At 41.8% G+C, this 70359-nt stretch overlaps 1 protein-coding gene across 1 annotated transcript; it reads left to right on the top strand.

The window, feature by feature from the left end:
• Positions 1–35387: 35387 nt before the first annotated feature.
• Positions 35388–61953, top strand: susd3 (sushi domain containing 3). Its single transcript, XM_072280103.1, has 4 exons — positions 35388–35985; positions 52520–52667; positions 55496–55645; positions 60923–61953. Exons 1-4 carry the CDS (start codon positions 35901–35903, stop codon positions 61137–61139), a joined length of 600 nt encoding a protein of 199 aa, XP_072136204.1. The 5' UTR covers positions 35388–35900; the 3' UTR covers positions 61140–61953.
• The last annotated feature ends 8406 nt before the right edge of the window (positions 61954–70359 follow it).

Here is a 70359-nt window from a genome sequence, read left to right as displayed (position 1 = left end):
TATAAAATCATGTCATTATACAGTAAATGATTTGGAGGGCTAGTGGTTATATTGAAGTATTATAGAAAGGACTATAAAACAAATTAATCGCCAAACAAATTGCCTTAAATTGGGTCAAGTTTTTCTAGTCTCCAAATTGTATCACTAATCCTTCCGACCACGAAAACAGGTCCATATAGTTCACAGAAACTGAACAGTTGAAACAGGAGTTGGCCAATCGATCCTTTGAACGTGCATCACTGTTCTATACAGACATAGAGTTTTACACATTGAAACAGGCGCGACAGTCCAGCTCGACTGTGCTGACCAAGGTGCCTTCCTGAACTAATCCCACTTGCCTGTTCTTGACCCATATTACTCTATACCATTCCTGTCTATGAACCTGTCCAAATGATTTCTCGGCATGGTGATTGTACCATATCTGAAAATACTTCTAGCAGCTTGTTCCAAATACCCACCACCCTCTGTTTGTAAACCTTGTCCCTCAAGTTCTCTTTCACTCTTTTCTCAACTTAAACCTATGCCCTCTGGATCTGGATTCCCCTATCTTCAGAAAAAGACCGTGACCATAAAACTTACCTGTGCCCTTCATGATTTTACAACCATCTACAGTACTGTGCAAAAGTCTTAGGCACATATATATAGCTAGGGCGCCCAAGACTTTTGCACAGTACTGTATTTGTCAACACGGAGCAGAGAGTAAATTTGTAAATCTGGCGGGAGCAAAGGGTGTTGGGAATAGTGAGGATGAGGGGCCACTGGAGGGGTGTGAGGCAGGTGGCAGAGAAAGAGTGCTAGGGGCAGGCGGTAGCACGGGGGCAGACACACCCAACCCTGAGACACCAGGCAAGGTCATTTAATTCCAAACAGCAGGTTTATTTTTCATTACAGAGTATCTCTCTGTTGCTTCCCGCTCTTTCCCTCTCCCTTCCCCCTTTCCCAACCATGATTCCCCTCCCTCTGCCCCCTTCCCACTCTTAGTCTTCAATATCACTCACATCATGAGGTTTGTTTCATTTTTGTGGCAGCAGTATGGTGAGGTGCATAAAATTACTACAGTACTGTGCATAAGTCTTAGGTGCCCTATGTATATATATGCCTGACTTTTGCTCAAGATTGTTACTTTTGCACAAGTCTTGGGTACCCTAGACCTATGCACAGTACTGTATATGGTCTCCCCTTGATCCTCTTCAGTCTAAACCCGTTCCATCTCTCCTCATAACTCAAGCCCTCAGTCCTGGCAGCAACCTTCTGCACCCTCTCCAGCTCCCCATGTCTGACGACCAGAACTAACAGAATATTCCAAGTACAGTCTCCCCAACATCCCAGACTGAAAAAGGAACAAACAGAGTGAAAGAAAAATTGATATAGATAAAGTAAAATAAATTAAAACTGTAACTTTAAAAATTCTTCAGACATAAAGAAAAAATCCTGAAAGAATCCGGTTCTACTCTGGTTTCAGCCCGAAAGGTCGACCGTACTTTTTTTCCATAGATGCTGCCTGGCCTGCTGAGTTCCTCCAGCATTGTGTGTGTGTGTGTGTTGCTTGGATTTCCAGCGTCTGCAGATTTTCTCTTATTTCTACTCCTAAAGTAATTTTCAGCACCAGAGTGGCTGTTTGGACTCTTACCACATTTCGCTTCCTTATCTGTTGCAGATTTGTTGTGCTGAAGTGAGTATGGATGCTGCCTTTGTACAGCTTCTAGAACAGTAGCTTTTAGATTCTAAACAGCAGTGCCGCTGCCTGAAGTGATGATTTGCCATGAACAACAAATTAAATGGTACTTCCAGGAATTTGACAGCAAATTCAGAATTATTTAACACTAGACAACCAGGTGACCTATTGGGGCACCTTTTGAGAGAAAGATAATGCAGTCTGATGTGAGGTGCTTTGGAAATTAAAGAAGAACTCAGTTTATTAAAGAAGAAAGACACATAGCAAGACAAATATTGCTCATTTAACGAAGGACATTTTTGATGACCACATTTCTGGTTGATCTGCCACCCTGCAGGAATACTCTAACGTTTTCATTTCCTTTTCCCCGGCTTAAAGCCACATACAGCTGACCATGTTGGAATAGCGGTTTCTCCAGATAAATCAACACATTCTCCATGGTTTGGCCTTGCACCTTATGTATAGTCACAGCAAAGCATGACTGTATCAGGAACTGGCTCTGCTGAAGAGGGACATCTTCCCCTTCTGATAAATTGAGAGTAATCCTTGGGATCATGACAATGTCATTTTTGAACGCAACAATGTTTATCTTGGCTACGATGAGATTGTCGTGCAGTTCTTCCACCATCATTCGCGTTCCATTTCAAAGCCTTGGTGGATCCAAGTTCCTCTTTGAAATGATGGGAGATCCCCTCTTCAATTCCAGTGTATGTGGTGGCAATCCAGAGAGTTTGACCGAATCAAAGAACTCTGTTGGAAAATGAGTGGCGTTAGCTCCTTCACTTACAGCATTGAAGGAGCAGTATCCTTTCATGATTCCAGGGAAGTGTCTAATGCATGTGAAGTTTATTTTTCCCACCATTTCATTAAGAGGAACCAAGATAGAATTCTCGAGAAGAGTTCTGCAGGATTGTCGAATATCGGGTAGATGAAATCAATGCATTCTTCCATAGTTGTTGCTGGCAGAATCATATCTTCAGGTAATTTGATTTCATCGTTTCATTTTTCTCAATCTTGTCTTCTCAAACATCCAATAAGAACTCAGAATATCGTCCTTCTCCCTCACTCAATCGCATGTTTCTCTTCAATTGAAACTTGATGAAGCTTCTCCATAAGTATGATGTTTTAATGCATCAATTCTCCACATCAGCATCATTTCTGTGTTTCACAATTGCTAGAAGCTGACGGAAATCACCACAGCAAATGGTTAAAATACTCCCGAAGACCTCATTCTTGCTGCATACATCATGAAGAGCGCGGTCCACGGCTTTAAAGCTCTCCCTCCTAATCAAAGGGCACTCATCCCAGACAATAAGCCTCGCATTTCAGAGTAAATTTGCAGTATTGGTGTTTTTATCGATGTTACAAAGGGCATCCTCATTTACTTTGAGGAGTATCTTGAATCTTGAATGCATTGTCCTACCACCAGACATCAATGTTGCTGCAATACCGTATGATGCTACAGCAATAGCAACACCTCCATCTCCCCTAACTTTAGCGAGGATCAAGTTGATGATAAATGTCTTGCCCATTCCTCCTGGTGCATCAATGAAAATCAGTGAAGAGAGATTCCTCTTCAAGCAGTCACACACATATTCAGATACTTCTCTTTGCTCATTATTCAATAGAGGCTCCTTCTGTGAAACAAATTCCTGCTGTTCGCCTCCGTTGTATTGCAGTTCACGCAATAATTCCAGATTGCCAGCACTTTGAGGAATTGTACCATTTCTTGGTGTCGGCAAGTTACATTCTTCGAGTGTTTTGCCCAAGTTCTGAAGTTTCTCTTGGAAATACAGAAGAGCCTCTCATCGATCATGATATTAGGATCATTGATAGTTCTCCTCTCCATTTGTAAGAAATCTTCAGACATTGCATTCTTGAACTGGTTCCATAATTGCTGTGGATTGTTGATTTCAGTGTTTGTTAGCAAGACGACAAACAAATCTCTCATTGCTCTGGGCATTTTTGTTCTCTCTGCTTCTTCCATAGTTTGCTGCCAATGATCATCAGCTTGCAACAATCCTCTCTCTCTGCAGACGTCTTTGAATGATGGAAGGATATCTCCATCATGTGTTTTCAATGATTGGAAAGACACTGGTCCCTTTATGTGATGAAGAAGTCGTCTCAAATAGTAGAGTTCACCACTTCATGGAGAAACGGTATACACTCGACCCAGAACATTTGCTTCTCCACTCTTTTTCCCATTCTCCTTCTTTCCCATCTCTTATTAGTCCACGTGTAGAATCTGGGAATATCCGCATAGTACAGGGTTCTTGCAAATGGATCGCGAGTGCAAAGATCCATGAAATCCGTTAAAGTGGTCCTTGCCATATCATTATTCAGTTGCACAACAGCATTATCTCGAAGGAATACTTGATGCTGTTGGGGAAGATGCACTTGACGGCAAACAATGGCTGGTTCCCTCTAGTGAATTGGAAATCCAAGTATCAATCCAATGGCTTCAGAGGGTCCGATATACCTGCCTGTCAAATACTGTGTGATCTCGTCTTCTCTATTCACTCCAGGAGTTGCCCGATCACTCCTCTTCACGTATTTGATTGGCTTGACAGACGAGCATATTTCTACACTTAGATGACAATTGAACAGCTTCAATAGTTGGGCATTATAGGGGACCACCCATTCAGAAGTTATAGTTCGACTTTGTCGTCCTACTTGATGGCCTTCGAATCCTCCCATTTGCACAGACCGTCTCCTATACACAGGATATGAATCATCCCCACACCTTGTATGCTCAATAAATGGCTTCATGTACCTCTTACTGCATGTACTATTTTGCCAACACGGTGACTTAGTGGTGCAAAACGGACCATGTATCATGTGCTTCAATACCAATGCATGCATCTGTGGATCTTCATTTGGGTCTGGTATTTCTACTTGAACGAATTTATCATAATCTTGTGGTCTCGGCTTGGATGCCTCATCGAGCCACAGCAGACAGTGCAAATGAGTCAGCCCCCACTTTTGGTATTCGACACTTAAAATGTAAGCGATACACCTACCAAAGAGACCATCTGTTCCAGTGAGGTAATTCATAAACAACTTTTTCTTCAAGTCAAACACTCTGGCGATTAAATCCAGCCGATCATTTGGTGGCTGATGCCAAAAAAGATGCTGTCAGATTTCGGTTCAGTTTGGATTGCGTGTCATTGTAATGAACAATGAAGCATTACCATACTTCCGTATATGCATCATGGCGTCCTGACATCGTTCCATCATGTATCTCGGTCCACTGACAAATGATGAGGAGAGGATGATGCGCCTTCTGATGTTTCTGAAATCATCATCATCATTCCATGCCTCAGTCAGGCCTCTGTAAGTTGTTGATCTCAAGGTTGCTTGATTCATTCGGATGTAGCTCAGCCTCTCACCTTCAATCTTCGTAGCTATATCAACCAAGTATTATTGGAATAGACGTCCTCCTCTGAGAAGGTTATTAAACTCATTCTCATGGTTCATTATTCGATACGCATAATAACGCATTGCCGTCAGTTTCTTGTTGTTCGTCATTCGGAGTTGATGACGCCAGTCATTGCCTCCAAGTGGAAAGAAAAGTATGCATTGAAAGCTGCCATATGAGTGATGGGAGTCTGAAATTATTTGCAAATCACCTCCTCGTTCTTTCAACACAATGTGCTGTGATCTTACTTCAGGTTCGGTGCTGTTCGGTATAATGACAGCGACTCCGTTGGCAATTTGTGCATTAAATCTTCTCTCATGTTCAAATGCTGGTCTCCGGTCAGGATCAATGTCAATGGATGCCTCTGGCATGCCTCGAATTTTTTCTTCTGCAAGTTGAAGGGATGCAATGTATGGGTTTCGTTGTTGTAGTAGATTTCCCAATAATTCAACAATCTCACGTTGAATTCCATCATTCTGGAGCATCCCCAGTCTCAATTCTACGCTGTTCTGAGGATCCATGAAGTAAATTTGAAGGAATCAGGCTTGCTGGTTGGGGGTCTGGCATTAAATGTCCGAAGTAATGATGGATTTGGCCTTGAATAATCACAGGAGGATTCCATCGATTCCTAGTTGGAATGACTTCTTTGGCACCAAAGGATGTCATTTGGAAGAAGCAATTGTATTGTCTGATGTTCTTCCTGAACTCGTTTGCAATAGGTTAATCATTGCTGTACAAATTGAGGAGTTCATTAGGTCGAGGCTGCAAATTGCCTATCCTGATCTTTCCCTTCATACAGCAGAAATTTGCGGTTTCCCCAGTGAATAGGAAGGCACGACAGTGAGGGCATATTCTGGTCATCAAACCAACATCAGCAGAAATGTGACGGCATGCGAGTCGTGCATTTTGCCTTGCTCTTTCTCTATCGAGGTATTGTCATCGAAAGTGGCCATTGTCATCTTCAGCAACTCTTGCAATTATTACTCTTTGCCGCATATTCTCGAGTTGATCTTCCCTTTTCTCCTCTGTCTCTTCCTCTCTCCTCCTTCTCTGCCTGTTTTTGTCATTCTGGAGACACGCAGCCCTTTCATCCTTCGTCTCTTCATCTCTTCTGCTGTTTGTTATTTGTCTCTGATCCTGGAGTCGTGCAGCCCTGGCCTGATGGGATTCTTGTTCTCTCCTCCGTCTGTGCCTATTGTTGTCATTTTGGAGACGTGTATGCCTGTCCTTCTCTGTCTCGTCTTCTCTCATCTTTTTTGTCCTGACTCTTTGATCCTGGAGTCATGCGGCCCTGGCCTCATCCGATTGTTGTTCTCTCCCTCTCCTTGCCGCTTCTCGACGACGTTTGGCGTCATCTCTTGACCATAATGTCCCCATTCTCTTTGCATGCAGCATAATTAGGCTGTCCATTTTTTTTTACCCTAATGCTTGATAGAAGATAGGAAGCAGTAACACCAAAGCCTCCAAGGTGCTGTTGTTTCTTGATGATGTGGTTGCTGCTCTCCTAAATGTACGTGATATCCCTGCCCTCTTGCTGCGGTTGGTGAGGCTGCTGTGAGCGTCGTGAGGCGCTGCTGAGGCTGGCCGTGCGCATGCGTCGGGCTGTCGCGTTCCAATTTCCATGATGGCCGATCGGGTCTTGGGTGAAAGGCAGCCTGTTGATTTTTGGCGAATTAGCAATTTTAGATGAATATATAACCCTGAACTTTGTCTGCATTGTGTAAATTAGCGCATTGTTATTCGATTTAGCCAAAAAAAGTGCCGCTGTAATGCACCGTTTGCACTAATTGGAGGTCACAAACAGACAAACAGACAGACAGAGCATGAGAGATTTAGTAGCATATAGAAGATAATATCCTTGAGCAGGAAGGAGATAAATTTAAACACATTCTGTAGATAATAGGGGAGGATCAAAGCAAACTTGTTGTTAATCAGCAAATAAGCTTGCAATATTTTAACACTGGACTCACATAATTTTTTTTTCATCCAGCTGGGTGATAGAATGGGAACCTATGCACTTTCAGCATGTGAAATGCAGCCGAGGAGTTAGAGGCCTATTGGAAGTGGGAGTCAACAAGAGTACATTCCTTCCTAGTTGATTTTACTGACAAGGGAGGTGGAGGAAGAAACTAGTATCATGGAAGGAATCACATCTGAGCTTTGTACATATAGTGCCCATTGAAAGTATTCACCCCCACCCCGAAAGGTTTCATGTTTTACAGCATTGAATCACAGTATCTAATTTGGCTTTTTTTGATACTGATCAACAGAAAAAGACTCGAAGTTTTCGGACGGACTTCGAGTCTACTGCGGTCAGGTGCTTCCAATGGTGCTGCATCGGCAAGTTGGCGGCACTTGGAGGTTCAATGGTGTGGAGAGTTCCTCCCTTCTGCCGCCTGCGTGAAATGATGAGTCTATCGGGACTTTGAGACTTTCTTTTACCGTGCCCATGGTCTGCTCTTTATCAAACTATGCTATTGCTTTGCACTGTTGTAACTATATGTTATAATTATGTGGTTTTGTCAGTTTTAGTTTTGGTTTGTCCTGTGTCTTCTTGTGATATCATTCTAGAGGAACGTTGTATCATTTTTTAATGCATGCATTTCTAAATGACAATAAACGAGGACTGAGTGTCCTGATATCTAATCTTGCAGACTGCATCAGGTTTTCCTCCAGGAATTCCCTGTATTTTGCTGCATTCATTTTACCTTCACAAGCCTTCCAGAGCCTGCTGCAGTGAAGCAGCCCTCACCATACTTCATGTTAGGGATGGTGTGTTTTTGATGATAAGCAGTGTTTGGCTTATGCCTTCCAAGTTCCACCTGACTTCAGAGTCTCCCAAACGCCTTCTGGCCAACTCTAGCTGAGATTTCCTGTGAGGTTTTTTTTCAACAGAGGCTTTTCTTTTGCCACTCTCCCATAAAGCTGCGACTGGTGATGCACCTGAGCAACAGCTGTCTCTCCCATCTCAGCCACTGAAGCTTGTAACTGCTCCAGAGTTGTCATAGGTCCCTTGGTGGCCTCCCTCACCAGTCCCCTTCTTGCATGGTCACTCAGTTTTTGAGAATGGCCTGCTCTAGGCAGATTTACAGCTGTGCCATATTCTGTCCATTTCTTGACGATTGACTTAACTGTACTCCGAGGGATATTCAGTGACTTGGAAATGTTCTTGTATCCATCTCCTGACTTGTGCTTTTCAATAACCTTTTCACAGAGTTGCTTGGAGTCTTTTTTTGTCTTTGTGGTGTAGTTTTTGCCAGGATACTGACTCACCAGCAGTTGGATCTTCTAGATATGGTTATATTTTTACTACAATCAATTGAAACATCTTGACTGCACACAGGTGATCTCCATTTAACTAATTATGTGACTTCCAAAACCAATTGGCTGCACAGTGATGATTTGGTGTGTCATATTGAAAGTGGGGAGGAGGGTGAATACTTATGCAATCAATTCTTTTGTGTTTTATATTTGTAATTAATTAAGCTCATTGAATTGAATTGACTTTATTTCTTACATCCTTCATATACATGAAGAGTAAAAATCTTTACGTTACATATCCGTCTAAATGTGCAATGTGCAACTTATAGTAATTTATAATAATTAGTATGTACGACAGGACAGTCAATATAACATAGAAATACAATTATATCAGAATGAATTAATCAGTTTGATGGCCTGGTGGAAGAAGCTGTCCTGAGGCCTGGTGGTCCTGGCTTTTATGTTGCAGTACCGTTTCCCGGATGATAGCAGCTGGAACAGTTAGTGGTTGGGGTGACTCAGGTCCCCAATGATCCTTCAGGCCCTTTTTACACACCTGTCTTTGTAAGTGTCCTGAATAGTGGAAAGTTCACATCTACAGATGCGCTGGGCTGTCCGCACCACTCTCTGCAGAGTCCTGCGATTGAGGGAAGTACAGTTCCCATACCAGGCAGTGATGTAGCCAGTCAGGATGCTCTCAATCGTGCCCCTGTAGAAAGTTCTTAGGATTTGGGGGCCCATACCAAACTTCTTCAACCGTCTGAGGTGAAAGAGACGCTGTTGTGCCTTTTTCATGACACAGCTGGTATGTACAGGCCACGTGAGATCCTTGGTAATGTGTATGCCAAAGAACTAAAGCTGTTCACCCTCTTAACACCAGATCCAGTCAATAGGGGTTAGCCTGTCTCCATTCCTCCTGTAGTCCACAACCAGCTCCTTTGTTTTTGCGACATTGAGGGAGAGGTTATTCTCTTGACATCACTATGTCAGGCTGATGATTTCCTCTCTGTAGGTTGCCTCTTTATTATTTAAGATTAGGCCAATCAGTGCAGTGTCATCAGCAAATTTAATCAGTAGATTGGAGCTGTGAGTGGCAACACAGTCATGGTGTAAAGCAGGGGGCTTAGGACACAGCTCTGAGGGGCACCTGTGTTGAGGAGCAGAGGTGAGGGAGTCCACTCTTACCGCCTACTGGCAATCTGACAGGAAGTCCAGGATCCAGCTACAGAAGGTAGGGTGAAGGCCAAGGTCTCTGAGTTTCTTGTCGAGCCTGGAGGGAATTATGGTGTTGTATGCTGAAATGTAGTCCAAGAACAGCATTCTCACATAAGCTTCCCTCTTCTCACTTCGTAGAGATCTATTTTCACTTTGACACGAAAGAGTCTTTTTCAGTAGATCAGTGTCAAAAAAGCCCAATTAAATCCACTGTGATTCAATGCTGTAAAACAATAAAACATGAAAACTTCCAAGGAGGGGTGAATACTTTTTATAGGCACTGTAGTTTCTAGTCATTACTACTTCCTTATCTATACTGTATTTATAAATGTGCCGTTGAGGAGAGACAAAAGATTACTGCAGCTGGAGAGGTTTCAAAATGTTTAATGGAGCAAGGCAATCCAAACTCAACCCCTGACCCAGAAAACAGGAAGGACCCTCAGCAGACTTTGCTTGCTTCAACATTTCCTTGATGTTCTTCAACATAGAATCAATCTCCATTATCTCAGGAGCCTCTTCTCAGGCAGGGCAGTTCATTGCTGGAAAATGCACCTTCACCTGCAGTGAATCAATATAGTCTTTAGCTGAACGGAGCCTCAGCAACAATCTCATGGTTTAGTGAGCTGGCCTGGTGCCCTCCATCCTTTAGATTCATAGACATGGATAACCCACAGCAGACTTGTCAAGTACCTTAGAAGTACTGCAAATGATGTTTCTGCAAAAACGCCTCCATCAGTAGGCAAACTAATGTCAGTCCTCGCAGGCCAACATAATTAGCAGTGAGTCTGTTCATTGCTAAAGCAGCACCAGTGGGACATACTGACAATATTTCTGATGGCAGGCTCTAATCTGAGCTCTGCTCCTGCAAGAGGCATCCGGCAGGACAGAAGAAACATTTCAAGGACTTCCTCAAACGTTTCTAAAAATGTGCAACAGACTGACCAATTCATAGGAATGACTGGCGCATGACCGCATAAAAATGGAGAACAAGCATTCAGGGAGGTACTCAGCACAATTACTGTCAATGCTATAAGCAGCAGATTGCTGTAACCCACCAATCTGCCTCATCAAGTAACCATGGCAGAATCTGCTGGTCCCACATTTGCTTCATCAAATACTTCTGATCCTACGGAACTGGAGTGGAACCCAGTTGTTGTCAGTCTTGAGGGACCACATAAGGGGGTACTACTGAATGTGGGCGACAGCTTACTGGTGGTTTTCAAAGCAAGAAATTTGACTAAATTAATAATAATTTCTGTATGGAAAATTGTGGTAAACAATCACTGTAAACAATGAAGAGGTGAGCAAAGGCAAAGCTGATCCGAGGGTTGAAGCATGCAGGAGTGAGACAGAGTCACAGCAAGGTCAAGCCGTGTTCCAGGAGAAGTTGGAGAGAAGTGGAGAAGATGGAACTTTGGAGACGAAGTTGGAGCGAGCGGAGTGGAGGAAAGTTGAAGCGGAGTTGTTTTGGAGCCCATCCGCCTAAACCGGGAGTGAGGTTTGATCCACCTAAGTGCCACGGCAATTTGGAAAGGTCGAGTACAGGCTGGAAGCAGCCCAGATCATATTGCTGCGGTGGAGCCCGGGTCCGAGTGCGGGGGATGACCTGGTGCTTGAACAATTTAAACGCTGGGCCAGATGGACTGGAAAAGCAGTGTCAGGATCAGAGGTGAGGGTCGAGTCGGCTCTGCTCCACGACATTTTACTCTCCTCTCCTTGGCACTGAGGCTGTGAGATGGTTCTGGCTGCTATGTGCTTCATGTCTGTGAGCTTCTGGGTGATTTGCCTATATGATGAACTGAGACCAAGGCTAACCCAGTCAGGCTGCTCCACGATTTGGGTCTATGGACTCAATTTGGTTCAGAATGTTGTTGCTTGCTTTTATTGTTTGCATGATTTGTGATTTTTCCTCCTCTTTCTTTGGGCATCAGGTGTTGGTCTTTTTTTTAAATTGGGTTCTTTCGGGTTTCTTGCTTTGCGGCTGCCTGTAAGCGGATGAATCGCAAGGTTCTATGCATACTTTGATAATAAATGTACTTTGAATTTAAAAATGAAGGTGACGACCCATGATTGAGCTCTTGGTGCGACCAGCTGCGAGCATCAACAGAAGTCTGCCCGATGAAGAGCAGCCTCTGCGTCCATTGCTCACACAACATGCCCAGTAGAGTGGTCCCACTTGCAGACTGGGTGGGATCACTCAGGAGCACCTCTCATTCTTGTCAAGGCAGAGAGCATGCATTGTTCCGGTTCCTCTGTCTAAAGGAGTGAAGACAAATTGCCTTCCTGATGAACTGCATCTGGGAGAAAAAAGGGAGAAGGGAACAGAGCAGCAAGGTGTCTTGCAACGACGCACAGATCAAAGTGGCATGTGGTTGCAGCTGACATCCAAATCCACTCACGTCAGCCAATTTGTTGAAAAGGATGTGTCAGTGTTACCTCTCCTCTCAACATCATGCTGGGTCCCACATGGCATAAGACTTCGAAGTTGAATTTAGTTAAAGAACAAATCTACCTGATTTAATGTATACATATAGTAGGACATTTAGTTATCTCCACAGTTAAAATGACTATGGCCTATTTTTGGAGGTAAGGAGATTTTGACGATACTGTTTTTCCATTTGTCCAAACTATCCCACTGCATGACATTGTATTGCATTGCATTGCACTGCATTCCAGTACAAAAGACAGTGATGCTTCAGTTTCTGATGAGCTGCAAGACTTTCATGCACAATTTGAAATGAGGCACAACACGGCGCCTATGTGAATCCCCACAGAATCCAGTGACCATGTGATCACTGTCTCAGAGGCCTATCTCACAAAATCCTTCAAGAGGGTGAACCCCTGGAAGGTGTCAGGCCCTGCAGGTGTACCTGGCCGGGTACCGAAAACCTCTGCCAACCAACTGGCTGGAGTGTTCAAGGACATCTTCAGCCTCTCACTGCGGCAGTCAGAAGTTCCTACCTGCTTCTAAAGGGCAGCAATCATACCAGTGCCCAAAAAGAGCAGGGCAGGCTTCCTCAATGACTATAGCCCAGTGGCACTCACATCTATTGTGATGAAATGGTTCTAGATATTGGTTATGGCTAGAACTAACTCCTGCCTGAGCAAGGACCTGAACCCATTGCAATTCACTTACCACCACAATAATTCTAGGGTCTCACTGACTCTCCACTCTGTTTTGGAACACTTAAACAAAGACAAAACATTTATTGGACTATTATTTACTGACTGCAGCTCAGCATTCAAAACCATCAACTCCTCAGTACTAAACCTGGGCCTCTGTACCTCCCTCTGCAACTGGATCCTCAGCTTCCTCATCACAAGACCACAGCCAATTTGGTAATGCTTCACCTCCTCACTCATAATCAACACGGGTGCACCTCAAGGACGTAAGCCTACCTCACTGTACCACTCTCTCTACACTCATAGCACAACTCAGCCATCTATAAATTTGCAAAGGACACCACTGTTGTTGGGAAAACCTTAGATGGCAACAAGGAGGCATACAGAAGTGAGATAGATGGGCTGTTGAGTGGTGTCGCAAGACCAAGTAACCGATTGTGGACTGCAGGAAGGGATAATTGAGAGAACGTAGTCTAGTTCTCACAGAGGGGTCAGCAGTGGACAGAGGAAGCAGCTTCGTGTTCTCGGGCATCAACATCTCTGGCTCAACACATGGATGCAATCATGAGAAGGCACGCCAGTGGCCATATTTCATGAAGAGTTTGGGGAGACATGGCATGTTGCCAAAGACTCTTGCAAACTTCGAAGGATATACAGTAGAGAGCATTCTGACTGTTGCATTGTGGCCTAGTATTGTGACTCCACTGCTCAGGACCGCAGGAGGCGGCAGAGGATTGTAGACTCAGCCAGCTCCACCGCATGCACCATCCTCCCTCCATCGAAGACATCTTCAAGAAGCGGTGCCTCAGGAAGGCAGCACCATCATTAAGGACCCTTACCGCCTGGGCCATGCCCTCTTCACATTACCACCATCAGGGACAAGGCACAGGAGGACGAAGGCCCTCACTCAGAAACAGCTTCTCCCCTTCCGCCATTAGTTTTCTGAATGCTCTATGAACACAGGAATATCACCTCATTATTCATTTTTGTTGTGGGAACAATGCATTTATTTTGTAATTTATAGTAATTTTTTTGTCTTTGTCTTGTACTGCTGCCACAAAACAACAAACTTCATGTCGTATGAGATAAGTGATAATAAACCTGATTCTGATTCTGTTCCTGTAAGAATTTTTTAAAAAATGGTGCCCTCTTCAAAGGAGTGATATTGTAATTACTTTCACCACTTATATTGTCACCACTTTCCTGTATTGTCTCCTTATTCATGATTTATATGTGATTAAGTCATTAATATAAATGTGAACTATGAACATAACTTTTCATAACATATAAAGGACTATATTTTACTCACAGTAGCTTGTAAATCATACTGGTGATTGAATTCTATAACAATAACAACATGGAATGTTAAATGGCCATGAGGCACATCAAGCCTACCTATTTCACAGCCTTCATATAATCAATTCAATCAAGGAATCTATCTGACAATTTATCACTGCAGGTAAATGGTTTCCTGCTCTGCAAAGTAAAATTCCTTGCTAATTTTCTTTGATAGCTCCAATACACTTCTGAGAGATGGATGCCCAAAGCATCAGATGAAACGTTTAAGGTGACCTTGTTGATGTTCTCTATAATGAATCACTAGATTTCTTTGTCACTCTCCTTACCAATTATCTCGGCTCCAGATGAAGTAATGCTTTGACTTTAAACTTCAATTCCCTCAATTCTGCCCAGCTCAGGGATCTCCTCCGTCTCTGTAATCCTCTGATTTAGCTGTATTCCTCTCATTTTGTTGCTCGTCCTTGAACAAAAACATTCCTGTATCTGCAGCTGTTGTTTCAACTGGCGTAGCCTTAGGGTGTGGAAATCTCTCTAGTTTTATATCTCTTTCCGCCTTTGGGAAGCTATTTCACTACTAACACTTATTGTTTGATTGCACCCTTGTAAATCTCTTTTAAAACACTGTTTTTCCATGTAAGGCACTATATTAATAGATATTGTTGTTACATTTGTGTGCGTGACTATCCATCACCAGAGTGTACCCACTCAATATTTACCCGTCACTCAGAATTTTGTCAGAATCCTGTTATTACTTGATATCATGGTCTGCTTCCAATGATAGATCCAATGATAACATCATGGAAAATGTTTTCCTTATCATTCCAAAATATGAACAACAGGAAATCCAGAACAGATATCTGCAGGAAAAGCAAAGCATAACAAATACAGGAAATTGGAAACAAAAACCTTAAATGCTAGAATTACTCAGTAAATCAGTCAACACCTGCAGAAAGAAGATCTCACTGAGGTTTTAAATATGGGCCCTTCAATAGCAGAATGCCAATTCCATAACCTTTAGCTTTTATATGTCTGTACTGTGTCCCTTAGCTGATAATAGAATTGTTCGATTTTATTTATTTTTCATGGTTTTAAAACAAAATTAATGGTCCAGATTTTGTGACAGTGAAGTCTTTGAAACTGTGTTTGGTATTAGTTAGCTCAAAAGAATGTTCTCACACAGACCTGTTAGAAACCCAAGCGGATAATAATCTAGTGACGGGAAGAGAGGATTGGGGAGCAGGGGGCATGGTTTATTTCCTGAGTCATGAATGTGCTAGAAAAACAGGAAGGATTGATAAAGAAGGGAATTCGGACAGTGAATTAAATTTCTAATCTGGTACTGAAAGAGAAAAAGTGGGAAAGAAAAAAATCATGGTTTTGATCAGGTAACATTTGACATTTTTAATATCTTCTTAAAAACATTCAGAACATTAAGAGTTTGAAATCTCTTGTTATAGTCAGTTTCCGGTCCCAGAAGACTGAGTAACAATAATTAACAGTTACTAAGATCGTGGACACTTGATAGCCCTAAATATCTGCAATGGGTGTAGTTGGTACCTACTGTGAAAATGAAGAAGCTTCGTGATATGCCAGGCATGCTAATGGTGTGCCAGAAACAAAACTTAATCGTTTCGTCCACCTTGGAGGGAGAAAGTTGAAAGGCGAGTGGGAAGTGCCTGCAACATGCTGCCAGGAGAGGTGATGGAAGCAGATACAAAAAAATGTTTAAGAAATATTTCCGTGAGTATAGGAACAGCTAGGGAATAGGGTGGTGTGGACCTTATGCAGGTAAATGGCATCATGGTTAGCACAGACATTCTGAGATGAGAGGTCTGTTCCTGTGTACACTGTTTTATGTTAGATATTTCATTTTTTTCAGAATCTCATCTGCGGTAATTGAAATAATAAATTGCTTCTTACTTCCAGTTATCTAATTTGGACATAGGAACAACTATTTTTAACTTCTTTTCTTGAAAGTAGAAAGCATGTTCTACATTCGAAGTGTCACGTCTTAGGTGATAGATTTTAGATATTGGATATAAGACCAAGCCTATTTTGTTACATATGAATTAAAGCTTTGAAGCTCTGAGTTTTTCGCCCAACAAATCCTGGCACAGTCTCTCAGCAACTTCACTTTCCAAGATTTCGTTCTCAGAAGGCTGCATTCAATACAGTGACAAATACCAACAAAAGATATTGTTTTGATAGCCTTTACCAGGCTTTACTCATTTATTCCATTAGTCCCTCACAGAGTGAAAAGAAAGTCAAATGAAATTTAAATTACTTTAGTTGTTACAGGTTATAAGAAAGAAATTATTTTTTGCTAAAGCAATTGTATTGAATTAGATCAGGATCATTCAACAAGTTTAATGTTGTAGCAATAGCATATTTTGTTGCTTCTGAAGGAAATACTTCTTGTTTTTCAGAACCAGCAGAGTGGGAAGAACTACACCTATCAAGGTGACAGAGACATCATAAGCCATTCTGTTTGAGATTGGCAGCTTCTGGCAGCAACATTAATTTGAAGCACTGTGTTGCAACTCAGCAGAAGCAGCTACTGTGAATAGAGTGGAAGCAAGCTGAATAATTACATAAATATTGAACGACATCTTTGCAAGATTGATTGTTTCCATAGGTATGGCTTCAGTTGGCTTTTTACCGAATGATTTCTTTACTGGCCTCTGCACTGCTACAACACAAAACAGAATACTTTCAATTTGCATCAGAGGACACGAAGAAGACCCCAAGTGATATATGGCTTAAAATTTAATTATAAATTTCCTGGTTGGGTCACACACTCTGATGAATGTTTCCTCTATCAGAAAATGATGTCGTTGCTTGAACCTCACAAATGGTTCTGTGGAATTTGACTTAAGAAACCATAACTTGCGCTGTGGAAGAGAGATTGCTGACTTGTGAATACCTTTTCTTCTTTTGATCATCATTTATCCATTGATTTGCTGTGCTTGATACCACTTTGACAATTCAATGTAGCTGTAGTACAAAGGTCATCAATACTTTGTGAATGTAAACAGGTTTGCATTTATTCAGGCAATATACCAAATGCTGTTTATTATACAATTTTTAGCAATAATTATCGCTAAGAGACATTGATTATGAACATAAATTCATATTGAGCAATATAACTGTCATTTCTCGTTACAGTTTATTTTCCTAAAAATTAAAGTAAATTTAAGGCAGCACAGTTTAATATAATGTGGTTTCTTCTTGTTGCTATTTTTTGAATAAAATGGAAGAGAAGTATAGAGCGTATAACATCATAGTGGCTTAAAATACACAAAGAGAAAATTACTAAAGTATGTACTTTTTTTGGATCAAGAATTCAATTTGTCTGAAGATACTGCCTTTGAGGTTAATTAATTAGTGCATTAGAACAGATGCTGAGGGAAATTAACCAAAAGTTAGAACATTATCTAACATGGGAAAGTCATGGGTCAGTCTATATTTGGGATGCTGTATGCCATTTTGAGTATCTTATTGTCAAGAAGACTTTAATGGTCTGGAGAGCATTCAAAGAAAATTGTACGAATATTTTGAGAACATAACATTTTAAGAAAATAATTTTTGAGGAAAAATATGAAAAAAATTATGTTAGTTGCCTAATTGTCCTGAGGATTCAGAATAAAATTAGCAAGTGCTGAAAAAACAGATAGGACCAAATTTCCCACAGGTGGTTATGTAGCTCAGTTGAACATTCTGTCTTTAAATTGCTTTACGTCACCCCTTACATTTATTTTGGAAAGTGTGCACAATTTCTTTCTCCTGTAAATATTCACTCAGTCATCAAAACAATACAGGAATAATAGAGACTCTTTTAAACCAGTAATGAACAGAAATTGTTCAATTTTATGACATGATTAATAGCTTGAACTCTGAAAAGATACTACGGGCAATTAATATGTACGACAAAGGCCTAAAAATTATTTTCTCCATTTTCATGGAGCTATTAGTTCAGTAAATCATTTATTCTGTCCCTGTGATCATTCTATTAGTTACCAGCAGTTAAGAGCTTCTTTATTGGTTAATGCATGTTTTAAGTAGTCAATCATTATTTGAAATTAATGTCTAAGGAACAGAATTCCAGGCAATAATAAATGCTGGAAAAATGAGGTCTACAAACATTAAAGGGAATGTACAATGGTTTGTGGACGCTTTGCGAAGATGGATATACATTTGGAATTCCTTTTGACAGTCACGATCAGCTGAGGTAAGTGAACAAATAACAGGCTTCCTTTAGCTTTAAGAACCCAAGGTAGACTACTTGGAACAATGCCTTTCAAGAATCTAACTTTTAAAAAATTTTTGTATAACTTTAATTCAATTATTTATATTGTTTTAGGTTGTTAGGGTCTTGTGTATTGCTCTTGGATTTTACATCAAATTTCAATTATATTGTTCAATATATTTGTTGCCTATATGCCTTCAATGTATACACAGTACTTAGAGCCATAGAGAGGTACAGCACAGAAACAGGTCCTTTGGCCCATCTAGCCTGTGCTGAAGTATTTAAACAACCTACTCCTATTGACCTGCACTGGAACCATAGCCTTCCATTCCCCTACCATCCATGCACCTATCCAAACTCTGAGCTTGCATGCATCACTTGTGCTGGCATCTTGTTCCACACTCTCACAACTCTCTGAGTGAAGAAGTTTCCTCTCATGTTTACCTTAAACTTTTCACCTTTCACCCTTAATCCATGATCACCAAATGTAGTCCCATCCAACCTCAGTGAAAGCCTGCTTGCATATGCCTTATTTATACCCCTCATAATTTTGTATACCTCTCTCAAATCTCCTCTCAATCTTCTACGTTCCAAGGACTAAAGTCTCAACCTATTCATTCTTTCATTATAACTCAGGTCCTCCTGACAAGGCAACATTTTTGTAAGTTTTCTTCGTACTCTTTCAACCTTATTTACATCTTTCCTGTAGGTAGATGACCAAAACTGTACATAATACTCCAAATTAGGCCTTGCCAACATCCTATACAACTTCAACATCTCATCCCATCTCCTGGACTCATTTTTAAACGCCAATGTGCCAAAAGCTTTCTTTACAACCCTATTTACCTGTAACATCATTTTCAATGAGTTATAGATCTGTATTCCTTTGTTCTACAACAGTCCTCAATGCCCTACCACTCACCGTGTAAATCCTACTGTGGTTTGTCCTCCCAAGGTGGAACACCTCACACTTGCCTGCATTAAATTCTGTCTGCCATTTTTCAGCCTGTTTTTCCAGCTGGTCCAGATCACATTGCAAGCTCTCATAGCCTTCCCCGTCGTCTGCTACACCCCAGCCTCGGTGCCATAAACTAATTTGCTGACCCAGTTTACCAGATTATCATCCAGATCATTGGACCAGCACCAATCCCTGTGGCACTTTACTGGTCACAGGCCTCCAGTAAGAAAGGCAACCTCTCCTACCATTAGAGGTACTGCTACTAGCAGAACAAGTGCTACACCTGCCCCTACACCTCCTCCCTCACTTCCATTCAGGGCCCTAAACAGTCCTTCCAGGTGAGGCGACACTTCACCTGTGAGTCTGTTGGGGTCATATACTGTGTTTGGTGCTCCTGGCGTGGCTTCCTGTATATTGGTGAGACCTGACGTAGACTGGGAGACCACTTTGCCGAGCACCTACGCTCCGTCTGCCAGAACAAGTAGAATCTCCCAGTAGTCATCCATTTTAATTCCACTTCCTATTCCCATTCTGATATGTCCATCCATGGCCTCCTCCACTGTTGTGATGAGGCCACACTGCGGTTGGAGGAACAACACCTTATATTCCAACCTGACGACATGAACATTGATTTCTCAAATTTCTAGTAATGCTCCCAACCCCCCCGCTTCACCATTTCCATCCCCTTTTCCCTCTCTCACCTCACCTCTTTGCCCACCCATCGCCTCCCTCTGGTGCTTTCACCAATCAAATCCCCAGCTCTTTACTTACCCCTCCAGGTTTCACCCATCACCTTGTGTTTCTCTCTCCCCTCCCCCACTTTTTTATATCTACTCCCTAGCTTTTTTCTCCAGTCCTGCCGAAGGGTTTTGGCCCGAAACGTCGACTGTACTCTTTTCCTAGATGCTGCCTGGCCTGCTGAGTTCCTCCAGCATTTTGTGTGCGTTGCTCGAATTTCCATCACTTGCAGATTTTCTCTTCTTTGTGATTGGGTTGCTCTTCTACCACTCCCTGGCTTGCCAATGTCTAATCCAATTTACTACCTCATCTTGAATGCTGAGCGACTGAACCTTCTTGACCAACCTTCCTTGCAGGACCTTGTCAAATACTTTGTTAAAGTCCACGCAGACAACAACCACTGCCTTGCCTTCATCAACTTTCTCCTGGTAACTTCCTCCAAAAACTCTATAAGATTGGTTATACATGACCTACCACGCACAAAACCATGCTGACTATCCCTAAACAGCCCATATCTATTTAAATACTTATATATCCGGTTCCTCAGAGTGCCTTCCAATAACTCTTCCACTACTGATGTCAGGCTCACTGATCTATAACTTCCTAGTTTGGTTTTTAGAGACTTTTTAAATGGCGGAACAACATTAGTTATTCTCCAATCCTCCGGTACTTCACCCTTCGCGAAGAATGATTTAAATATTTCTGCTAGTGCCCCTGCAATTTCTGCATTTGCGTCCCACAAGGTCTGAGGGAACACCTTGTCAGGCTTGAGATTTATTCATCCTAACTTGCCTCCTCCTCTGTAATCTGTATAGAGTCCATGACCTCACTGCTGTTTTGCTTCATTTCTATAGACACTGTGTCTGTCTCCTGAGGAAATACAGATGCAAAAAAAAATCATTTAAGATCTTCTCCATCTCTTTTGGCTCCATGCGTAGATAACCATTCTGATCTTCTCAAGGATCAATTTTGTCCCTTGCGATCCTTTTGCTCTTAACATATCTGCAGAATCCCTCAGGACTTTCCTTCTCCTTGTCTGCTAGAGCAACTTCATGCCTTCTTTTAGCCCTCCTGATTTCTTCCTCAAGTGTTCTTGCATTTCTTACACTCCATAAGCACCTCATTTGTTCTCACCTACCTATACCTGCTATTTTTTGTCTTAACCAGGGCCTCAATATCTCCTGAAAACCAAGGTTCCCAAAACCTGTTATCATTACCTTTTATTCTCAAAATTTCACTTTTGAAGGCCTCCCACTTACCATGTACACCTTTGCCAGAAAACAGCCTGTCCCAATCCACACTTGCCAGATCCCTTCTGATACCATCAAAATTGGCCTTTCCCCAGTTTAGAATCTCAACTCACGGATCAGATCTATCTTTTTCCATATTTTCTTTGAAACTAATGGCACTGTGATCACAAGATGCAAAGTGTTCCCTTCCACAAAGTTCTGTCACCTACCCTGTCTCATTCCCTAATAGCAGATCAAGCTATCAAGTGATAGCTCTTGCATTGAATATGCAGTCCAGGACATTAGTCGCACTATGCTGAACCTTCTGATTTCTGACTTTGTCTGAGGTCTTAATACATCAGTCTCCACAACCTCTCCATTATCTGTTCTGGCACTCTGGTTCCAATCCCCCTACACAGCACTAGCAAACCTTCCCACTAGGATATTCAGGTGCAAAGCATCTCTTCTGTATAGGTCCCACGTTCTCTGGAAGAGAGCCCAATGATCCAAAGATCTGATGCCCTCCCTCCTACACCAACTCCTTAGCAACATGTTAAACTGTATAATCTTCCCATTTCTGGCCTCACTAGCACAGGACATGGGTAGCAGTCCTCAGATCACAACCCTAGAGGTCCTGCCCTTTACTTTAGCATCTAACTCCTTGAACTCCCTATGCAGAACCTCGTCACTCGTCCTACCCATGTCATTGGTACCTACATGGACCATGACCTCCGGCTGTGCACCTTCGCACTTAAGATTGCTGAGGACTCCGAGATGTCCTGGAGCCTGACACCCGGGAGGCAACATACCATCCGGGAATCTCGTTCTTGCCCCAAAACCTCCTTGCCGTTCCTCTTACTAACAAATCCGCTTTCACTACAGCTTGGTTCTTCTCCACCTGTCCCTTCTGCATCACAGAGCCAGACTCAGTGCCAGAGACAATGGGATATATTTCTTTGGCTTTCCTCGAGGAGAAGGACAAAGAGATTAAAGATGTTACTACTGGCTATCTGTGAATGATATATCTTACAGCTGATCTTGAACTTATTTTACTACCCTGTCAATGTGCAGTTCACATATTAGAATTGCATCTACGTTCATAGCTTTTCACCAGGGATGTTTGACACTGAAGGAAATAGACAGGTGCTTCACTAGCCATAGATGTAACTGCATGATGGCATGTTAGCATTACATTCCAAATGGGAAAGGTAGAGGTCTTGGCTGGTATTGATACAGTGACTTAGGTAACAATGGGATGAGGTGCTGCAAATTGAAATGAGGAACATACAGTATATCACAGTTTTAAAAGTAGGAGCTATAAATTTGTACTGTCTGGATTATTACCTGTGCCATGTGCTAGTGAGCATGGGAACAGGGGAATAGGTCAGATAAATGAAGAGATGGTGGAGAGATTTCTGGATCACCAAGACCATTTTTCAAAGCGGTGGGATTTATACAAATGGTATGGATTACACCTGAATTAACAGAGGTCCTGATATATTGCAAGTGGAGGATGTGGGTTGCTAGTCACATTGGGAAAAGGGTAAACTAATATAACAAAGGGATAGGGCCCAGATGAGAAGTATATCTGTGAGGAATGGTTGTTACAGAAGGATAAGCTCTGTCCAGTAGAAAGATCCTACGTAAACTTGATTAAGCTTTCCTAATGCAAAATCTGAACAAATTCAGGTGTGACTGATTTTTTTTAAAAAAGGAAACTAAGTCTCTGAATGAGGGTTTTTGTGGGTCAGGTTGTAATGAGCTCTCCTGGCCTGTTGGGGGTGTCGGAGAGAATTGGGTTCCAAGGTCTCAGGAGCACCTGAATCGGTTAATTGTTGTTTAATAAGAGTTGTTAATTGTTCAGCATTCCTTGTGTTTTTCTCAATGGACTTGCTCTTTGCAATGTGGTCTCCTGGTGCTCTTTGTTTAAGTTTATTTTGATAGGCTCAGGGATTCCATGTATTATTTGTATTATTTAAGAAAATGCCCGATAAGTGCTAATTGCAGGGTCCTAGTTTTGAGAACACCATTTCTCGTGAGCCACCACTGTTCTTTTGGACTTATTATGAATAAATTCTCATTGGAGTCTATCTTTCCTCCGCACCTGGGTTCTGATATTGCCCGTGCACATCGTGACACATGTTGTCCACATGGATTGAAGTAAGGCCTTTGACAAGGTCCCACATGGTCTGAAAGGTGGAATGCAGGGCAAACTGTTAAATTGATTCTGAAATTGGCTTTGTAATAGGAGTCAAAAGGTCAATGATATATGGAATTTAATCTTAAAAAGTATGCATTTTGGAAGGATTATTAAAGCTAGGATGTAAACAATGGATGAACGCAAGACTGTACTGAGAAACAGAGGGACCTTGTTGTATGTCCAAAAAACCCTAAAGGCAGCAGCACTGCCTGAGAAGGTAATTAAGAAGGCAAACTGGGTACTTGCCTTCATCAGCTTGGTCATAGTACACAAGTGTAACAGATCTACAGTGAAGGCAATCTCACTGGCTTTCCACTCTGCTTGGGAGCACCTAGACCACAACAAAACATATGTCACACTTTGGCGTTCAAAACTATCACCTCCTCAGTATCACAACCACGGAGTCCGGACACTCTCACAGGGAGGCAGCTGAACACTCATGAGTATGCACATTCCAGCCAACTAGTGTTTCATCGTGGTTGTATTTAACTCCCTTCCTTTTGTTTGTCTTGTGAAAGTCTTGACCAAAGCACAGTGATGGCAATGCTCCCTGCTTACCTTAGTCCACGTTCCGTGAAAGAAGATTACAATTTAGATTGACACTGCAAAGGAGCAATATTAGTTTTGTATTACGTTACTGCTCCTGAGCCACAGTGACAGCGTTAGATTTTAGTTTGAGAGTTTTAGTTAGCGGCCCTGTTGGCCTAGTGGTTATTATTTTTCCTTTTGTTCTGTGCCGCCATTCTGACTAAAACTCAGTGAACTGCTCATTCCGCTTCTGTGTTTCTCTCTCTGCACTCGGGCCATCACCGATCACCATGTCAACAAGACTCGACTACTAAAATGGACCCAGCTGAGAGAGAGAACAGCTGACCTTAGTCCTGAATTTCATTGGTCAGGTAGGAGAGCAGCTAAAGTCAATGGAGGCTGGGTTGGTAGAAGTAGCTTATGCAGTGCGACAACTACTCACAGAGTGGCAAGCCCAGTCCAAACCGAAGTTCATTGGTCAGATGGAGAAGTTGAAGTTGGTGGAATCTAGGTTGGAAGAAATGTGCGACAATTGCTTTCAGAGTTGAGAAACTCAGTTCAGGCAGGGAGAACAGGTGTCAGCACTGGAAATGATGGTTCAATAACCGACCGTAGACAGCCTGAATCGGGTGGCAGCCATTACTGCTCTCACTGCCGCGGTTCAGCAGTCTTCTAGCCAGGATAGTATGATTCCAGCTTCTCCCACATCCTCCTCTTTAATGGTCTCCTCAGTCTTAGCCACAAGTGTCCCGAGTCCCCTGGCAGTTTCCAGATCAGAATCAAGTATTCGTCCACCAGGCAGATACTCTGGTGACCCCAATGGCTGCAGGTACCTTATTACCCAGTGTGAGCTAACTTTCCAAGCCCGGCGAGATCAGTTCAGTGATGATGTGTGTAAACTGGCTTACATAGTGAAACTCTTGGATGGACCCCAACCAGCCTTCGACACTCTGCAAGGGCAAGGTTCCCCTGCAGCACAATCCACGGTTGAGTCCGAGAGAGTGTTTGATCAGGAGGCAGCCCAACAACTCTCGGACCTGTGCCAAGAAAGGGACAATGAGGACTATGCAGTAACGTTTTGCACGCTTGCAGCTGAGACGATGTGGAGCGAGAGATCCCTCACTGCTGCTTCTTCTTAGATGACCATTTGTCTCCATCCTCATCACCTAGTACGCAGCCCACGGAAGAGCCTATACAGGTGTGACACATGCACCTATCTCAGGAGGAACAAGATTGGGGCAGGAGAAGATGTTGTGCCTTTACTGTGGCACTCCAGGACACTTCTGGGCATCGTGTCCCACAGGCCTGGTAAAAGAGGAAGCCTGTCAACAGGATGGGGAATCCTGACGGGTCGATTTTCCTGACAATCATTTTCACTTAATTGTGTAAAACTCCCTCTTAAAAATGGCACTGGAGCTGTGCTTAGCCTCACAGTCATTAGTATAAAGCGAGTAGAGCAGGGGGCTAAGCACACAGCCTTGTGGTGTACCTGTGCAGCTGGTGATTGCGGAGGAGATGTTGCTGCCAATCCCAATTGACTGGGGTCTGCAAGTGAGGAAGTCGAAGATCCAGTTGCATGAGGGGGTATTGAAGCCTGGGTCTTTGAACTCGTTGATTAGATTTGAGGAGATGACGGTGTTGAATGCAGAGCTGTAGTCAACGAAGAACATCTTTATGTATGCATCTTCACTGTCCAGGCATTCCAGGGTTGAGTGAAGAACCAATGAAATTACATCTGCTGTTGACCTGTTGGGCGGGACGCAAATTGGAGTGGATCCAAGTTGCTCCTCGGGCAGGAGTTGATATGTTTCATCACCAGCCTCTCAAAGCGCTTCATGACAGTGGGTGTAAGTGTTACCGGACAATAGTCATTGAGATAGGTTATCACATTCTTCTTGGGCACTGGTATAGTTCAAGCCTGCTTGAAGCAGCTGGATACCTCAGACTGCCAAAGCGAATGGTTATCATTCCAGTACCGGTCTTCAGTAGCCAGCCAGGTACCTCATTTGGGCCACATGCTTTCCGTGGGTTTGGCCTCCTCAATGTTGACCTCAGAGACTGAAGTCACAGGAACGCTGGGTGCTGTGGGAATTCATTAAAGTACGTCCTTGCTCTGTCGGTCAAAGCAAGGATAAAAGGCATTGAGTTCATCTGGGAGTGAAAACTTGTCACAGCTGTCACTTGTTTTTACTTTGTAGGAGGTGATAGCATTCAAACCCCGCCACTGCTGTCGAGCATCCTTCTGCGATTCAAGCTTGGTGCGGAATTGCCACTTTGCATTTCAGATGACTTTCCAGAGGTCATACCTGGATCTCTTGTATTTCACTTAGTTGCCAGACCTCAACGCCATTGATCTGGCCTTCAGCAGGTCACCTGGTCTATCTATTGCTTCTGGAAGGGGAAGACTGAATGAGCTTGTGTGGACACATTCGTCCACAACTGACGTTATAAAGTCTGTGACAACCGTGGTGTGTTTGTTCAGATCCTCTGATAAGTCCCTGAACATGGCCCAGCCTACAGACTCGAAGCACACCTATAGCTGCTCCGTGACTACCTCATTTCGTCCTTACCCCAGGAGACTTGCCTGTGTTCAGGCAGGAGGACATCCAAATGATCAGATTTCCCGAAACGTGGAGTAGGCATTCCTAATCATTGCACAACAGTGATCAAATGTGTTGAGATCCTTGGAGCTCCAGGTGATACGTTAATGATAATTTGGCAGATGTTAATGTTAATGATAAATAATGATATGATAATGATAGTTAGGCAGAGATTTCTTCAAAAGGACTGATTGAAATCCAAGGCCTTTCAAATTGTTCTGGATCAGCCTCCATGCGGCACTTTGTCAAAGCCATTGCTGAAGTAATGTCCGCCACCTTTCCTTCCTCATAACTTTCTCAAATAACACTGACAGATCTATGGACATGGGCCCCAAGATCCCTCTGTCCTTGCTAAGAATCTTACCATTACCTTCAAGTTCAACATTTGAAAATGTTACACTTCCCACTTTTCCTATTTGAATTCCTTTTCTCAGACCAGTTGTGCCTCCTGTCCATATCCCACTGTAACCTACAATAACCTTCCACACTATCCACACACCAACAACCTTTGCGTCACCTGCAAACCTACTAACCCACCCTTCCAGTTCCTCATCCACGTCATTTACCAAAATCACAGAGAATAGGTCCTAGATCAAATCCCTATGGAACGCCACTGGATCTCTAGGCATAATATGCTCCATTTATACCATTTGCTGCCTTCTGTGGTTTAGCTATTTCTAAATCCACATTGACAAGTTTAATAGTTCTATTTAGTATCAGAGAAGGTATACAATATACAACCAGAAATTCTTGTTCTTTGCAGACATCCATGAAAACAGAAGAATGCCCCAAAGAATGAGTGACAGTAAAAAACATTAGAACTCCAAAGCCCCTCCTACTTCCCCCTCCCATGCATGGGCAGCAGCAAAGCATCGACCCTCCACCATTTACTTCAGCAAAAAGCATCAACACCCTCCACCCACCAAGCAAGCAATAGCAAGGCCCCCAAGAAAGACCATGAGCTGCAGTACAACAAAAGCTAATTGCTTCCAAGGATCCTATGCCCTATGATTTTCTGGACAAGTTTTCCACAGAGAACCTTGCCAAACGGCTTATGAAATCCATGACACCACATCCATCACTCTAACTTTATCAGCTTGTCTTGTCACTTCAGTGAAAAACTCAGTCAGGTTAGTGAGGCCGCAATAATTCAGGCCCTCTAGTCTTGGCCAGATCCTTGTAAATCCTGCGCTCTTTTCAGTTTAACCTTATCTTTTCTATAACAGGGTGACAAAAACTGCACACAGTACTCTCAGAGCAGCCTCACCAACAATGTATGAACTGCAGCATAACGTCTCAACTCTGATTCTTGATGCCCTGGCTGATGAAGGCCAGGAATAAGCACACCCTACCACCTTGTCTACCTGTGACAACACTTTCACTGAGCAATGTACAAACATACTTGTACTCCTCTGTGCCATAACAATCTCCAGAGCCCTAGCATTCATAGCACAAGTCCCATGGTGGTTTGACTTTCCAAAATGCATCACCTCACACTTAACTATACTGAAATCCATTTACCCCTCAGCCCACTCCCCTAACCAAACAAGATTCACTTGTAATCAGTGATAACCTTCTTAACTATCAACAACTCTTTTTTGCACTACTTGTTTAATTTTATATATATATATATATACTTACTGTAATTTACATTTTATTATCATGACTTGAAATGTAATGTTACTGCATAACAACAAATTCCACATCCTATGCCAGTGATATATTAAACCTGATTCTGATTCCTCCCAATATTTTTGTGTCGTCTGCAAATTTACTGATTATGCTTTGTGTATTTGGCTGCAAGTCACTGACATAAATACTGAATAAGCAGGGAGCTAGAACCGACCCCTGTGGCACAACACTAGTCAGGGACTCCGTTCTGAGAAATAACCCTCTGCTTCCTATCTCAGAGCAATTTTGAATCCACCAAGCAGTTCTCCTTGGATTTAATGGGACCTACCCTCTGAGACCAGCTTATCACGTGCGATTTTATCTAAGGCTTTGTTAAAGTCCAAACAGACAACATCAACTACCCTACCCTTATCTACCTTTTTGGTGACCTCCTCAAAAAAAACACCACACATGAACACTAACTCACTACATTTTCTTCTATCCCCCTTCATGCTGTAATTTATGGTTTTTGGTATTATGTTTGGCAATGTACTGCAGCCGCATAGCAAATCTCACAATATATGCCACTGATATTAAAGCTGAAAACATTGACTAGCTCAGCAGGCAGGACGTTCCATGCACAAAGCCAGGCTGACTCCTAATCAGGTTTCGTGTATCCAAATGCCAATAGATTCTGTCACTCAGAATTCCCTCCAGTAACTTCCTCCCTGCCAATGTCAGCCTGACTAGTCTGTAGTTTCTCAGCCCGTCATTGATACGCTTCTTAAACAACAGAACAATGAAGCCATCTTCCAGTCGCTAACAATGAAGCTAAATTTTCTGCACAATTCCTTCTCTAGTCTCTCACAACGTGATGAATGTGGCGTGGGTGGAATGCAAGGACGGTTTTGATAAGCACATGAGATCTTGGGTAGGGTACTTGAGTGGACTGAGAATAAATCAGTAGGTCAAGGCAGAGAGAAGGAATATTCTCCCTGGTATTATAAATATCCTCTCCAGCTGTTTCTCTTATCTCTTGAGCAAACATGATTTTCATCTAGCAGATATTAACAAACAACTTGATCTGTGCAAAGAGTTTATTTTGAGAGAGAATATAATCATGGAATTAAAAATGTATCATAGAAATGAATAAGAAACATATTGTTGTAGAATTTAATGACCTACTTTTGGATTGGGAGAGTTGAGAATTAAATGATACAAAGGAATGGAATTCCTGAGAACAGTTCAAAATGCCTTTCTCAATCTGTGTGTTCACTTGCTAATTAAATGAATGGCATTGCCAGATACAAGTATTGATTGTGTAAATGAGTTAAATGTGTGTGAATGCTTTGAAAGCAGTATCTCAATGAGGCATAAATTGAACAAGTGCGGAGAGGAGTTGGTGGTCGTTAACACAAAAGCAAGAGCACTGATTAGAAAAGGGAATAGTCTAGCAAGATAACGAGATAATCCCTTTAAGGGAGGTGGAAACATGCGAGCTCTGAGGTGAGAAGGAGATCTGAATGCTATAATCTACAGGAGGACCAGACTCACTTAATGACAGTACCTATATAATTAATACATTGGCCAACAAATCACATCAGAAGCAGCCCTCAAATTGCTCACAGTTCAAAGAAAATTTATTATCAAAGTACATATATGTCACCCTGAGATGTGTTTTCTTGTGGGCACATTTAGTAAATCTAAGAACTATAATAGACTGAATGATAGACTGCACCAACAGAGCGGACACCGTACAAAAGACCATAAGAGCATAAGACATTGGAGCAGAATTAGGCTATTCAGCCCATCAAGTCCATTCTGCCATTTCATCATGGCTGATCTGGAACCCATTCAACCCCATACACCTGCCCTCTCACCATATGCCTTGATGCCCTGACCAATTAGGAATCTATCAACTTCCACTTGAAATATACACGTGGCCTTGGCCTCTACCGCAATCTGTGGCGGAACATTCCACAGATGAATCAATCTTTGGCTAAAAAAGTTCCTCCTTACTTCTGTTCTAATGGTTGCTCCTCAATTTTGAGGCTGTGCCCTCTAGTTCTGGATATTCCCCCACCAGAGGAAACATCCTCTCCACATTTACATCTAGTCCTTTCAACATTCGGGAGGTTTCAATGAGATCCCCATGCATTCTTCTAAATTCGAGTGAGCACAGACCCAGAGATGCCAAAGCTCCTCATATGTTAACCGCTTCATTCCCAGAATTACCCTTGTGAACCTCCTCTAGACTCTCTTCGATAATAATACATGCTTTCTGAGATAAGGGGCCCAAAACTGTTGACAATACTCCAAGTGCGATCTGACTAGTGTCTTATAAAGACTAGGGCATTATCTCATTGTTTTTATAATCTATCCCCCTTAAAATAAATGCCAACATTGCATTTGCTTTCTCTACCACAGATTCAACCTGTGAATTAACTCTCTGGGAGTCTTGCACGAAGACTCCCAAGACCCTTTGTACTTCTGATGTTTGAATTTTCTCCCCTTTGGATAATAGTCTACACTATTGTTTCTTTTACCAAAATGCATTATCATACATTTCCCAACATTGTATTCCATCTGCCACTTTTTGCCTATTCTTCCAATTTGTCTAAGTCCTGTGGCAATCACCTATCTTCGTATCATCTGCAAACTTTGCCACAAAGCCATCAATTCTACTATCTAAATTATTGACAAACAAATGTGAAAATTAGCGGTCCCAACACTAACCCCCGAGGAACCTCACTAGTCACTGGCAGCCTACCAGAAAGGGCTCCTTTTATTCCCACTCACTGCCTCCTGCCTGCCAGCCATTCCTCTATCCATGCCAGTATATTTCCTGTAACAACACAAGATTTTATCTTGTTAAGCAGCCTCATATGAGGCACCTTATCAAATGCCTTCTAAAAATCTAAGTAAATGACATTCACTACCTCTCCTTTGTCCACCATGCTTGTTACTTCAAAGAATTCCAACAGATTTGTCAGGCAAGATTTCCCTTTACAGAAACCATGCTGACTTTGACATTTTATCATTAGTCTCCAAGTACCCTGAAACCTCATCCTTCACAATGGACTTGAACACTTTCCCAATCACAGAGGTTCAGGTAACTGGCCTATAATTTCCTCTTTTGCCTTCCTCCTTCTTAAAGAGTGGAGTGTCATTTGCAATTTTCCAGTCCTTCAGGACCATGCCTGCATCAACTGATCCTTGAAAAATCATGACCAGTGCATCCGTTACGTCTTCAGCAACCTCTTTCATGACTCTGGGATGTAGTCCATCTGGTCCAGGTGACTTATCCACATTAAGACCTTTCAGTTTACCTCACAATTTTTCCTTTGTAATAGCAATGGCACTCATTCCTGCTCCCTGACACTCACGAACCTCTGGTACACAGCTACAGCTAGTGTCTTCCACAGTGAAGACTGAAGCAAGGTACTTATTAAGTTAACCTGCCATTTCTTTGTCCCCCATTACTACCACACCAGCATCATTTTCCAGCGGTCCAAAATCAACTCTCTCCTCCCTTTTATTCTTTATATAACTGAAAAAAACTTTTGGTATCCTGCTTTATATTATTGGCTAGTTTGCCCCTGTATTTCATCTTTTCCCTTCTTATAGCTTTTTTTAGATGCCTCTTGTTGGATTTTAAAAGCATGCCAATCATCCAACTTCCCACTCACCTTTGCTACATTATATCCCCTTTCCTTGGCTCTTATGCAGTCCTTAACTTCCTTTCACTTCTCAGCCACAGTTGCCTACCCCTGCCATCTGAGAACTCCTTTCGTGGGACATATTTATTCTGTGCCTCGTGAACTATTCCCGGAAACTTCGGCCATTTTTGTTCTACTGTCACCTCCACCAGTATCCTCCTCCAGTCCACCTGGGCAAGCTCCTCTCTCATGTCTCTGTAACTCCCTTTATTCCATTGCAATACTTATGCCTCTCCCTCTCAAATTTCAGTATGAGTTCAATCATGTTATGATCACTGCCTCCTAAGGGTTCCTTTATGTTAAGCTCCCTAATAAGATTTGGGTTATTACACAATACCCAATCTAAGACAGCCTTTCCCCAAGTAGGCTCAAGCACAAGCTGCTGTGGGCATTCAACAAATGCATTTATGTGCTGAGCCCAGCACAGATCTCCTGAAATTATAATGCCAATGTTGCTGAAACCCTCTGCATCTTTGATCAATTGATGAGGATTGGCTCATGCATCTCCAATTTCCTCATCCTGAAGTCAATAATCAGCCCCTTGGTCTTGCTGACATTCAGTGAGAGGTTGTTGTTGTGGCACCACTCAGCCAGATTCTCAACCTCCTTCCTTTTGCTGTGAGGTTGTGTACAGTTTTTAAAGGGAACTTGCATTCACCAACTTTCAAAAGTTTGCAAATTCTGGAAATTCCCCAGATTGAGGGTTCTGCCCTGTATGTGTTACTGCTTTAAGAGTTACCAAGGTCATTGCAGCTCTTACCCTGATGGAACAGGAAGTACCGAAAATAATAGGCACTGGAAAGACTCAGAGTCATGGCGAGTTTGGGGACACTTAAGTAAAATGCTTGAGACAACCAGAGTGACTTTCCTCTCTGTGGAAGACTGAGAAATTATTTGGGAGACTTTGATATACTGTATATTGCAGGGCAACTCTAGGTACATCAATGGTGAGAATGATGAGTCGGCAGACAGGGAGGAGGTGCAGCGGCTAACGGACTGGTGCAGAGCCAACAACCTGTCTCTGAATGTGAACAAAAGAGATGGTTGTTGACTTCAGGAGGACACGGAGCGACCACTCTCCGCTGAACATTGACGACTCCTCCATAGAGATCGTTAAGAGCACCAAATTTCTTGGTGTTCACCTGGTGGAGAATCTCACCTGGTCCCTCAACACCAGCTCCATAGCAAAGAAAGCCCAGCAGCCTCTGTACTTTCTGCGAAGGCTGATTAAAGTCTATCTCCCACCTCCCATCCTCACCACATTCTACAGACGTTGTATTGAGAGCATCCTGAGCAGCTGCATCACTGCCTGGTTTGGAAATTGTACCATCTCGGATCGCAAGACCCTGCAGTGGATAGTGAGGTCAGCTGAGAAGATCATCGGGGTCTCTCTTCCCGCTATTACAGACACTTACACCATGCGATGCATCCGTAAAGCAAACAGCATTGTGAAGGACCCCACGCACCCCTCATACAAACTCTTCTCCCTCCTGCCATCTGGCAAAAGGCACCAAAGCATTCGGGCTCTCACGACCAGACTATGTAACAGTTTCTTCTCCCAAGCCATCAGACTCCTCAATACCCAGAGCCGGGACAGACACCAACCTACTGCCCTCATTGTCTTGCTTATTATTTATTGTAATGCCTGCACTGTTTTGTGCACTTTATGCAGTCCTGGGTAGGTCTGTAGTCTAGTGTAGTTTTTGTGTTGTTTTTATGTAGTTCAGTGTAGTTTTTGTATTGTTTCATGTAGCACCATGGTCCCGAAAAACGTTGTCTCATTTTTACTGTGTACTGTACCAGCAGTTATGGTCGAAATGACAATAAAAAGTGACTTGACTTGACTTTGCTTTATTTAGAAGTTTGAGTACTTTTCTCAATGGTGGACGGTTCAGCTGTTAGCAGTTATTGGGCTTTGAGCGGAAGGTAGCACAGAGAAGCCCTTGTCATCCCCTGCCAACGTAGAACAGAAGGAGGATGTCCATCTTCCACAGATGACAGCTGCCCAGGGACCTGCCGCCCAGCTGCAACATTCTTCCGGGCTGCTGTTGATCTAATGATACCTCTTGCAGTTAACAAAAGCTCTCCATTGCCCCATGCTAACATTGTGTGCTGCCAATACCACTACATGCTGAAGGAAAGCATATATTTGGTTTTTGGCTGGTTTTGTTGAGTGTGTCGAGCTGTAGAGGCAACTGTCACTTGTTCAAAGTAAATTTTATTATCGAAGTACATATACGTCACCACATACAACCCTGAGATTCATTTTACTGTGGGCACACTCAATAAATCTATACAATAGTAACTATAACAGGATCAATGAAAGATCAACCAGAGTGCAGGAGACAACACACTGTGCAAATGCAAAAATAAATAAATAGCAATAAAAAATGAGATAATGGGTGTCCTTTGAAAGTGCGATCCTTGGTTGTGGGAACATATCAATAATTAGGAAGGCAAGTTGAGTGAAGTTATCCCCTTTCATTCAAGAGTCTGGTGGTTGAGGGGTAGTAACTGTTCTTGAACGTGGAAGTACTTGTATCTCGTGCCTGGGGGCAGCAGCAATTAGCGAGCACGACCTGGACAGTGGGGATCTCTGATGATGAATGCTGCTTTCCCTGGACAGCCCACAATCCACATGATTATCATATAATTAACCAATTTCCGCCCCCCCATCAATAAAGTATGACTATGACTATATGCATTTATGAAAGTGCAAAGATAGAGATTTTTGTGCTGTCTCTGGAGTCACATGGTAGGTACCAGAATTGGGTCACCCGGGGAGTAGTGAAACTAGTAATTTGGTGGAGTTTAAGAGGGTTTTAGACATGAATACGGAGGTGGACATTTAGTATAAATTGGCATCAATGTCTGTGAAATATCATAGGCAGTTCTACGTACTAATCGGTTGACCAGTTTTAGAACATCCACATTAACTCCATACTCCCATACATGTTTCCAAGGAAAAGTTACTGGTAGTGTCTGTATTGCGAGACAGGCACCAAGTTAAACCATTATAACCGAAGCAAATACGTATTTGGTAAAGGAACATCACTGCTTCAGAGCTGAAAACCACTTGCAGAAAAGGGCACATTCGGTAAATTTTCCGTCCAAATATAATGTGTCCGAAAAAATGGTCAATACAGTCCTCTCGCAACCCGTGTACGAGGACAGAGGGCTGCATGAAATCCACTTTCATGTTTCACGTGTACTACTGCAGTAACCTGGGCAGGACTTCAATTTTACTCAGTTTCTCCTTAAAGTAAGAGAGTCCCACACATAAACGACTATCGTGATAAGATCACCCAGCGGCTCTCGTTTACAGGATCTCACCTGCGTGCTGGGTGTTTTACTCCGCCGTGTTACGGGCGAATATTCACCCGGTCTGAAAGCTCCGAGTTCCTCCAGCATTTTGTGTGTGTGTGTTTGTGTGTTGCTTGGACTTGCAGCGTCTGCAGATTCTCTCTTGTTTCTGAAAACTCCTAGGCTGACTTCAAAAGTCGGAAAGCATGAAAATCCTAACCCCACCCCCGACACCTTAATATTCGTAAAGGCAAATACTCGAACGACTCGTCACGGTCCGGTCTTAGGCTGCGCTGGTATAATTTAAGGGCTGAATAGGAAACATCTTTTATCCCCGTTGCTGAACGGTATTTTTAAAATCCCAACCGAGACCGAGATATCCGTGAAAGTATAGCTTCATACTGAAACCATAGCTGTCATAGGCCAAGAACTGGGGAGCGAGACTAACGAGGAAGGAAGTGATACTCGCCACAAATGTTTCTGGTATAACGGCAGGCACGCAACTTTCTGGATTGCTCATAACAGATGTAAGGCTTCGGTCGTCTCGGATTTGGGGGAAAAGGGCACAAATGGATCGCTTAGGGCCAAACAGCACCCTGTGATACCGGGCAGAGTGAGCGCGGCGGGACTTCCTATTTCTCCACAGCACCGTGCGGGCGAAGCGCCGGGAGAAACCAGACTTTGGAAGAGAACCGATACAGCTTGCCGCCGAGAAAAGTGGTCCTGCAACTAAAGCCAGGGCTACCTAAGGCAATTATCTTTTTCCAAACCCTGGCAATGCAAACGACGACTGAATCGCTCGTTAATAATTCGGGGATTAGTGTATTCTCTGAAGATGAGAACATCGTGCAGAATCACAAAGGTGAGCGGGGGAGGTAGTTTGCGTTTCTGAATTGTTTGAATGCTGGCGCACAGTAACACTTGCTGATGGTACTGCAGTTTTAAAGGCATGTCCTCTTCCCGGACGCCATTGCAAATACTTAAAGCCGGTGCATCAGCACAGTGTGATCCGGGACAAAAACCTGTTTACAGTACTTAAACATTCCAATGCACTTCCAGCGCAGAAATAATACATCTTGTCCTCAACTGAAACGATTCAAGCCACGCAGCTCTGGTCCAAGGGCGGTGGAACAATCTTTACTCCACTTAAGCGTTTTCCATTTAAGAGAATTTTTAAGGTCATGTTTGGCTGTAGAAGAATGCGTGCATTGAGTTAAATCTGCAAGTATAACTTTGGAAAAATGTTAATTTATGGGGAGAAGTTATTAAAAAGCGTTGTGCGTGAATTAAAGGACTATAGATCCACTGTTGTTTGGTGTATATGAATTTATTTTAACAAAAGTCGAGTGATCCCTAGTCCTGGTGAGCACCGGTTAATGGATGATTCAGTGGATATATATTCAACTATCAGTTTCTCGCCTAGTTCTACAAATTGGCCAGAAGCCGCCGGAGCGCCCCCTCCCGACAGCACCGAAACTTGCGGATGTTCTGCCAATTCTCGGTACAAGCTGGATAAATGCCCAGTTCTTCTTTAGTGTCTTAATCACAAGAATTAATTGTTCCCGCTATATTTTCGCATAAGAACTTTTTCAGTTATTTTACGACAGTATATGAATTTATTCGTTTTGTGGTTCATGTTTTCTCTGTTTTATGCTACAATTTTGCAAATTTTGCCAATATCTTCACTTCTTTTTCTTGCAGTACTTTTGCATTTTTTTGCCAAACAAGTAGTTCCCTTGTGTAAATCAATCTTGCTTTTAAGGGGCTAAATAACTCCATAATCAAACAAAGAGAATGTTAGAACTTGTTATTGTTAATGTTTAAAATTCATATCAATTTAGGGTATTGAGCAGAAAAAATACTGATCTTGCAGTTTCTGCAACTTGGTATTTGCTATGAAACATAAGTTTAAGATTGATGTTTTGGATAGATATGCTCTGGCAGAATTGCTATTTTCCACTTGGGTATTCTTTTAATGGAATCATTCATAATGAAGCAAAACATCATTTGGTTAATTTTGCATGACCCCTTTGGAGCAGTTAAAGGTGATTCAAATTTCAAAAGTCTAATTGCCTTCCCTCACAACACGCTGGAGGAACTCAGCAGGTTGGGCAGCATCCGTGGAAATGATCAGTCAACGTTTTGGACTGGAACCCTTCGTCCTGATGAAGGGTTCCAGCCCGAAACGTTGACTGATCATTTATACGGATGCTGCCCGACCTGCTGAGTTCCTCCAGCGTGTTGTGAGTGTTGCTTTGACCCCACCATCTGCAGAGTATTTTGTGTTTGTAATTGCCTTCCCTAATTTCTATAAAACTTGTTTTAATTCCAGAATAGGTTATCAGAATTTGATTTTCAAAAGTCTTTGTTAAAACATTTAGAAAAAATAGAAAATGCCCTAAAGTGCTGTTCTTTTTTTTTGTCTTTATTTCTGTCATTGGGAATCACTTTTGCAATTATATACTCGCAGAGAGCTCTGCCAACCATTTCTGCAAAGAGAATACAGTTATTGAGGATATTAGATAAAAGGATTACTTGATACCCTTGTTCTGTATGATGGTAATCAAGTGGTTTTTGATTAAGTTAGTTGTTGACCCCCATAAGAAATCATGGTATTCTAGTGACAATTCCTTTTTGTGTTTGTAAGGTTGAAAGGAAGAACTAATGAACAACATGTTCAGGGATTCAACGGTAGTATAACAAAAATATTGATATTATGTCAAAACTCAGGGAGTTGGTTGTTTCAGCTAATTGGCTGATTATCCAATTAAACATTGAGATTGATAGAACATGGAGAGATTAATTAGTTTGAAGGGCCCTATATAGTTCAACCTTTATCGACATGTGGAGCCAATATTTTGGCTTGTGTTCACTGGTTTTGGGAATGTTCCTGGATTGATGTTCGTGAAGTATAGGTGAGTAAGTGCTTACTCTTTGGTCACTTGTGTAAGTTTCAGTGACAAATCGCCGTAGTGAGTGATTTTCATTTTCTTTTGGTATTCTCTTAACACTGCTGTAAGTCTGCCTTTCATACTGGTGTCAGTATTCAGGTGAATTGACATGAATGACTCTTCCTGCGGTGTTAATAAATTGAATTGTTAGTAGATTGATATAGATGTACGAGTAACTACAATTAACTGTAAAATTCTGGCCTGCGGAGTGACAATTCACACTCCCCTCAACTGTGATATTTAGCACATCAAAGAACTAGCATTTGGTTGTCAGATAGGGAGCTACAAGTGCATCTTGTTGTCTGAGCAACTTCTTGCCTGTAGCCTTGATGACACACATTTCTGTGATAATCATTTTCAGCTCTTAACTGTTTAATGTCTCTTGGTTCTATTTGGTTGCAGACTATATTGTGAATGCATTTTGAAGCAGGGCAAAGGTTTTGTAAAGAGGCTTTGAGGTAAATGTTAAATCTATATCTCCAGAAGATTAACAGGGCAATTGAGATGTTGAAAGAAACATGGGTCTTTAGGGGCTAGTGGATCTTGGAACTAATTCCACAGTTCTATTGCGGATTTGCAGTGACTCCAGTTTCACAAGTGCTGAATTTATCCTACATTGGTGTTCTGTATCAGAGATCTGATTTTACAGAAATGCACCAGTAGGTTACGTGGACAAGGCAGGAGAATGACTTGAGAGGGAAATGGATCAGCAGTGATGAAAATTGCAGAGCAGACTCGATGGGCCAAATGGCCGAATTCTGCTCCTCTGTGGTCTTAATGGTTTCCTGAAACATTATGGAAATTCTGGCAATCTGACTGAGTGGTATACATTTTGTGGTATGCCAATTCTTACTAAATCAAGGCCACTTAAAGCACAGCTAGAAAACCACTCAAAGTTCAAAGTAAACGTCACCATAAATAACACTGAGATTCATTTTCTTGTAGGCATCCTCAATAAATCTGTAGAATAATAACAGTAACAGAATCAATGACAGACCACCCAATCTGGGGCTTCAACCAGAATGCAGAAGGCAACAAACTCTACAAAAATACAAAAAGAATGAAATCATAATAAGTAAATAAGCAACAAATATTGAGAACATGAGATGAAGAGTTCTTGACTGTTGAGTCCATTGGTAGTGGGAACATTTCATTGATGGGGTAAGTGAAGTTGAGGGCAGTTATCCCATTTGGTTCTAGAACTTGATGGTTGAAACTGTTCCTGAACCTGGTGGTGTCAGTTCTGAGGCTCAAATATCACCTTCCTGATGGCAGTGGTGAGAACATGTCCTGAGGTGTGTGGGTCCATAATGATGTATGTACATAATGATGTATAAACGCTGCCTGGGCAGGGCGAAAAGCATTATCAGGGATGCATCTCACCCTAACCATGGACTTTTTAACTCTCCTCCCATCCGGTAGGTGCTACAGGAGCCTCGGCTCCCGCACCAGTAGGCACAGGAAGAGCTTCTTCCCTGAGGCTGTGACACTGCTGAACCTCTCATCACGGTGCTAAGCAGTATTGCATCTGTATTGTACTGTCTCAGTACTTTTATATTTGTGTGCCGTAGCACTTCTTAATTCGCAGTTATTTTGTAAAAAACACTATTCTTTGCATTTCTGGTCAGATGCTAAATGCATTTCATTGGCTTTGCATCTGTACTTGGCACAATGACAAAGTTGAATCTAATCTAATCTAAGGTATGCTGTCTCCTGTGACAGCATTTCATGTGCTTGTGCTTTACCCGTGATGGACTGGGTCATATCCACTGCTTTTTGTAAAATTTTCCATTCAAGGGCTTTGGCGTTTCCATATCAGGCCAGCACACATCTATAAAAGTTTGTTAATGTTTTAGATGTCATGCTGAATCTTTGCAAACTCCTAAGGAGGTGCTTTCTTTGTAATTGCACTTGCCTGCTGGGCCCAGGACAGGTCCTCTGAAATAACGGGACCGAAGAATTTGAAGTTGCTGATTCTTTCCATCTCTGGTCCCCCGATGAGACTAGATCATGGACCTCTGGTTTCCTCCTGAAGTCAATAATCAGCTCCTTTGTCTTGCTGACATTGGGTAAGAGGTTACACACACAAAATGCTGGAGGAATTCAGCAGGTCAGGCGGCATCTATGGAAAGAAGTAAACAGTCCCCTGTTTCGTGCCAAGATGTTTCATCAGGCTTGATGAAGGGTCTCAGCCCAAAACGTCGACTGTTTATTCCTTTGCATAGATGCTGCCTGACTTGCTGAGTTCCTCCAGCATTATTTTTGTGTGTTGCCTCGGATTTTCAACATCCACAGATTTTCTTGTTTGAGTAAGAGGTTGTTGTTGTGGCACCACTCAGCCAGATTTTCAGTCTGCTTCCTGAATGCTGATTCATCACCACCTTTGATTCTGCCTACTACAGTGGTGTGTTTAGCAAATTGGAGCTGTGCCATGGCTGGATAGTCACAGTGTAGAGCGAGTAGAGCAGGGGACTAAGCACACAGCCTTGTGGTGCACCAGCACTGATGGAGATTGTGGAAGAGATGTAGTTGCCGATCTGAACTGATTGGCGTCTGTAAGTGAGGAAAGCGAGGTTCCAGTTGCACAACAAGGTCAGTTACATAGAACCTATGAACTCATCTGAAGAGAAAAAGTTAGATATCATTATATTCAAATATTATAGCTTTGTTAGTGTGCTTCAGTATGATCTCTCAAATAATCCTTCCAAAATCTGAGAATGTGATGATCAGAGTGATCAAAAGGCATATAGTTGATGAAAGCTGAATGCGTAATTAAAGCTGAAATGAAACCAAACATGTTTCAATGATTACATGTGTACATTTCATTCATAAAATTGAAGTCTTCACTATTAATAGAATTTAATCCATTTAATTCAACATGGATATCTGTAGGATGTCATGATTATATTTGATTCTAAATTAAGATCAGATTCCACACACCTGTTTCTCTCAAGAATAGACGCTGGCCCTCCCTTCTAAGAGATTTGGGGCTGTACACACTGGAGAGAGAGATTTAGGAAGAATTGTTTGTATTTCAGTTGAAAGCTCATGATAATGGATTAGGAAGGATAAGGAGATGCCACATCTAGGTTACAAGTTAGAAGGCGAACTTTTTCCCCCAAAATAATGGACGTTGCCATCTTGCACAGTGAACACAAACTCACTGAGTTCCTTCATTTAAGGGCTGTTTCTGGTTGGATGGAGCCTGCACAGAGACTTAGGCTAGAATTGTCTTCCAGAATGATTTGATCACTTGGCTGTCCCAGGTCACATGTGGCTCTAGTGGATTATATATACTGTCACATTGCAGGTTGATTTGGTGATGAGGAAAGCAAATGGAATAATGGCATTCATTTCAAGAGGGCTAGAACATAAAAACAAAGATGTAATGATGAGATTTCATAAGGCATTGGTCAGACTGCATTTGGAGTATTGTGAACAGTTTCAGAACCCTTATCTAAGAAAGCTTGTGCTGGAGAAGATTTGGGTGGTCCTGGGAATGAAATGGTTAATATATGAGCAGTGATTGATGCCTCTGGGCCTGAACTTGCTGGAGTTTAGAAAAGTGAGAGGGGTGATCTCACTGAAACCTTTTGAATATTGAAAGGCCTAGATAGAGTGGAGATGGAGAGGATGTTTCCTATAGTGTGGGAGAGTTGGGACCAGAGAGTACAGCTGCAGTAGACAAGGGCATTTGTACCTTTAGTACAGAGATGAGAAGGAATTTCTTTCACCAGAAGGTGGTAAATCTGGAAGTCATTGTCACAGACGCTTGTGGAGGCCTAGTCATTGGGTATATTTAAATTAGAGGTTAGATAGATTGTTAGATACTTGTTGATCCCAAAGGAAATAACAGTGTCACAGTAGAATTACAGGTGCACAGATATAAAATATTGGAAGAGAAGTAAGAAAGAATAAAACAAAAGAGTTACCTCAAACAGTGAAACAGGAGGGGTTTCATCACTTCCCTTGTCTATAGGTTGACTCATTACAGAGCCTAATGGCTGAGGGTAAGAATGACCTCATAGTGCTCTTCGGAGCAGTGCAGTTGTCTTAGTCTATTACTAAAAGTGCTTCTCTGTTCAGCCAAGGTGGCATGCAGAGGGTGGAGAACATTGTCCAGGATTTTCCGTAGGGTCCTTTGGTTCTACCACAGCTTCTAGTGTGTTCAGTTTGACTCCTATAACAGAGCCAGCCTTTCTAATCAGTTTATTGAGCCTGTTGGCCTCGCCCATGTTGATGCCATTGCCCCAGCGCACCACCGTACTGACAACAGACTGGTAGAACATGTGAAGGCAACTCTAAAGGACCTCAGTCTCCTTAGTAAGTAGAGGTGACTCTGGCCTTTCTTGTGCACAGCCTCTGTGTTGGTGCTGCACTCAAGCCTGTCATCCAGGTGCACCCCAGGTACTTGTAGGTCCTCACCACATCCACGTCCCCACCATCAATAGTAACAGGGAGCAATGCAGGCTTAGTCTTCCTAAAGTCCATCACCATCTCCTTTGTCTCACTGATGTTGAGCTGCAGATGATTCAGCTTGCACCATTTGACAAAGTCCCCCACCAGTGCCCTGTGTTCATCCTCCTGTCCTCACTTTGTTGCTGAGTCTTCAGAGAATTTCTGCAGATGACATTATTCAGTGTTGTATCTAAAGTCCAAGATACCTGTGTACAGGGTAAACAGGAAGGGAGCCGATACAATCCCATGTGGGGCCTTAGTTACTAGCAAGGGTGCCAAAGAAGGCAAGAGAATGGAGTTGAGCAAGAAAATAAATCAGCCATGATCAAATAGCGGAGCAGACTCACTGGGACAAATAGCCTAATTCTGCTCCTGTGTTTTGTGGGCATATGGAATGTGTCTGATGATCCTTGCAAACAAAAGTGGACAGGCAAGTTCATGAATCAAGTACTTCAATTTGTACAGGTTACAAACAGATTCATCGACTGCATGTTCTTTTTGGGCCAGTCTGTAAGACTGCTGTCTCTTGAGGTTTTGATGCATTTGTTCCAAGCAAAATTTTGGCGTATTATTATTTCCTGTGTTTGGTTTTCAAGCATTGTTTGCATTGATGCTCCTTGATTTGGGTGACAGTGGCTATCTGAGGTTAGGAAGAGAACCAGGTCAGAATCTACAGAGTGTTTATGACTTGGGAATATCTGAAATCTATTGCTGTACTATGAATCAAGTAGCATTTGTTTTAAATCTGGTATGCCAATTGTTTTTATTTAAATATGAGTTAACTTTAATATGCAAGTCTTCATGTATTCATTATGAGTCATGTTGCATGATACAGACGATCGTGGTCTTGACCATGATTGTTTTTCAGCAAATTTTTCTTCAGAAGTGGTTTACCATTGCCTTTTTCTGGGCAGTGTCTTTACAAGACTGGTGACCCCAACTATTATCAATACTCTTCAGAGGTTGTCTGCCTGGCGTCAGTGGTCACATTACCAGGACTCGTGATATGCACCAGCTGCTCATACGATCATCTACCACCTACTCCCATGGTTTTATGCGACCCTGATGGGGGGAACTAAGCAGAGGCTACACCTTGCCCAAAGGTGATCTGCAGGCTAGTGGAAGGAAGAAGTTCCTTACACCTCCTTTAGTAGAGATGTATCTCCACCATGTACCCAATTGCCATGTATGATTCAGAATCTTAGAGATAGAGCGCTCAGATGAGAGGGGCAGTATGATCGCCCTCCTAAGATAAATGGAAAGTGTGCAAGAGAGGGTGGAATTGTAGGGTTTGTGATGAGATTGGAAAATGAAGTATGGAGCATATATTTAAAAAAAACAATTTGCTTTGAAGTTGGATCAAGCAAGATAAATTGATAAAGATTGAGTTAGAGTATAGAGGTTGATAATGAGGGTAGGAGATCTTTTAGAGGGAGAAAGGAGGTCTTGCATCCTTGGTGTGAGTGGATTAACGGTGTCAAGGAGAGGAAAATTTAGGAATAAGGAATACAGAAAGTTTAAGGATATAGTTATTAGCTGCAGCCAAAAGGTTCAGGGTTGTGCCTCCACTTTGTTGTCTAATAGTATGAAGGTGACTCGTGTCTTCTCTTAGCCAGACTATGAAAGAGGGTTGCTATGCATAAATTACACTTTCACCAGGGAAGGCAAACCAGATAAATAAATCAATTTCCAGTCTCATTCTTTGTTTCTTCATCCTAAGAAATCATGGAGATGTCCTATTTTACACTATTTGTTATTGTAACTTACAGTAATTTATTTATATCTTGTACTCTACTGCCTGCACAAAACAAATTTGACAACATGTTACTGATAATGAATCTGATTCTGCGATGCTTGTTATGTAAAATCAGAATAGTCATAAGAAAACTTGAAAATGCAAGTAAAAGTTACAGGTTGGTAATAGTAGGGGACATAGCTTGCACTCAGAGCAAGGAACTGATGATGGACTTCAGGAAGGGGAACACACTCCAGTCCTCAGCAAGGGCTCAGCAGTGAAAGGGTGAGCAGCTTCAAGTTTCCAGGCGCCAGCACCTCAGAGGATCCTCTGGGGCCCAACATACCGATGCGATCATGGCGAAGGCATGGCAGCAGCTGTATTTCTTTAGGACATTTGCTATGTCACCAAACACAAGCAATTACCTACAGATGTGCGGTGGAAAGCATCCCGACTGGTTTGGATCTCCGCACAGTGCAACGACTTTCAAAGCATGTCATTGATTATATACCTGACTCTTGTATCTCTAGGGTGTGGTGTTGGATTTGCTCTTTTGCTGGGGTGGTTAAGGAGAGAGAAGATATGGAGCAAAGGCAATGTGTTCTCTTACGATGAAAAAAGAAATTTAAAAAAAAGCACTTCCCCTTCATGGTTATGAAGAAGTGCTGACCTCAGAACACTTCCCCATTCAGACCTTGACAGACTCCTATAGATGCACAGTGGAGTGTGCCCTGACTGGCTGCCTTCCTGGTATGGAAACATCAATGCCCAAAAATGGGGGAGGGGGGGAAGTACAAAAAGTTGTGGAAACACACCAGTCCATCACAGGTAAAGCCCTTGCCATCATCGAGCATATCTACAAACTGGTATAAGTACACATCTAAAATAAGAACTAAAAATTAGTGGAAATACAAAGGTTAATGTCTTTGCATGTCGGTGTAACAGAACTAAAAATGAATGATCCTTCAGGCCCCTTGCAGAGTAATAGGAAAGGACAACAGATAATCGAGTCACAGGGAGAAATAATGTGGTATAAAGGATATAAGACGTAGGAATGGAATTAGGCCATTCAGCCCATCGAATCTACACCATTTCATCATGGCTGATCCATTTCCCTCTCAACCCCATTCTCTCCCTAAACTTTCACTCTCTGTCTAAATAGGAACCTCTCAGCCTCTGCCTTAAGTACACCAAATGACTTGCCCTGCACAGCTGTCTGTGACAACGAATTCCACAGATTCACCACCCTCTGGCTAAAGAAATTCTGCTTCATCTCCATTCTAAATAGATGTTCCTCTATTCTGAGGCTGTGTCCTCTGGTCTTAGAATCCCCCACTCCCCCATAGGAAACATGTACTCTATCTAGTCTTTTCAATGTTCGATAGGTTTCAATGAGATTTCCTCTTTTCTCTATGTTTTCTCTATATTTAGAAAGTAGTTTGCTCCTTTATTCCTCCCACCAAAGTGTGTGACCATACACTTCCTGACACTGTACTCCATTTACCACTTTGCCCTTTCTCCAAATTTGTCCAGGTCCTGCAGCCTCCCTACTTCCTCAGCACTACTTGCCCCTCCGCCTACCTTTGAATCGTCAGCAGACTTGGCCAGAAAGCTATCAATTCCATCATTAAAGTCATTGACCTACAACATAAAAAGAAATGGTCTCAACACTGACCCTTGCTGAACACCAGTGGCAAATCAGAAAATGCCCCCTTTATTCCCACTCTTTGCCCCTAGCACCATCCAGATTTTCCCAATCTACTTGCATAGTTGAAATCCCCCACGACCATTGTAACGTTGCCGCTTTGACATTCGTTTTCTCCCATTGTAGTTTGCAGCCCAAATCCTAGCTACTGGTTGGAGGCCTGTACATAAACTCCCATCAGGGTATTTTTATCTTAACTACCCATAAGGGTTCTACATCTTCTGATCCTGTGTCACTTCTTTCTAAGAATTTGATTTCATTTCATACAAACAGAACCCCCCCACTGCCCCGCCCACCTACCTACCTATTCTTCTGATACAAGATGTATTCTTGGATGTTAAGCTCCCTACTGTAATCTTCTTTCAGCCACGACTCTGACTGCCACAATGCCATACCTCCCAATCTCTAACTTCACTACAAGATCTTCTACCCAATTCCATTTACTGTGTGCATTCAAATATAACACCTTCAGTTCTGTATCCCAACACCCTTTTTGATTTTTGTCTCCCTTTTTACACTGCAACTCACCCCACTGACTGCAATTTTGCCCTATGAACTGCACGTCCTTCCTCACAATCTCACTACACACTGCCTCAATAGTAAACCAACAGCCCTATCCGGTTTCCATCCACCTGCTAAATTAGTTTAAAACCTCCCCAACAACCCTAGCAAACCTGTCCACAAGGATATTGGTCCCTGCCAGGTTCAGGTGTAACCGATCCGTCTTGTACAGGTTGTACCTTGGGATCTCTTCCTCCAGAAGAGATCCCTATGATCCATAAATCTGAAACCCTGCCCCATGCAGCAATTTCTTAGCCTTGCATTCATTGGCCAAATCACCTTATCCTTACTCTCAGGTCAAGTGGCACGGGCAGCAATCCAGAGATTGCTACCCTGGGGGTCCTGCTTTCCAGCTTTCTACCTAGCTCCCTAAATTCTCAGTTTCAGGGCCTTCTTGCTTTTCCTACCTGTGTCATTGGTGCCGATATGTACCAAGACTTCCAGATGCTCATCCTTCCCCTTTAGAATATCATGGACCTGATTAGAAATGTCCCTGACTTTGGCACCTGCGAGGCAACGTTTCATCTGGGTGTCTCTATCGCAGGGGTTCCCAACCTTTTTTAAGCCATGGACCCTCGTCATTAACCGAGGGGTCCTTGGACTCTATTGTGTTCATGAAATCTTAGAATCTCATGTTTACTCTTCTAACTATGGAATCTCCTATCACTACTGCAGTCCTCTCCTCCTCTCTCCTCCTCCCCCCCAACTTCTGACTCAGTAGCTGTGGCTCATCCCCCCTCCCTCGGTAGGTCATCCCCCTCAACAGTATCCAAAACAGTATATTTATTACAGGGGGGAATGACCATAGGTGTACTCAGTACTGGCAGACTATTTCTCTTCCCTCTCATGAGAGTCACCTATTTACCTGCCTCCAGCAACTACCTCCCTGTAGCTCCTATTTCTCATCTCAGTTTCCCTTATCAGCTGAAAGTCATCGAGCTGCGGCTCCAGTTCCTTAACACATTCTCCAAGGTGCTGCGGATGTGGTAATCCAGGAGGCAGGATGTCTCCCAGAGTTCCCACGTCTCACACAAAGGAACACAACACAGCCCGACTGCTCTAACTACAGATGTAGAATGAGGAAGAAACTTACCGAGTATGTACCTCACCCAAGCCTCTTCTCACCAAGGGCTGATGAGCCAAAGCCTCCCCACTCACTGGTCCCTGCACACTTAGCATGAGCAAAACAGCAGAAAAATTACTGAATTGATTCAGTTTACAAGGCTTGCAAGATCAGTTTCTAGGTTTTAATTCAAATGATCCTAAAAGGCAGTGAAAATACTTCCTGAACATTTGTTAGTATCATACAAATCCCCTTCAGCAGAATGGGGTGTTAAAGAAAATATCTATTGTACCACCTCCAGAGAACCGTGACATTGTCAGTGGAGCTGTCTCTCCACAGCACTCTGTCGTGCCTTGGACCATGGACAATAATTCTTGGAACAACTTCTGATTGCCCAAAATATTTTTGTTAGCTGCTTATATACATTTTTATTATCAGCTCTTGCGGGACATTATGTTGCCTGCTCCAGTCTCTCTGAATCACAAACGTGATGCTTTGCTGTTACGTCACTCTGGCATTCTTGGTGCTCAAGCAAGGAATCTGTGTTTGTATAGAGAGTGTACAGATTTCAAGGTTTCTCCAAAAATTACCTGGTTGGACAAAGAGACATTGTATGCAATTCTCAAAGAAACCAAAATGGACGGAGCCAAGATTGCAAATGTTAAGAATTGCAGTTCTTTTTCTTGCTAATTAAAGTGATTATATCTTGTTTTCACAGGGTTGGGAGTTCATTGCTGTTTATGACCAGCCAGGGCTGTTACCATCACTGAAACATTTGTGTGCCAGTATCCATAGAATTAGAATGTATTTGGTCAGTAATCAAGTTTGAAAGATGCATCACTGATTTTATTTAATTTTATGAGGAAGTAATTAGGAGGATTGATGGTGGAAAGGTAGTAGATGCCATCTATGTAGACTCTCGTAAGACATTTAACAAGAATCCATATGGTAGGCTGGTCCAAAGCACATAGGATCTGTAGGTGAGCTGGTTAATTAGATCCAAAATTGACTCGGTGGTAGTAGAAGTTACTTTCCTCATTGGAGTTTGCGATCAATGGTGTACCACAGCATTTGGTGCTAGAATCCTTGTTTGTGATGTACCTTAATGATATGGATATGAATGCAGGAGGAATGATTAGAAAATTTGTGGATGACACAAAAATAAACAGTGTTGTTGACAGTGAAGGAACTATATAATATAGATCAGATAGAAAGTTAGAGCATTGGTGGATGGAATTTATTTTTGAGAAGTGCAAGTTGATGCATTTTGGGAGGTCAGGTGGGTAGGATATACAGTTAATAGCAGGACTGTTGAACAGAGAGACCTTGTGGTTCAAGACCATTGCTCACTGAAGGTGGCAGGCAGCACGGTAGACAGGGTAGTGAAGATGTATGCCTGTCTTCATAGGTTTGGCACGTAATCTGAAAGTTGGGCTGTTATGTTGCAACTTAACAAAACACTGGTGGAATTGCGTGCGGTTCTGGCCTTCACGTGATTGAGCTGCAGCACGTAGAGCAGCAGTTCACAACTGGGGGTCCATGGACTCCTTGCTTAATGGTATTGGTCTATTGTTTCTTTTTTTAAAAAAAGGTTGGGAACCCCTGGTCACCAGGATATTGTCTCGATTGGATGAGTTTAGTAATGGGGAATCTGTGCTTGTCTTCCCTGGTGGGCAGGCTAGTGACCCGATAGAGCAGTGGTCCCCAACCTCCGGGCCGCGGACCAATACTGGACCGCGCAGCATGCAGTGGTGCAGCGGTAGCCAGGACGCACCCAGCACATCTTTAAGGGGAAAAAAAAGCCGAAATAAACAAGCTAATTAATTAGATGCTGCCCAGCACGTAAATGTCAGCCCAGATCTCGATCTTAAAGATGTGCTGGGTGCGTGCCGGCTACCGCTGCACCGCTGCATGCTTCACGGTCCGGTGTCAGTCTGCGGCCTGGAGGTTGGGGACCACTGCGATAGAGTATAAGAAGCAAGAAAGGGTAAATGGAACATTTTATTTTGCCCTGGCAGTGTTATCAGGAATAAAATGGCACAAGTTTAAGGTGAGAGGAAGGAGTTTTAATGGGGATTTGAGGGGAGTTTTAATTTCTTTTTACACAGTGAGTGGTTGATGTTGGGAACTTGCCAAAAGTGGTGGTAGAATTGAAAATGATCACTGTATTCTGGAAGCTTTGGACAGGCACTTGCATAAGCAAAGGCATAGAAGGATTCTGACCCTAATGTGAGCAATGGGATTTGTGTGGAAAAAGGGACAAATGGTTGGATGGATGCATTTTTGTGCTATTCAACTCTTGACTATGTGAGTACATCACTTCATCATTGAATGCAATAGTGCAGGTGATTAAACATGATTGTCTAATAACTGAGCTGAGATTTAATTGCAGTTTATGTTCTGATTACTTTAGTACATGGATACTTTTGATTTGTAAGCATTTCTACTGACATCTGCATATCAAGTGTGGTGTCTGGGGCGGTGTTTCCCCACTAAGGAAAATGAGGGAAAAATGTCTGGAATCTTGATTGGAAATACTGACAGAATGAAAAAGTTCCAAATGAAAAATACCTTAGTTCTACCTTAATCATAGTTGGGCAATCCCGAACACTCCATAAGCATAAACTGTAGTCAAATGCCAGTTTGATAATGGTATGTCTGCTGAATAGGCAAAGCACAGACCAAATGTGAACAAATGGATTAGTGTGGAAGAGCAAGAGGGTTTAATTGATGTGATGGGCTGAAGGACACCATTCCTGTGCTAAACTATTCTATATGAACACTTAACTTCATCGACATCCTGGGGTGAAATCCAAAGTCGGAAGTCTGATGTCTGTCCGAGAATCCGGGCACTAAAACTGAAGCCCTGGAGTGAGCCTGTCCTGCGGTTAGAGGCCTGTCTGGGTGTGTGAGTGGCAGTGGCGGGAAAGAAATTTGTTTTGTTGCTGCTTGTGTTGTTCTGTGGAACACAGTGGGCTTGCTATATTGGTTCCGGTGTGTGTGGCCACACGTGCAGGCTGGCCCCAGCATATAATTGGGCGTTGTTAACGCAAATGACACATTTCACTGCATGTTTTGATATACAAGTGATAGCTAGAATCTGAAGTTGTAAAAAGCCAGATCACATGACCTTATAAGAAACTGTAGGTTCCACCATCCTTTGAGCTTGCTGTGACTTTCAATAAAACTGTGTGATCTCCAGCTCAGTTCCATTTTCCTATCGTCCCTAAGTCTCTCTATTTCCTTACCAGTGTTTAGTACAATTCAAATGCAGTTGGTTTCTACAGTCAGAATACTTTGTTCTCAGAGGTTGACAGCATAGCTTCTGTTTCTTTCTTAATACAATGTTGTAACTTAAGATGTCACTTGGTGATACCAGTCAGAGATATTTTACATAGAATTTACTGAGCAAGTGCAATGCCATTCAGCTCAACTATTTTATCCTGGTTTTTCATCTAACATCAGTTCTGAATAAACTCTTTTTGGGTTTCCAGCTGGGATCCCTGATGAAGGTGGTGGAGTTTGTCATCGAAGCGTCGGTTAAAATTGATACCTGTACCTGGCTGGAAGCCCGAGAAAAGCTTATTTTTTCAGATACGCTGGGAAAGCACTAGATCTTTTATAACTCGATTCCTGATCTCTCTCTCTGTCTGTGCAATCTAATTGTCCTGAGATGTCTTTCTACCTCCGTTGCTTTTTTTAAAAAAAAATCACCAGCACTTGTTTTTGAAGAGCTGGCAGCATGCAGTTACTTCAATAACCCTCTTGTTTTCTGTGTTGCTGAAAATAATAGATTATGCATGCTGCATTGTCTCTTGCTCTGGTCGATACAGCAACAGCTTTATTACAGAGGAGGCAGACATATCTACTTTCAAGTATTAGTTTAAAAGGGCTTAGTTCTGTATTTTTCATCAAAATTAATTACCAAGAGCAATCAGTTATATCCTCCTGTTTGGAGCAAACATGGTAGGTTTGATTTTATTATAATTAACTGTGCAATGGACAACACATTGGGTGGAAAAGTTGTGTAAATCATTTGGACATGATATGAATTAGGTGGATGCAGATGTCAGAATGCCAGGTTTAAGATGTTTTGTACTGTAATCTTTTATTTGTGATAAATACAGCCTCCTTGCTCTGGAAAAAAAAGCAAGATAGAAATTGCTTGATCTTGAAACACTGGAGAATAAAATGCCACTGTAATGTCCTTTTCAATTTTTTTTCTCTTTTTGCAGTATTTAATTTAACTCTTTAAGATATACTTACTGTCACTTACAGTTTTGTTATTCCATCTCCATGAAATATTTTAATAATTGGGTTTGGGTTGGGATTTCACTTCTGAAATATTTATGCAGTTTGACATGGAAATTTGACTACAAGACTGCTTTGTGAATGCCTCATTGGTTTATCAGCACAAGACCATGAGACATAGGAGATTTCGGCCATTCTGCCCATTGAGTCTGCTCCATCATTCAAACATGGCTGATCCTCTCTCTCCCCGCCCCCCCCACAACTCCATTTCCCGGCCTTCTCCCTGTAACCTCTGATGCCGTGTCCAATCAAGAACCTATCGATCTCTGATCTCTGCCTTCATTGCACCCAATGACCTGGCCTCCACAGCTGCCTGTGGTAATAAATTCCACAAATTCATCACCGTCTGGCTAAAATGGTTCCCAGCATCTCCATGGTTCAACCCTCAATGCTACCATTATTAACTCATTGAATTTATATATAATTGCTACTCTTCCTCTGTATGTTGTGTCTATAATGCTGGAATTTTCATATTCCAATCATTTTTCCTCCAGAATATTGAACATAAAATTGATTTTCTATATATTATTATTGAACAATACATCAGTTTCTATGTTTTTAAAAAGCAAATTGATGAATTGTAATTGCAGAAATGTTGCTGTTTTATTTCAGTTGATTCAAGATTTGGAGACCTTGGGTTCAGAGTGGCTGTGATTGCTTCCATTATCAGCACAGCTGTGATTCTATTGATGAGCATGGCTTTCTTAACCAATTGCCTTATCAAATGTGTGAAGAGGAAGGAAAGGAGGAAGCAACAGAGGTAAGGGAGACCTTGAGGAATGGTGTTCCAAGGATGTTTTTTAATTATTTTCCCTCTCCTAACTAGTGAATAAGTGAGCCCATTTAATTAATGAGCCTGTCCACAGTGGGAGGTCTTGCAGCCAAGTATGATTCTGTTCAAGTGTTGGTATATTAATCGAGGTTCAATATATTGTTTGAGCCAGCAGGACTTTTCCCCAAATTTATCCTTCTAATTAAGACTGTTGCCATCATGTCCCTGCCCCACCCTCACATGTGCTTACAACATTGCTGCATCTTCTGATGTCATGCTCATTAGACTGTTCTTGGTTTTGGATTTTAAAAAAGCCTATCCTTACTTAGAAGCAAATGGCACAGTACACTGACTTGTGCTCATATTGACAACTTTTGCAGTGTGTCCCCAAAGTGTGTTCGGAAGAGATAGAACTTCACATCCTCCAACAGATTTTCCTCCCAGGTTACAGCATTTGCAGTCTCATGTGTCTCCATAAAAAACATCAGATGGTGTCTTGCAGGAAAATATAGAGGGAGTGAAAATTGAATAGGGCCGGAAGCTGCTTGCAAACTTTATAGTGTGTGGTTGCACATCAGTAGACATTGACTTCCTGAGTTCTCTATCACAGGAAATTGTGTGTTGGTGGAGGAGAAAAGCTTTCTGAAGTTGGGGGAAAATATTTATCTACAAAAATGACAAACAGGAAAGTACCAAAGGCTTAATTTTCCCTGTCCTATATATCTATGATCCCTGCTTACTAGGAGTCATATGGGGAAGGTCAATACTTTTTATGCTAAGTAGGATGAAGGTATGCATTTTGTGTGTGTTGCTTGAAGGTATGATTTTTGCTTTTTAGAAATCATGTGACTAAATTTACTATGACTTACTAAGACCAACTACCCTCTCAAGTCTGTTCTATTGTTCAGGGGATCATGTCTGATCTAATCTTGGCCTCAACAACATTTTCCCACTCCTTTCCCATAAGCCTGAACTCCCTTGTGGTTTAAACGTTCGTCAGTCACTGCTTTGAATGGACTCAGTTACTCTCTGAGAGAAGGAATTCTTTCTCTGTCTTGAACAGACAGCCACTGATATAGTCCCTTTAGTTGTAGACAGCCTGCAGTCGTGTCTTGCCTCTTGGGACTCAATCTGGGATTAACTTTTGATGTACTGTTGCTCATAAGTGCTTACAATATATTAATGGTTATCTGGTTTTTTTTCTTTAAATTACAGGGAACTGATACTTTTTGTTGTAAAATTGCATCAAGATTTTCCTTTTTTTTTACACTTTTGCATTAAAATCCAGCATGCATCAAACTTCCTAATTATCAGGTGTACCTGGATGCTAGTATTTTTGTGCTTCGTGTGCGAGGACTTCATGATTCCTTTGTACCACAACCTTAGTACTTGCACTCTGATTAAATAATTAACTTCTTTTTCTTTTCTTTCATCCACGTGCATAACCTCACATATTTCCCACTTCGTGCTTTATCTGCAATTTCTTGCACATTCAATTAAACTATATATCCAAACCTTTGCAGGATCTTTTGAGTCTCCCTGCAACTTGATAATCTATATATTTTTGTATCATTAATACATTTGGTTACAGTATATTCAATCTCTTCATCCACATAATTAGTATAGATTATTATGGAGGGCCCAGAAATGATCCTGTGGAACAGCAGTAGTTATTGATTGCTGGAACTGAAATGACCCAAATGATCTCCAATTTATATATTTTTTTCTGTTAGTTATCTATAACTGTGTCAATATATTGACCACTCACCCAGTATATTCTTTAACATGTGTAGAGTCTCTGTATGTGGCACCTTATCAACTGCCTTCTGGAAATCCAGATACATAACATATACTTGTTCCCTTTTATTCACTCCAGTTTCGTTAAATTTGCTGGATCTGAGGATACAAGGAAAACACTGTTTAGAACATAACATAACAGTACAGCACAGGACAGGACTAGGTCCTTCGACCCACAATGTTGTGCTGAACCAGCTAAAAAGAAAATCATTGCCCCCAAAAACTTTTCCCTCCTACCTACACAATGTCCATATCCCCCCATCTTCCTCACATCAACGTGCCTATCAAACCCTCTTAAAAGCCTCTTGTAGTGATGTGCTACACACAGAGCTAGAAATAACGACACGCAGTCTATAAGTCGCTCTCGAGACATGTTTATTCAAACTTTGCGGCACTGGCTTTTAAGCAGTTCCCTTCCAGCCCTCTCCAGGCGGAAATGACGTCAGAGGTGCATTACAAAAGTCTCTCCCCACGCACGGGCTATTTTGTGAGCCGGTTCGCTTGTGTAGAAAGTGGGTCGCCACACTCTCATATATCTGCGTCTTCCACCCCTCTGAGTAAAAAGAACTTGCCCCTCACGTCCCCTTTGAACCTACCCCGCCTCAACTTCAATGCATGCCCTGTGGTAGTAGACATTTCTACTCTGTGGGAGAAAAGATATTCCCTGTCTACTCTATCTGTGCCTCTCATAATTTTATAAACCTCTGTCAGATCTTCCCTCAGCCTCCGCCACTCCAAAGAAAGCAACCAAATTTGTCCAGCCTCTCACGATAGCATATGCCCTCTAAATCAGACAGCATCCTGGTAAACCTCTTCTGCACCCTCTCTAAAGCCTCAACATCCTTCCTATAGTGAGGCAACCAGAAGTGTATGTAATACTTGATATGTGGTCTAACCAGTTTTATAAAGTTGCAACATAACATAACATTTCCTTTACATAAAACAGTTGACTCTGCTTGATTGTCTTATGACCTACATGTCCTGTTACATTTCTTATAAATGCTGTATACTTTCCCCAGAGACTTACAAACATGGTATCAAATTGAATGTAATGTAATGGAAGATCCAAGAAGCTTTTACCATGGGTATAAAGGCAGAAACAATAACAACAATAAACTCAGGAACAACATATTAATTGAAGAAATTGGAGAGAGCAAAGGATTGTACAGGTAAAATATTCTGAATTTACAGTTATTAGACAACTCTGAATGGTTGCAGTGCATTAAGGGTTATGAACCTTTTCTTTATACTTCAATGAAAGCAGGGAATGGGTCCATTCCTCAGAGTTAAGACATTGTCGAGCGTGAAAACAGATTGCACAGGTCTTTGAAAATCCCGTGTTTGTGCTGAGGTGATTGATCTAGTGGGAAGGGAAAGCAAATCAATTTTTGCTCCTTTTCAGTGACCTTTCTGGTTGTGACAAGTGACAACAAAGCACACTGTCAGCAGTTTGTGCTAGGCTTCTCTGGTGAATATGTGTCTGTAGTGATAGTTGGGGGGGAGGGAGAGGTATCACAAGTCCCTTTGGGTGGACTTGCTGAAACCCATTTCCTAGCAGTAGAAGATACCCCAGCACAAGTTCTTCTCGTGTGGAACACTGTTGCACGTGAGCTATCAGATTGACAGCACAGCCATCTTTTTGTCCATGACAGCGGTCCAAATTGAAGATCAGGCTTTCTTTTACGCGCTTGGGACATGTGGATAGATGATTTTATTCCCATTCATATCCTGAATATCCCTCCTATCAACCACACCGATCTTCTTGAAGCTCTTCCTTTCCCCTGTGCTCCATCCTCCCTTCCCACCCCCAACCCTCACCTCCTCTCCTCCTTAATTCTCTTGGCCTCTGCCTCCATTTTGGTCTCTTCTCACTCTCCAGATGCCTTCTGATAACTCTCTCTTGAAGATCCACTGCCTGCTGCTCTTCGTTGCTTTCCTGTTCCCCACCCCCCCAACCCACCAGCTGTGCAACCTGAAGCTGTGACCTAGTCCAGAACACCCAGATTTCCCCTAAAAAGCCTTGCGTGAGCCTTCAGATGCCCAGTGTTGTAAATTTAAGAACAGTAAAGGTGGAAGCACCTCATTCAGGTTAGTTGTGTATACTGAGTGACATGATTTTCATCTAGAGGTGGCTACCTCAGCACCTTATCCTTGTGTAATTTAGCATCCTGTGTCACTGAAGAATAGATCTTCCCCAACGCCCCATCATAAATATTGTACCTCCTTAATATCCTTTAGATCAAGGATGCCATGGACCAATACTATTAAGCAGAGGGTCTGCGGACCCAAGGTTGGGAACCCCTGCTTTAGGTAATATGCTGCTAATTTCCTTAGCAGGCCCTTGTATTGAAAGTTTTTAAAAATGAATTCTCAGTCACAGCAATTCCACTGAGCCTATCCCTCCCCTGTTCAGAGATACAGCATGGTATCGGGCTCCTCTAGCCCAACGAGCCTGCACAACCCCTTTACACCCACGTGAACAATTAGCACTCTAACCTGTACATCCTTGGAACATGGCAGGTGACCCATTCAGTCACAGGAAGAACCTAGGAACTGTGGCGGGAATTGAACCCAGATCACTGGCATTATATGAGTGTTATGCTAACCACTTCACTACCATATGGCCCAACAATTTCAACAGGAATAATTCAAACTTGGTCAGAATTTTTGACAGGTTTTGAACTATTCCTTTTGAAAATGATAACAGAAAGGTTTGAGACTGTTTTGAAACTAAATTTCCATTGCAGTGTCATTTATAGTGCTTCAAACAGACAAGTACATTGGAAAAACAGATGTATGCCTCCTATGTTTAATGGTTTCTTAGATTTCTTTTGGCTTATCAGGGCTAAAAGAAGATTAAGGAATATTAAAGTGTGAAGTATACTGTCTGGACCAAGACACACAACCCTGAGTATGGTAGCTTATTTGACTTGGATGGTCTTATCAGCTGTTAAACAGAATATTTTGTGAAAATGTGATATCTACAAGAAATACTCAGAGAAATTAAGCAATTTTGTCTTTTCTGAATCATTTAATGGATTCCCACTTGATGGAAGCATAGTTAGGTCTAAAATTGCTCTCAGCAGGCTGTTTCTAACAGATGTAGAGAATGTGGTTGCTGAGCGTTTTCTACTTGGGGCCTCTCTTTGCCATTGTCCTTGGGTAGAAACAATCAGCATTTTTCCAGGACTAAATCAACTAAATCCAATGAATGGATGACCATATACTTTAGAAAAATAGATTTTGCTTCCATTCATTCTGTTTTTTTTCATATTTAAAAACCCAGAATTCTAATTTGGTTGATAATATCTGTCATGTATTTAAATCCAGTAACACTAACAGATAGGTCAGCAACGATAATGGTACTTAGCCAAGTAAGAACCACAGGAAATCTATTTCCTTGGTCACATTAATGCTTTTGGTCAGAGGAGAGGAAACCTCTTGACCTTGACTTTGAGGTTGGTAACATATTAAGTACATAAGAGGATATGAAATGGAAGCAGTAGTAGGCCAACTGGCCCGTCAAGCTCGTTCTGACATCCAATAAGATCATGGCTGAAATGGCAATGTCTCAGCTGCCTTTTCCACATAAAACTTAAATTCCCCTGCTATGCAAGTATCTGCATCTGTATCTTAAATATATTTAATGAGGTAGCCTCTACTGATTCCATGGCAGAGAATTCCACAGATCCACTACTCTGGGGTGGGGGGGGGGGAGGGGGAGAAGTTTCTCCTCATCTGTTCTAAATTTATTCCTCTGAATCTTGAGGCAGTGTCTCTTAATTCTAGTCTCACTACCAGTTTCAACAACTTTCCTGCCTCTATCCCTTTCATAATTTTATATCTTTCTACAGGATCCCCTCTCACTCTCTTTTCTGAATTCCAGTGACTACAGTCCCAGTTGACTCAATCTTTCCTCATGGGCTAACCCCTTCATTTCTGGAATCTACCTGGTGAACCTCCTCTGCATCACCTCCAGAGCCAGTATATCTTTCCTCAAGTGAGGAGACCAGAACTGCGCACAGACATGCATGTAGTACTGCAGGTGTGGCCTCACCAGTACCCCGTACAGTTGCAGCATGACCTCCCTGCTCTTAAATTCAATCCTTCTGACAATGAAGGCCAACATTGCATTTACCTTCTTTATAACGTGTTGCACTTGCAAACCAATCCTGAGCACTCCCAAGTCCCTCTGCATAACAACATTCTGCAATCTTTCATAGAAATAAATAATAATCTGCCCTTCTATTTTTCCTTTAAAAGTGGCCAACTTTGTACTCCATCTGCAAGAAACTTGCCTACTCACTTAACCTACTGTACATCTCTGCATCCTCTGAATAATTTGCTTTCCCACTCAATCTAACAGATTAGCAACATGTGTATTATGACAATTGCAACCTAGTGCCAACTCCTGCAGCATTCTGCTCACCACTGATTGCCAGCCAAAGAGACAGTCATTTATCTCAACTCTGCCTTCTATTGGTTAACCAATCTTGTATCCTTGCTATTCCCAGCTCCATGCATCCTCATGGATAAATCCTTTATGTGGCACCCCATTGAATGCCTTTTGGAAATCCAAAAGTACAACATCAACCAGTTCCCCTTTCTCCACTGTGCTCGTTATACCCTTAAAGAACTTTGAAGTTTGTTCAACAGGACCTGCCCTTTATGAATCCATGATGTGCCTGCCCGATGGAATTCCTTTTAACTAGATGTGTTGTTATTTCTTCCCTAATGATAGCTTTGTGCATTTTTCTGACTCTGGGTGTTAAGATAATTGGCCTATATCTACCCACCTTTTGCAAACAGTAACGTGACAGTCACTGCCTTCCATCTGCCCGAACCTGTGCGGAGTCCAGAGAATTTTGGTAAATTATCACAAAGGCATCTGCTTTAACTTCTGACATTTCTTTCAATACCCTGGGATACATTCCATCAGGACTAGGAGACTTGTCTACCTTTTAGGCACACTAGTTTCTCATTGTTGCCTCTTTGAGCAATTGTATCAAGGTTCACACCTCCCATAGCATCTCCCTGGCATGTTAGACATGTCCACTACAGCAAAGAAAAACATAAAGTAATTGTTCAAGGCCTCAGCGATTTCCACTTTACCCAATATTAATTCTCCCTTCTCGTCTGCCAAGGGACTTAGATTCATGTTAGTCACCCTTTTCTGCTTTATATAATCATAAAAACCGTTATTTGCTTTTATGTTTCTGTGCTAGTTTATTTTCATAATCTATCTTCCCTTATTGCTTGGTTAATGGTTCTTTGCTTTTTAAAGTTTTCCCAATCTCCCAATTTCCCACTATTCTTAGTGACTTTGTATGCATGAACTTTTAAATTTGATGACTTTTATTTCCTTAAGTTATCCAAGGCTGGCTCTCCCCAAGCCTATTATCCTGGCTTTTAACTGGACCATACTGTTGTAGAGCACCATGCAAAATCTTTGAAAGTCTTCCGCTGTTACTCAACTGTCCCATAATGTAGCTTGTGTTCCAGTCTTTCTAGCCAGCTCCTCCCTCATCCCGTTGTTGTCTCCCTTGCTTAGGCATAACGCACTGGTTTTTAGATCAAAACAGTGCACCCATCATTTGTATAAGAAATGTAATCATACTATCATCACTCTTTCCACAATGATCCAAGATCATTAATATTACCCATCTCATTGCACAGGACATGATCAAAGATAGCATTTTTCCCTTGTAGGTGCATTTGTACTGAACATTATTTACTGTTCAGTATCAAATCATTTTATCATAAACTCCTTCCTGGATGTAACTTACTGCAATAATCTGCACCTGTTTCTGCATCATCCCTTAGCTCAGACATTGGCCAGGTGATTCCAATTAAAGACTTCCTGCCTACTATTAAGATGATAAATCTGAATCTGTGAAGGAGCCATAAGTGCTAATGGTAACTGTGTGTTCTCTCACCCTGACAGCGTCACAAAGTCCTATCTAAATTAAATTGCAAATCCAACAGATGGTGGAGAAATAGTGAAGTAGTCTGGAGAATAATAATGTTTTGAATTGTAAACATTTTATCTGAGTGAGTCTAGAAAATCTTCTTAATAGCAACCAGGTAATAAGTGCCACAAAACTGGACTGTATAACTTGCAGTTCAATCTGTGCTCCCGGTGAGTTAGATTCCTTCAGAGAATGTTTGTGACCCTGCAAATGTTTTTAAGTGCGACTGGACTAAAAATGACAAATAGCTGGCAGGATTCCTGATCAGTGTCTTCTGGGACCTGAAGGAAAGCACATTTGTGAGTTTGAGGGGTGAAGACAAGTTGGTTTTAGCTGTTCTGGTCTCCCAAGGTGGAATAGCTTGCTGACACTATGTTCATTCAGTTTCAGCTTTCCACAAGCAATTATTTGAATTTTGAATATTTTGATAATTGTGATTGCTCTGAACATGACTAATTTGAGTTTTCTTGAATGCAGGTGCCAAAAGAAGCTTTCAAAGGATTTGGAAGTCGTACTGAATTGCAGTGAAAATGCAACACAAGTAATTTTTCATCCATGGGACGTAGAGGTTTCCAGATCTGCCGATTCTCGGATTTTATTAGATTCCGTGACTGATGAGCACATTGTTCAAACACCTGAGTATCATCAATCTCGAGACAAATCTGAACACTATATTCCGACACATCACACTTGACACTGGAGCCATTGCATCTGCTGGAAAAGTACTTGACTGAGCAAAAATGCTGCAGGAAATAACCAGCTTGGGAATGACGTGTGCCTTACAATTTGCAGGACTGCAGACCTGTGGTTTTATTAAAAGTTTTACTGACAAAGCATTTATATTAAAGCAAGTGTTCACTATTGATAACCTCCCATTTCAATGATTTAATCAACGAAAAAGGACAAAACATTGCTCTGGCATTAATTATTCAGTTGTTCGAGTGCAGTATATGAAGTACCTAAGTTGCAGTGTATCCCACTGCAGCTGAAAAGCAGGTGTGCCTGCCCTAAAGGCTGCACGTCAAATTTAAAAGCAGAATGATAACTTTTCATTTTTGTTGCCGTTTTTGCAGAAGCAGATATCCGAAATAATATTTCCAGCCATTATTATGGTGCAATTTCAAGACTTGTGTATTTCTAGAGTCACATATCACTGCTTTTCACCTCAAGATTTATGCACCCAGCCACTCTACAGTTGAGATAAATATTGAAGTGAAAGCAGGTAATTTAATCCTATTGTTTGGTGATGTGGTTCAATTCTCACTGGGTTAACTGTAAACAATAAACTAGTGTACAAGGTTACCTACAAGTCGCAATTTGAAAGGAGCTCTACATGATCACACTCGTACATGTTCAGCATTTGTCAAGGTATCAGAGCGACTTTTCATTTTGCCCATGGGATTTCAGTAACTTCTGGAATGATCTGTACAGATTTTGTGAAAGCTTGATTGCTAGGCCGGATTGTTGAACCTGCCTGATTAAACTTTGTTATGACAATATTCAGTACCAGTTGTGTTCTTTTGGAGTGTTACAAAGATGTGTGTTTGACCTCTTCCGCTTTGTCTCCAATCTGCATGTTCCTCTTGATGACAACGTCCACAGACTTGAGATAATTTTCTCTCCCATCTGTTGGTTTTGGATGATCTTCAAGTTCCTCCAGATTAGCATTAATTAGACCAATTTTGCCCATCTCTGTTCTTTTGTTACTAGTTCTACCTTGCATCTCCTGCTGATGTTTGCTTTGTGGTTTGGTGCCCTGCCAACTTATTTGATCTTCGTATGAGCTTCTGACCTATGTTGTTTGTATTTCAAAGACAGCTAGATCACTTCTCCATCTTCTGTCACTCGTTCCATTTAGATGTTCCATCACCAAAAATAATCCTTGTGTAGGCAGTAGTCCTACACTTTATTGCCAAGTCGCCTATTCTTTATATCTATGAACAAAGAAAGATCCTTGCTTTAGAGAGTCTAATTTTGTGTGTAAAAGCTATCTGATTGAATCTGTCAAAAGTAGAAGTATTTAGATTATTCCTTGATCTTGAGGATGAATGTTTATTCCTGTTCATTAGGCACCTTCAGTTTATCACTTTTAATACTCTCTGGATTGCATATCAAAATGTTATTAGTCCCTGAACTGAAATTTCCTCTTTTGAGTCTTGTATCAATAGACTATCCATCTTAATATTAACTTTTTCCCTAAAGTTAGTTTTATTGACTGTTAACCTCTGTTTTCCTCAAGCTGTTTACTCAGGATTTTATTCAAAGGTTCAGTTTTTTTTTGGTCAAAGCACGCATGTACATTCGTCTTCTCCAGATAGCCATGAAATACAGAAAAAACATGGGGATAACGATATTGTTAGAAATTGCAGAAAATTTTGGAGAGACTCTGCCAGGGGTCCCAAGGGAGAGCTGCAGTGAGTGTTAATTTTCTTCTTGCCTACCTGTGTTAATTCCCAGTGCTTTCTTTACGTGAATAATCTTCTCACGAATGACCGAATCCACGGGCCAAAATGCACAAATAAATGTAGTAACGTACTAAGATTAGATTCTAATATACATGTCGGGATGCATTTATTTGTTAATGCCTCACATCACATTGGACATAGAAGTAAAAGATAGCAAGACTGATGGAAAATCAATCGCTATACACTCCAGTAACATTCTGTAGGGTAAGTGTGCAAAACATCTACAATTATAATATAATACTAGGCCTACACCTTGAACCAAATTTAGTTTTGTCCTGTGTAGCATAGCTATTTCGGTGGAGATTACACTCTTTCTTTTACACCATATTGACTTCACACTTGCACCACTGATTTTCACACTCAAAGGTAAATGATCATAGATTGATTAATGTCCGTCACCATGTAGCTGTCCAGCACATTGTTGCTGAACAGAATACAAAGTATCTATAAGGGTCACCTGTTTGAAATGAATGTGAGGCAGGATGCTTTAAATCACTTCAGTGTCCTCCAAATAAGATTGCAACGCTGTAATATCTTTCAAGGCATAGCTATATTTTTAAAATCTGTTTAGATATTTTGCAAATGATGAATAATTTTAATCTTTAATGTGTTCAAATAAACAAGCCAGGGCTGGCTGTGAATGGGTAAACAGTGAGGAGCTGTAACAACGTCTAACCAGGGGTTCATTATTTTTAAGTGACAGGAGGATTTAATAGGGGAGAGGATTTTCTTGTATTATCAAAGTTGCCTCAATTCACTAGAGCAAAAAGATTTAAAATGCTGGTGTGTTATAAATAAGATGTTTGGCTAGGTTGCACCAACTTGTTTCACATCACTTCCTGAATATCAATTGCAAAATACATAAAATGTGAATAATGAAATTGCACCTAAGCCTTCCATTTATATACTCAATTTACAGATGTACAAGATTAAAATTCTGTAAATATTTTGAGAATGAATAATGAGGTAATCTATTATTCCTTTGCAAATTATGCCAGTGTAATGTACAGCTTGTCCTGGTGTAATCCTGAGGAATGAGAAGGACCAAAGCAAACCATCCAGTTTTAAGTTAGAAAAACATCTATTGATCTTTCCAAACAATATAAAACAATGCTTTTAATTTCATCTGAGCTCAGATATGAAGTTGATTTTTTCTTCTTCTGTCCTTGTTTTTCTCTGGGATGAGGTGATCGACCGCCAGCATTTATTGCCCATTTCAATTTACCCCCCAAAAAAGTGTTTGTTTGAGTAACTGCTGTCCTTCAAACTGGTATAGTCCTTCTGGAGGTGTACTTCTCCAGTGTGGGGTGTGATAATGGCTGTCGGGGAAGTGCTAATAAGTCATGGATGGTGTCAAATTTGGCTGTTGTTGGAGATGCAGTCATCTAGACAAGAGGAGAGTATTTCATCTCACCTCCCACATCTTACCTGTGTTGTTTTGGCTGCTGCTTTAACATCACTTTTCCCACTGTCAACATCATGACCATTCAGAATGGGAGATTAGGTAATGGTAAAGGAAAGGTGATTTAAGTCTTCCCCTTGTCACTGCTGGACGCTTCTGTGATGTGAAGGCCCAGATCCAGATGGATGTGGGCATGGACTGCCTTATTGAGGAGCTGCATATGGAATTGACCACAGTGCACTGTTCCCATTTCAGACTTTGTGGTGGTGGATGAATGGACATTGATGACACTGTTGTGATAGTTATCCCTGGAATATAGCCCTTGGCAAATCCTGCAGCAGCATTCCGTGACTGGGATGACTGGATTCCAACAGCCACAAGTTTTCTTTGTTGTATGATTTCAGCTGATGGATTATGATGTCCACTGACTAACTCCCTAATATCAAGGGTAATCACTTCATCCCTGGAATACAGTTCTCTGGTCCGGGCTTGAACAGATGCTGTGATGAAGTCCAGAACCAAATGGTCCAAGCAAATATTGATGGTGAGTGATTAAGACAATTAAATGCTGTTTAATAGCAATATTGGTGATACTTTCTGTTGTATTTCTAATGATTGAGAATAGATTTGGTTGGATTTGTTTTGTCTTTTTTGTGGTCACCATCAGATCAACAACCATTGGAAGGTTTGGCCGGAGGTATGTAAGAATACAAGTGGACTTTAAAATTAGGCAGATTGCAAAAATCTTAACTGGACCAGGCTAAACTGTTCATTGATTATGCTATTACATTGTGAGGGGTAAGGTCCCATATTAATAATCTTAGCAGGCTGAGATTAATAACAACTAAACCAGAGGTCTGTTTGGATTTGTCAAGTATTATGGTGATTCAGGAATTTGTTTATACAGACAGTTTTAGATAAATTTACTCCTACTGATTCTGTTGTCCCTTAAATTAATTTAATTAGACCACCTCCTGTGCTCTAGTTCTTGCAATAATGTCAGAATTTGAAAACACTCTCTTGCCAAAGGGTATTGTTGAAAACACATAAACATGTTATCTCTTCCAAATAAGTACAACAGAACTATTTAAGCATATATTGTATACTAACAGCCTCTGAGAATAAACTTCATTTTTTAAGGCACATTGACGATAGTTTTGGTAATTGGTGAGCATGACTGGAATGTTAGTCAAAGGTTAAACTGGTGCAAAAGCTCAATTTAATATGCAATGGTTAAATCAATTCAGCGGAGTCACAACTTACTGAAAATTTACAGGTACTTAGCTTTTCTATGAAGTACATTAACCTTATGTGAAACATGGTTCTGCAACAATTAAAAGAGTTGATGTGCTGGACATCAGCTAACTCAAATGGCGTCCTCTATTCTGATATTTGGGCTCTGTGTAATTTGAGAATAAGTAGAATTATAGTAAGATTATAGGAATGGATTGTCCTGAGGTGATCTACCCATGTAAGAGCAATCCAGCTGCTCTAAGTGGCCTGTCCTCTCTGGACCTGAAGATTCTTTCTCACAGATACCTACTGTAGAAACTGCCCAGAATTTCTCTAGCATGGCCCTCTATCTACAAGGTTTGAGGAACAGGCCCATAAAGAAGAATGTTCTTCCAGAATCATGTTCTTCGTGCAGGGGAGCTACAGGGACTCTCCCAGGCTGCAGCCCAGTGCTCCGGCCAGGTTTTCCACGGGGAGGTTTCTACGAGGACTTGCAAGCAAATAACTATTTCCCCCCCACCCCCCACCTGCTCCTCTGGGCTGAAGGAAAGTGGAAGAAGTTTTTGTTCTCTTGCAACACTGCCCATATTCAGCGGTTATTACATTTTTAGACCTCTGTAACTTTCAAGTGCAGATACAACTTGGCATTGCCACGTCAAGAAGTCACGATTAACTGTTGGGTTTAGAATTGTAGAGAATTTTCTGTTGAAAGTTTGGTTTAAAACAGACGTGGAAGTGCACTGAAAAACATTGGAAACTGCATGAATCAAACAGCACACTGACGTACACAGATTAACATTCAGTGACCTTGGGTTAAGTGAATGCTGGAGCATAATATTCCACCAAATTTCAATATCTTGAATATTTATAAGGGACCAGCATATGCAGAAATGACTCATTTTCATTGATGACTTATTGTTTGCTGTTTTGATAATCTAATCAGACAATTGCAATCATGAACTAAATCAAATGATTATATAAAATGTCAAGTATATGCATAAACTGAACTAATTTGTAAATAATAAGGGAACTGTTCAAACATGTCTGCAATATATTATGTGGTTATAGTATTCCCTTGTGATTTGTCATGCAGTCAGAGACCAAAATGCATTAAAAGCTCAGAAAAGGATAAAGGATGAGTCTGTATCCTTACAAATTGATACTCTTTGTTTGTTTAGAAGTAAAATTAATAGGGACTTGCTACATTCCTTCACATAACATTGTGTTCTGCTCTCTTAATATACTTTAATCTCAATTTAGAAAGGTATTGGTTTTTGTTTTTTTCCCTCACTTTTCACGCCAATGTAATTTTTTTTTTACTTTCTGGATAACGATTGGAAATTTAATGCTGAATTGTGTGCAACTTTGTATCATTAGTTTTCAACATATACAGTAAGGCCCCACTGGAAAACTATGGAGAGGGCTTTTTCATTCCTTAACCAGTGGTTAGCTCCTAATTTGGGTGCTGAACAATCCCCAGTGTATCCTAATTGCTGCACTCATGTTATCAGAGATGATAGATCAGCCATGATGGAACTGGCGGAGCATTTATTTATATCTCTTTCTTTGGAGATGTGGCGCAGAATACGCCCTTCTGATCCTTAGAGCTGAGCTGCCCAGCAACTCCTGATTTAACCCTAACCTAATCATGGGACAATTTTGCAATGACCCAATTAACCTACCCAGTATGTCATTGGGCTGTGGGAGGAAACTGAAGGATCTACAGAAAATCCACTTACAGAGGGCACCAGGATTGAACTCTGACATCCCCAGCTGTAACAGTGTCGTGCTTACCGCTTCACAACCATGGCACCGGACTCAAGGGAGCGAATGGCCTAATTCTCTTCCAGTCTCTCTTGGTCTCAGTGCGAGCAATCAGAGTTTATATTAAGTTACTTCAACATTGTATTTATTAAATTTTTTTTTGCACTTTCAAAATTGAGGGAACTTCATGATGTAACTCAAATTGAATAAGAGTTATCATTTGAAGTAATATTAACTCAAACTTCATCTATTAGTTTGAAGCAGCTCAAACAGTATACAGTATTGTTTATGTGTCCCCTGACAGCATGTTAGTCCAGGGCTACCATTAGTGTGAGAAATAGCTCCAGAACGATGCGATGAAATTCAAAAAGTTACCATGTTTGAGAACCTCTTTTGATTGTATAGAAGGTGGATGGATTCCTGGAAGAGAGAGGCTACTCAGGGTTAGGGTGAACACAAGGAAGACAATAGCAACTAAGACAATAGGATGCTTACATGAGAATGCTGTTCTTGGACTACAGTTCAGCATTCAACACCATAATTCCCTCCAGGCTTCCCTTCAGCCTGCTTTGTGTAGCTCGATCCTGGACTTCCTGTCAGATCGCCAGCAGATTGTAAGAGTGGGCTCCCTCACCTCTGACCCTCAACACAGGAACCCCTCAGGGCTGTATCCTAAGTCCCCTTATTTACTCTCTGTACACCCATGACTGTGTCACCACCCACAGATTCAATCTGCTAATTACATTTGCAGATGTTACTACATTGATTGGCCTTATTTCAGATAATAACAAGACAGCCTACAGAGTGGAAGTCATCACCCAGTCATCACACCTCTCCCTCAATGTCGCCAAAACAAAGGAGCTGGTTGTGGACTACAGGAGGAATGGAGACAGGCTAACTACTATTGACATCAGTGGATCTGGGGTTGAGAAGGTGAACAGCTTTAAGTTCCTCGGCATACACATCACCGAGGATCTCGTGGTCTGTACATACCCTCTGTATGGTAAAAAGGCACAACAGCGCCTCTTTCACCTCAGACAGTTGAAAAAGTTTGGCATAGGCCACCAAATCCTAATAACTTTCTACAGGGGCACAATTGAGAGCATCCTGACTGGCTGCATCACTGCCTGGTATGGGAACATAATTCTCCACAACTGCAGGTCTCTGCAGAGAGTGGTGTGGACAGCCCAGCACATCTGTAAATGTGAACCTCCCACTATTCAGGACATTTACAGACACAGGTGTGTAAAAAGGGCCCGAAGGATCACTGGGGACCCAAGTCTCCCCAACCACAAATTGTTCCAGCTGCTACCATTCGGGAAATGGTACTGCAGCATAAAAGGCAGGACCAACAGGCTCTGGGACAGCTTCTTCCACCAGGCCATCAGACCGATTAATTCACATTGATACAATTGTATTTCTATGTTATACTGACTGTCCTGTTGTGCATACTATTCATTACAAATTACTATAAATTGTACATATAGACGGAGACATAATATAAAGATTTTTACTCCTCATGTATGTGAGGGATGTAAGGAATAAAGTCAATTCAATTCACAGTGGAGCAATGATTGCCCAGCCCAAGGGTAAAACAGCATGAAATAAGATGGATTGGGAAAAGAAGTTGAACAGCCTGGAACAAAGGACGAAGGATCGGTATGATCTTGAATGGGAATTGTTAAGAGTCCACATCTTATTACTTTCTACCCATCTCCCCTTCCCCATCCACTAGTTTCTCCTTCACCTGGTCTCACCTATCACCTGCCAGCTGGTACTCTTCCTCCTCATCCTCCCCCCACCCCCATCCCCACTCACTTATTCCAGCTTCTGCCAACTTCCTTTCCAGGCCTGAGGAAAGGTCTTGGGCTGAAACATCGACCGTTTATTCCCCTCCATAGATGCTGCCTGACCTGCCGAGTTCCTCCAGCATTGTGTGCGTGTTGCTCTCTCCTGACCTCCTGATTTACCTTGCTCTATCTACCCCGATTAACTGTGCAATCATTTGATCTCCACCTGTGAACAGTACGCAAGGCATGCTTCTCACTGTACCTCGGTCAAGTGACAATCATAATCCAATTCCAATTCTAGTTGCTTGGTTCTGGAGATGTTAAAGATCCTGCTTGAGGGTGGGGGGCGGAAACTGCGAGGATTGCCCTGACTTCCCAGATGGAAAGCATCTCTAAACATGGCGCATACTGCTCTCTCTGTGTCAGTGTGAGTGTTAACATTTTTATCCTGATTGCTGGGCTCAGAGTCATCTGCTTTTTAACAACGTGACAGCCTCACAGTCAGTCACTTTGTGAGAACAACTGTTGTGCAGATTGAAGTGATTAGACTCAACACTGACTGGCAAGGTCCCGGCAACCCGTGTTTTACTCCCCAAGTACGCTGGAGAGAAGAGCTTCCACACGGCCCCAGCTGAGCCCTCAGAGACCTCTTTCAATGGTGGGATAGAAGGCATCCATTTTTGTACATTCTTTTGAGGTAATCTCACCTACCTGCAACATTTTATTTATCGTCTCTAAGCCAAACCAAGTGCACTGAAGTGTGTGATTGGTACTTCACAGCTGCCCTATGTCAGACGTCAATGGATCTGGGGTTGAGATCCAGTGATCCTGAATCCAGTGATCCAGTCTCACTTCTTACTTCATGTTTCTGTTATTACTTTTACTGCAGAAGCGACTGACTCTTCTGCCCACTGCTCAGGCCTGAGGTGCTGCTGGAGATGTCCTTGAGTGGACCCATTGTGTCTTATTATAGCCAGCTGGCCCGCTCTCCGTCGCTGCCAATATATTGCTGCAGAGACGTCGAGTCTTAAAACGGGAGCCAGCTTTCTAATTTATCGCTATTGTTCAGTGGAGCTGAGCGGATTTTACAGTGGTGGTATTCTCCCTTGTCAAATGCAGCTGTTTGGTTTGGCACCAGCTTGCTGGCATATTTGACTTTAACTTCAGCAGGCAGCTAAATTTTTTTTAACATAATGTATTAGATAAACTTAACACTTGATTGCTCATGCTGCCTCAAAGTTCAATCTGCTGTTTTAGTCT

This window comes from Mobula birostris, chromosome 16 (assembly GCF_030028105.1).
Source record: "Mobula birostris isolate sMobBir1 chromosome 16, sMobBir1.hap1, whole genome shotgun sequence".
NCBI lineage: Eukaryota > Metazoa > Chordata > Chondrichthyes > Myliobatiformes > Myliobatidae > Mobula > Mobula birostris.
The sequence above is the reverse complement of the archived record's forward strand: the minus strand, read 5'-3'. Positions and strand labels throughout refer to the sequence as shown.

What these genes read in the sequence shown, in the direction of transcription:
- susd3 (XM_072280103.1), top strand. Translation starts at nt 35,901, where the DNA reads ATGCAAACGACGACTGAATCGCTCGTTAATAATTCGGGGATTAGTGTA. An exon ending in CATCGTGCAGAATCACAAAG is followed by an intron (nt 35,986 to 52,519) that starts GTGAGCGGGGGA and finishes GTTTTATTTCAG; the next exon opens with TTGATTCAAGATTTGGAGAC. An exon ending in GAAAGGAGGAAGCAACAGAG is followed by an intron (nt 52,668 to 55,495) that starts GTAAGGGAGACC and finishes TACTTTCCCCAG; the next exon opens with AGACTTACAAACATGGTATC.